This window comes from Leptodactylus fuscus, chromosome 10 (assembly GCF_031893055.1).
Source record: "Leptodactylus fuscus isolate aLepFus1 chromosome 10, aLepFus1.hap2, whole genome shotgun sequence".
Classification (NCBI taxonomy): Eukaryota; Metazoa; Chordata; class Amphibia; order Anura; family Leptodactylidae; genus Leptodactylus; species Leptodactylus fuscus.
In genome coordinates, this window is record NC_134274.1 from 2982798 (window position 1) to 3040795 (window position 57998).

The 57998-nt window shown below is 47.8% G+C and overlaps 2 protein-coding genes across 2 annotated transcripts in view; both read right to left on the minus strand.

Annotated features, from left to right (window-relative positions):
- ADRA2A (adrenoceptor alpha 2A) overlaps positions 1-1445 on the minus strand; it is a 1987-nt gene extending 542 nt beyond the window's left edge. Inside the window, exon 1 of the mRNA XM_075287993.1 lies at positions 1-1445. This exon is cut by the window's left edge and continues 542 nt beyond it. Coding sequence (XP_075144094.1) covers positions 1-1051 — 1051 coding nt within the window. The 5' untranslated portion in view covers positions 1052-1445.
- Positions 1446-24122: 22677 nt separating this feature from the next.
- SHOC2 (SHOC2 leucine rich repeat scaffold protein) lies at positions 24123-51457 on the minus strand. The gene is made up of 9 exons (XM_075258700.1): positions 51358-51457; positions 40781-41674; positions 34102-34239; positions 32800-32930; positions 31293-31481; positions 30214-30336; positions 29988-30125; positions 29726-29843; positions 24123-28531 (listed from the first exon to the last, which is right to left on the minus strand). The coding sequence occupies exons 2-9, from the start codon at positions 41478-41480 to the stop codon at positions 28323-28325; spliced, it is 1746 nt and encodes a 581-aa protein (XP_075114801.1). The 5' UTR covers positions 41481-41674; positions 51358-51457; the 3' UTR covers positions 24123-28322.
- Between the last annotated feature and the right edge of the window lie 6541 nt (positions 51458-57998).

Below are 57998 nucleotides of genomic sequence, written 5' to 3' on the forward strand. Positions count from 1 at the left end.
TCTTCTCCCTGTTCTGCCTCCCCCTCCACCGGGAGGCTTTGGCACTCCTCTCCTCCTCTCTCCTTGGAAGGCTGTCCCCAGGTTTGATCTGGCTCAGCTTGGTTTTGCCCTTGCTCCTTGCAGTTTTGTCCTGTTTCTTCTTGGAGGAATACTGGACATCCTCCCTATGCTCAGAAGATGAGGAGTCCTCCATGTCCATTCCATTGGCTTCTGCTTCCTCTCGATGCTGCTCATCCCCAGACCCTCCAGCCTTCTCCCCATTTAGCTTGACTGGCAAGTCCTTATCTCCAAAGCCATTCTGCTTCTTCTCAGGTTCCCCATTGCTCCTTTTGCTGGGAGGGATCCTCGTCCTCTTCTTGGCAATCTGGTAGATCCTGATGTAGACTAGGATCATGATGACACAAGGAGCAAAGAAGGAGCCGATGCAGGAGGAGATGATGTACCATTTCTCCTCATTGATCTTACACTTGGGCTCCTCTTCCTTGCCACTCTCCTTCTCAATGGTAATAAGTGGTGGAAAGGAGATGACAGCTGAGATGACCCAGACGATGAAGATGATGCACTTGATCCTGCGAGGGGTCCTCTTTAAGTTGTACTCAATGGCTTGGGTGATGGACCAGTATCGGTCCAGGCTGATGGCACAGAGATGGACTATGGAGGAGGTGCAGAAGAGGACATCTAGGGCAAGGTAGATCTCACACCAGACCTTGCCAAAGTACCAGTACCCCATGACTTCATTGGCCAAAGAAAATGGCATGACCAAGGTGGCCACAAGAATGTCAGCTGATGCCAAGGACACCAGGAACAAGTTCTGGGGGGCTTTGAGGGCCCTACTAGTGAAGACAGCAATAACAACCAGGACATTGCCAAAGACGGTGAATAGCATAAGTATGCCCACCAGGGAGATGAGAGCCAGGGTGACCTGTAAGGAGTAAGGGGGTCCAGCCAGGTCTGAATTAGTCCCATTCATGGTGCTGTTGGAGCAGTCTCCCAGGCACTCCATAGTAGAGATGCCCCCCCTGTCAGATAACGAGTTCTCAAAATTAATCATGAAATATGGAGGTGGTCGTGCCCAGCAGACTTCTGGCTGTGTGATCTAGACCCATGCCAGGGTGGGGGGCTCCTCTTAGGGATACTCTATAGACTTCATGCCCCCCTGCTCCGGGATGCTGGTGCCAGGAATGATGCCCAGGCAAGTCTTGCAAGGCTGTCTCTGCCCAGGAGCACAGTCCACCCTCTTACCTGCCCGGACACCTGGTCTCACAGGTACGAGAGCCGCAAGGGTTAAGTGCACAATTCACACAGCACATCGCAGCCATAAACTTTCCGACAGTCACTGGAAAATCCCCGGTGCAGGATCGGCAGGTAATGTCAGTGAGGGGAGCGGGCACCTGTGGGATTCATTGCTCAGGGAAAGCTGGGTGTTCTCGAGTCTTTGCTGCAGGTTCAGTGGGCTCTGCCAGGCTTTAGGAGGGAAATGTGGACGCCTTCAGATTGCCTGGGCAGAGTGGGGGGTTCAGTGCCCGGGTGCAGTTTGCAGTGGGCTCAGTGCTCGGGCTATGCAGGGTGCAGAGATGACAGCAGGCTCAGGGTGTCCAGGGTGCAGAGGTGACAGCAGGCTCAGGGTGTCCAGGGTGCAGAGGTGACAGCAGGCTCAGGGTGTCCAGGGTGCAGAGGTGACAGCAGGCTCAGGGTGTCCGGGGTGTCCAGGTGACAGCAGGCTCGGGCTGTGCAGGGTGAGATGGCTGCTGTGTCATCTGCTCCGCAGCCTCTGCAGTTGATCACAGGAGAGGACAGATCCTGCTGCTTGTCTTGTTGTCGGAGCTCCCAGCACTGGACATTTATAGCTGCACAATCAGCGCTGAACCACAGAACAGGCAACGTCAGCCCCCCCACGTGGGAATTTGCCATCTCTACACCCTACACACCCTCAGCCTTCCAGCTTGTGCGCAGCACCCAGAGCACTGGCAGCAACCTGCTGTCCCTAAGACAACACTTCAAGGCTGACCCCGGGCTGCTCATCTGCACAGCACACAGGGATTACTCAGGAATCTCCAGGAGCTTTATCAGCCAGACACCATATCTAACACAGGCAGCAGAGAGACATAGTGCAAGTACAGGCAGGAGAGAGAGACATAGTACAGGCACAGTGCAGGTAGCAAAGAGACAGTACAAGAACAATAACAGGCAGCAGAGAGACATAGTGCAAATACAGGCAGGAGAGAGACATAGTACAGGCAGCAGAGAGACATAGTACAAGCACAGTACAGTTAGCAAAGAGACAGTACAAGAACAGTAACAGGCAGCAGAGAGACATAGTATAAAGCACAGTACAGGCAGCAGAGAGACATAGTGCAAGCACAGTACAGTTAGCAAAGAGACAGTACAAGAACAGTAACAGGCAGCACAGAGACATAGTGCAAGCACAGTACAGTTAGCAAAGAGACAGTACAAGAACAGTAACAGGCAGCACAGAGACATAGTATGAGCACAGTACAGGCAGCAGAGAGACAGTACAAGAACAGTAACAGGCTGCAGAGAGACATAGTGCAAGTACAGGCAGCAGAGAGACATAGTACAAGCACATTACAGGTAGCAGAGAGACATAGTGCAAATACAGACAGGAGAGAGACATAGTAAAGGCACAGTACAGGTAGCAAAGAGACAGTACAAGAACAATAACAGGCAGCAGAGAGACATAGTGCAAATACAGGCAGGAGAGAGACATAGTACAGGCAGCAGAGAGACATAGTACAAGCACAGTACAGTTAGCAAAGAGACAGTACAAGAACAGTAACAGGCAGCAGAGAGACATAGTATGAGCACAGTACAGGCAGCAGAGAGACAGTACAAGAACAGTAACAGGCAACAGAGAGACATAGTGCAAGTACAGGCAGGAGAGAGAGACATAGTACAGGCAGCAGAGAGACATACAGTAGTACAGGCACAGTACAGGTAGCAAAGAGACAGTACAAGAACAGTAACAGGCAGCAGAGAGACATAATGCAAGTACAGGCAGCAGAGAGACATAGTACAGGCACAGTACAGGTAGCAAAGAGACAGTACAAGAACAATAACAGGCAGCAGAGAGACATAGTGCAAATACAGGCAGGAGAGAGACATAGTACAGGCAGCAGAGAGACATAGTACAGGCAGCAGAGAGACAGTACAAGAACAGTCACAGGCAGCAGAGAGACATAGTGCAAGTACAGGCAGCAGAGAGACATAGTACAGGCACAGTACAGGCGAGAAGAGAGACATAGTACAGGCACAGTACAGGCGAGAAGAGAGACATAGTACAGGCACAGTACAGGCGAGAAGAGAGACATAGTACAGGCACAGTACAGGCGAGAAGAGAGACATAGTACAAGCACATTACAGACAGCTGAGAGACATAGAACAATCACAGTACAGGCAGGAGAAAGACATAATACAAGTACAGTACAGGCAGCAGAGAGATATAGTACAAGCACATTACAAGCAGCAGTGAAACATAGTACAAGCACAGTACAGGCAGGAGAAACACAGTACAACCACATTACAGGCAGCAGAGAGACATAGTACAAGCACATTACAGGCAGCAGAGAGACATAGTACAGGCAGCAGAGAGACATAGTACAAGCACATTACAGGCAGCAGAGAGACATAATAAAAGCACATTACAGGCAGCAGAGAGACATAGTACAAGCACAGTACAGGCAGCAGAGAGACATAGTACAAGCACAGTACAGGCAGCAGAGAGACATAGTACAAGCACAGTACAGGCAGCAGAGAGACATAGTACAAGCACAGTACAGGCAGCAGAGAGACATAGTACAAGCACAGTACAGGCAGCAGAGAGACATAGTACAAGCACAGTACAGGCAGGAGAAACACAGTACAACCACATTACAGGCAGCAGAGAGACATAGTACAAGCACAGTACAGGCAGCAGAGAGACATAGTACAAGCACAGTACAGGCAGCAGAGAGACATAGTACAAGCACAGTACAGGCAGCAGAGAGACATAGTACAAGCACAGTACAGGCAGGAGAAACACAGTGCAACCACATTACAGGCAGCAGAGAGACATAGTACAAGCACATTACAGGCAGCAGAGAGACATAGTACAGGCAGCAGAGAGACATAGTACAAGCACAGTACAGGCAGCAGAGAGACATAGTACAGGCACAGTACAGGCAGCAGAGAGACATAATAAAAGCACATTACAGGCAGCAGAGAGACATAGTACAAGCACAGTACAGGCAGCAGAGAGACATAGTACAGGCACAGTACAGGCAGCAGAGAGACATAATAAAAGCACATTACAGGCAGCAGAGAGACATAGTACAGGCAGCAGAGAGACATAGTACAAGCACAGTACAGGCAGCAGAGAGACATAGTACAGGCACAGTACAGGCAGCAGAGAGACATAATAAAAGCACATTACAGGCAGCAGAGAGACATAGTACAAGCACAGTACAGGCAGCAGAGAGACAGAACAACCAAACTACAGACAGCAGAGAGTAATAGTACAGGCAAAAGAGAGTCACAGTACAACCACATTACAGACACGAGAGATTCATAGTACAGGCATAGGAGAATCAACGTACAGTCACAGTACAGACAGGAGGCAGTCACAATACAACCACATTGGAAGTAGGAGAGATTCACAGTACAACCACACTATAGGTGGGACAGAGTCACAATACAGGTAAGCGATAGTGACAGAACAACCAAACTACAGTCAGGAGAAAGATACAGTACAACCACAATACAAGCCGGAGATAGGCACAGTATGGGCAGGACAGAGTTACAATACAATCACACTACACAATGAAGGGAGTCACAATATGATCATACAACAGGCAGGACATGATCCCTTATCTGCGGTGTACTGTATAATATACTGTAGCCTAGTAACCTCCGATGGAGACAGGAAGCTTATTTGTATACCTACAATATAGGTGCAGGGTACAATCACATGTAGGCAAGATAACCGGGTCATAATACTATAGTGTAACCAAGAGTAGCTGTATACAATCACATTACAGTCACCTACAATATAGACAGAATATTGTGAAATGTAGTGCACCCAGAATACAAGTATCACATGTAGACCAGAGGAACAGTTTGAAAATGACCACAAATATACAACACACAACAAACTACACAACCAAGAGCTACAACTACCTACACCCATCCAAGATACAGCCATCTCTACATTTACAGTAAGTTTATAGATAAAGTAATAAGCTAATATGATGAGATTGTAGCTCTCCAAACAGGTTGGTTCTCTTAGTTAGGATATAGAGATACAGTCACAGTACAAACCGAATACAGTTACAGTACTGACCAGATACAGCTACAGTACAGCCCGGATATAGTCACAGTACAGACCAGAGACAGAGTACAAACCGAATACAGTCACAGTACTGACCAGATACAGCTACAGTACAGACCAGATACAACCAGAGTACAGGCTTTATACAGTCACAGTACAGACCAGAAACAGCTACAGTATAGACTAAATACAGTCACAGAACAGACCAGATACAACCAGAGTATGGCTATATACAGTCACAGTACAGACCAGATACAACAACAGTACAGACGAGACACAGTCACAGTACAGACTAGATACAACCAGGGTATAGACTATATACAGTCACAGTACAGACCAGATACAGCCACACTACAGAAAATATACAGTCATATTATAGACTAGCTACAAATACAGTAAAACACAATACAGTCCCAGTAAGATAGGATACAGTCACAGCATAGCTAAGATATAGTAACAGTTCTAGCATTGCCAGTATACAAATACAGTACAATCAAGATAGTTATAGTACAACCAATATACAGATAAACTATGATCAGGATACAGTCACAGTACAGCCGTATTCATATACAGTAGAACCAGGATACAGTCATAGTACAACCAGTATACAGATACAGTACAATTAGGATACAATCACAGTACAGCCGTATACAGATACAGTAGAACCAGAATACAGTCACAGTACAGCTGTATACAGATACAGTACAATTAGGATACAATCACAGTACAGCCATATACAGATACAGTAGAACCAGAATACAGTCACAGTACATCTGTATACAGATACAGTAGAACCAGGATACAGTCACAGTACAGCTGTATACAGATACAGTACAATCAAGATAGTTATGGTACAACCAGTATAGAGATACAATACAATCAGGATACAGTCACAGTACAGCCATATACAGATACAGTAGAACCAGGATACAGTCACAGTACAGCTGTATACAGATACAGTACAATCAAGATAGTTATGGTACAGCCAGTATAGAGATACAATACAATCAGGATACAGTCACAGTACAGCCGTATACAGATACAGTAGAACCAGGATACAGTCACAGTACAGCTGTATACAGATACAGTACAATCAAGATAGTTATGGTACAGCCAGTATAGAGATACAATACAATCAGGATACAGTCACAGTACAGCCGTATACAGATACAGTAGAACCAGGATACAGTCACAGTACAGCCGTATACAGATACAGTAGAACCAGGATACAGTCACAGTACAGACAAGAGATGAAAACTAGATAGGACATCCTAAGCTTTGTTACATCCAAGACACAATCACACTACAGTCAGGATAAAGACACCTGGATAAACGGGGGAAATAATCAATTACAATACGGCCACTGCAAGGAGACAGAGCGCCGTCACATCACAGTCAGTGTATATACACCATACATATATCCAGGTAGACAGTTATGTACAATACAATAAATATACAGTCACCACTTACTAATACAGCCACATAGAGATGGTCAGCCTGTCACCCGTTATAGATACAGTCCTCTGCACAGTCCCTGTGGACTTCATAGATCCTAAACTGTTCTGGACTCTGCTCTAATTCCTGTAGGGGGCAGAGTTGAGGCACAGTTCCTCAGAATACACACATTTCAGGTCATACAGGAGAACAATCTTCCTAGCTACTGAAGACCAGAAAATTACATGTCATCATCAACTTCACCACTGGGGGCGCTGTAGCAACTTCTACAGAAGGGTTTTACTGTCTCTAGTGGTGAAAAATGTAACTGCAAGTGCAAAAAAATACAATATTCCCGTGATGTCCAGCGATGTGTAAGTAATACAGCCATCCTTGTCATGTACATACCTGCTACTGTTAGAGAGTATTAGCGCTGCTTCCCCTTTAAGTATAAGGACAATGCTTGACCTATCAGTGAACCGTCTCTGATTTTGTCCTCTCCTCGCTCCGCTGCCCTCTCCCCATCCCATGGCCTATTTTTAATAGGGAAATATTTAGTAAACCTGTATTTCTGGTTAGGATATGCGGTTTGCGGCGGCTTCACGTGCGACGATTGTGTTTATGTCATTTCTACCTTCTTTATGGACTATAAATAAATGTTACGTTAAATACTGAAGATTCTGTATCCGAGGAGCCGAGCGTTGTATCCCGCAGGGGAGGGAGGGGGATTCCAGGTGTTAGAGGGGCCGCCCCAGCACTAGGGCAATCAGGGCAGCTCTTCAGCAGACTGTGGTACAGAATATTGGGGTAGGTGGGTTAGTAAATTCCACCAAAGTAGAGTCTGTATGGCCGCCAGGCTTAATAAATCCCCCCTGTGTGTTAATTCCTCATCACTTCTAAGATCTCTGCTTGCTGTCAGTAAATGGGAACGTTCTAGAATACATTCAGAGCCAGAAAACAATCCTACCCAAGATAAGCGGGGGAGGAGAGCTCGATAGCTGGGACCCCTGCAGATCAGCTGTTTCAGGTGCCGCTGCGGAAGACATGTGACATCCCGTTCATCAGTCACTTGGTCAGTTCCCAGCTCAGTCCTATTCAAGTGAATGGGACTGAGCTGCAATATCAAGCACAACCACTGAACGCTGTGAAACCTTCAAACAGCTGATCTGCAGAGGGCCCGAAGGATCGGTCATCCATTAATAAGCCTGGAAAGCCCCTTTAAAATAGATACATATTACTGCATTGATAGATTGTAACTAAGTGTAGGACATGGTTTGGTTCTGTAGAGAATTACTTATAGTATCTGTAGGACATTATAGTCAATGTAAAAGGATATGCTCATATATAATAGGTCCTTATGATCTGGGTCAGCGGGGAGGGGTCATATAGATCTATATGGTCCATAATATATGATCATGTCTCTGCTTCTGGGCATTGTATGGTTATTAGGTGATGGTGAGATGACATTGTAAGCCTTGAGTCTTCTATCACTTATCAGTAGTGTCTATTGCTGTGACAACCAATATGGCTCTTACAGGGAGGGTTACCCAGCTTTCCCCTACTCCTGAATGGCATGTATGCCTAGCTGACCAGTGTTATACTGTATTTCCTGCTGCATTGGGAAAGTTGGATGAGGTCAAGATATTCAAAAATTATTGTCTATTAGTTAAATCTGTGGGAATTTGAGATTTGGCTTTCCTAGACTCCTGAATGGCAAATGTGCTTAGACATACAATGTTTTATCACCTCTTCCTACATGCATGCATAATCAGGCAGATTGGCCACTCAGTATTGTGGGAGAGCTGGGTGACCACCCCCATAAGAGCTGCGATATAGGACCCCCTATAGGAACTGTGATATAGGACCCCCTATAGGAGATGCCATATAGAACCCCCTATAGGAGCTGTGATGTAGGAACCCCCTATAGGAACTGTGATATAGGACCATATAGGAGCTGCGATATAGGACCATATAGGAGCTGCGATATAGGACCATATAGGAGCTGCGATATAGGACCCCCTATAGGAACTGTGATATAGAACTCCCTATAGGAGCTGCGATGTAGGACCATATAGGAGCTGCGATATAGGGCCCCCTATAGGAGCTGTGATATAGGACCCCCCTATAGGAGCTGTGATATAGGACCATATAGGAGCTGCAATATATGACCCCCTATAGGAGATGCCATATAGGACCCCCTATAGGAACTGTGATATAGGATCCCCTATAGGAGCTGCGATGTAGGACCATATAGGAGCTGCGGTATAGGACCCCCTATAGGAGATGCCATATAGGACCCCCTATAGGAACTGTGATATAGGATCCCTTATAGGAGCTGCGATATAGGACCATATAGGAGCTGCGGTATAGGACCCCCTATAGAGCTGCCATATAGGACCCCCTATAGGAGATGCCATATAGGACCCCCTATAGGAACTGTGATATAGGATCCCTTATAGGAGCTGCGATATAGGACCATATAGGAGCTGCGGTATAGGACCCCCTATAGAGCTGCCATATAGGACCCCCTATAGGAGATGCCATATAGAACCCCATAGGAGCTGCGATATAGGACCCCCTATAGGAGCCGGGTTGGTTGTCACCCAGCTGAATAGAATCTTTGAGTTGTCAGTGATTTCTGTTTTCTGGGGATCTGATGATTTTTGGGATAAATGTCCCTGAAGACTAATGTCCTGTTCTTGGAAGGCGTCGTGCAGGACTGCGCAGTTTTCCGTACTGTTTACTCGCCGCTGCTGGTTACGGCCGGTGATTATTATTCACCTGGTAATTATCTTCACCACTAAGTAGCAGCCGGACAGCGATAAACATGTTGTGGCTCATTTGTCGATGATTCCACCGGCCAGAGCGCAGCTCTGGGGGAACATCTGACAGGACGGTAATTGGTCTGAGTTTTGCTGAGCCGCAGTTTGGCCGTTGTGCTGTGGTCAGTAGTCGCACAAACAGCAGAAGTGGGCGGTGATACATTGTAACACTGCGAATGAATGAGAGTAACCCTTTCATGGCCACAGGGTGCAGATCATCCAGGCTCCAGGTAGGATCTTTGCTTTAGGAGTTTACAATCTATTTCTTTTCTGCATTGCTTGGGCAGGTGGATAGTTTGTCCTGCGCTCCATGTACTATGTCCTGTACTGTACGTACCGTCACCATTCCTGTACTGTATATACCACCTCCTGCTCTGTATGTATCACCAATCTTGTACTGTATATACCAGCTCCTGCTCTGTATGTATCACCTCCTACACTGTATATACTACCTCCTGCTCTGTATATACCACCATTCATGTACTGTATGTATCACCTCCTACACTGTATATACTACCTCCTGCTCTGTATATACCACCATTCATGTACTGTATATACTACCTCCTACACTATAGTCCCACTATTCCTGTACTGTATATACCAGCTCCTGCTCTGTATGTATCACCTCCTGCTCTGTATATACCACCATTCATGTACTGTATGTATCACCTCCTACACTGTATATACCACCATTCCTATAGCCAATAGGATACAATGTGTCTGATACTTCACCTCCCATCATCCTTCTGTCAGTCACACCAGTGTCCTGCTCCTGAGTCTCCTTACAACCACCTGTACTAGAGATAAGAGGAAGCTGAGCAAGCAGAGACCTTCTCATACTAGGATGGCGGCACCAGTAGGGGGCTCCACTTTCATTGTTCCCCTCTAATCTGCAATTAACCTTAGCTCCAGTGTCCTAATGGTTTGTTAAGCTTCTGCTTCTATCTAGCAGCCAATCTGAACAGTGCTGTAGTATAAAGCATGAAGGAGGAAGATTTTCGCCATCACAGAGTAGCAATCAGGACCCTCCCAGACATCTGGGGTCTGCAGCATGGAGATGAGGCGGTGGTACCCCGGAGGTGGCAGCTGTTTCTAGGCAACTACATTGTAGCACACTAAGTGCAGGGGAGGAAGAGTTCTGCTTTTTTATGTCGCTTACACAGGGTTGTCTATACCAGATACTATTGTGGCAAAGCCTCAGCTGTGAACAGAACTAGCAGGCTTGTTTCCTTCCACTGACACGATGCAAACAAATAATAAGCATAAGCACCGAGTAAAGAGATGTGAATGATCACTTATAAATCCAGTGAAATAGAAGAAATAATCGCCTCCTCACAACCAAATATAATACAGGTCCCCGGATCGCTGCTGTCACTGTAGGAATACCGCAAGAGTATACCATAGAGATAAAACAATCGGAGCAATGGGTAAGGACTGCGCACATCCAGATGAACCAGAGATCTTTTATTTCCAAAAACAGGGACAAATCTAAGACACAACATAGGGGCAACAGGGTGGCTCAGTGGTTAGCTCTGTGGCCTTGCAGTGCTGCTACATTGTATCTATTACCTGTTCTGGTTAGTTGGGGGTGCACAGAACCTTCTGCGATCGAGGAAACACGGTGGCTCAGTGGATAGCACTGTAGCCTTGCTAGTGCTGGTGTCCTGGGTTCGAATCCCACCAGGAACAACATCTGCAAGGAGTTTGTATGTTCTCCCTGTATTTGCAGGGATTTCCTCCCATTCTACAAAAGACATACTGATAGGAAAAATTAAATGTACGTTGTGATCCCTGTATCATATGGGGCTCACACTCTACATAAAAAAAAAAAAATACAATGTGTTTAGGGGATTTACCCCTTGTCTAGCATGCATCACACTCCCCAGACAGTACGGCTGCAGAGTTGCGGTACACACTTAACAAAAGGGTATTCCATAAAGCACCATGTGTTAGATTTGTCCCTGTTTTTGGAAATAAAAGATCTTTGGTTCATAATCATGTAGATCTGCGCAGTCCTTACTCATTAGTCCAATTATTTTCCACTGACATGAAGCAGAGATCTTGAATATCAGAATATTGCAGGAGGTTTCACTTTAGATAGACACTCCATAGATCCAGTCATAGAATATATGAGCAATGGACCCATATAGCTGCAGGCATTAACCCTTTCCATCCACAGGACAGAGAGCCTATACATCTGCCTATAAATCTGCTCACCTGTCCCCAGCCAGTGTCACAGGCAGCAGGTATAGCAGATGTACAGGGCTCAGATGTGGTGGCGGATACAGTCTGTGGTTGTCCGCTGTGACCCTCCCTCTGTCTAGTGCATGGATTTAGCCTGACAGTTGTGTTGCTGTTACTGTCTATTCTGGGTTTGCACTTACACAGGGCACAGGCTGAGATTCCACCTTATAAGAAGCTGCTGCACCTTAATGATAATGGATGTCACCGTATATCATTAGGGGGAATTTACACCCAAAATGATCCTAATTCAGAAGTTCCAGCGGCTGTAGACACCGGGTAACCTGCGATGCTGGAGTCTTATTAACCCTCTTTTAGTCTTAGTCCGGGATGTGACCGGTCGTCACATATGGCTCATATATCAGCATGGCGGACTCCGGTGACAGGTGGTTACGGCTTCTCATGAATGATCTTCTTGTGTTCTGTATTCTTTTATTTGCGCTTATTTGCTTTGTCTTGTATAGAGATCTGACGATCCCGAAACTGCATCAGCACCATGGACAGAACAATGAGACAGTGCCATCTGCTGGCGGCTCCAACTCACTGCAGCGGAGAGGATGAGGATGAGGAGGGTGAGGAGGGTGCTCAGTTCTCAGCCTTCGTCTTAGCAGCAATGAACGTAGAATAATATTCCATAGGAGAGCCCCAGCTATATATATATATATATATATATATATATATATGTATATATATATATATATATATAAAGCCTGTGGGATCTCCTTCCCTCCTGTATCAGGTAAGTCATCTATTTCTTGTATTTGTGCTATGTTTGTATGTAAGTCCCTTCACTCCCTACAGCACCGTCTGGATCCAACATTCTCGTACAAGTTTGTGTATTCAGCGTCCTTGCAGACCTGTGTGTCTGTATGGTTACAGACTACGAACATGTTTTGTGTAGTCTGATCCGATAGATTCTCCATCACTGTAGTCCAGGACTGTAGTAATAAGAGCGACGTCGCTATCGGGAGGACTGTTGTTATCTTCAGTGACATGACACATAATATCTTCACTTTCCTCAATGATCTCCAGACCTGAGCCCCTCCTGCTACATTGTATCTCTTACCTGTTCTGGTTAGTTGGGGGGTGCACAGAACCTTCTGCATTTGGGGCAACACGGTGGCTCAGTGGTTAGTGCTGTAGCCTTTCAGCGCTGGAGTCCTGGGTTCAAATCCTGCCAGGAACAACATCTGCAAGGCGTTTGTATGTTCTCCCCGTGTTTGCAGGGATTTCCTCCCATTCTACAAAGACATACTGATAGGAAAAAATATGTACATTGTGACACCTGCATAGGGCTCACAATCTGCATTAAAAAAAAACAACCAAAAAGATGGATCCCAGTTCAATCCCTGGGGCAGCTGTGGATTGAAGATAAAAGTTATTATTGTATAATATTAATGTCCTGCTGGTATTTGTCGTCCGCTGAGGAGGTGACGGCTGATCTATTACTGTTAATGGAGGGGGAAGAGTTTTTGGGTGATCCATATGGGATGTCTGTGATGGCGCTGCAGGTAGACCGACACAGTGAATGTAAGCTTGTAATTGTGAATGTAACACTAATTCTTGTGCGGTCATGTCCAGTCCGTTGTGTACGCAATACCTGTGCCAGTCCGCAAAGAGCTCGTGAACCACATCCAGGCTGCGTTTGTCGCGGTGAGGGCCGTGCCAGGAGTCTGTGAACGTGTGCGTCAATCCATCTCCGGCGTTGCATGGCGCCAGCACTTCCAGCAATCCTTGTAATAAGTAACAGCGATTAAACAGATCTCCCATTAAAGCGCTTTCTCTTCTTCGTTTCTCCTTTCGTTCCTTTTATCTTTGGACTGTAGTAATCTTGTAGCTGAGGCCTCGGCCCTCCTGGTCTCCTCTAACACTCACCTGGGGGGTTTATATGTTATAATAATGATAGCCGGGGAAGCCTTCATGTGCTGAGGTGGAGCAGAAGGTAAAGGCGCCGGTGCGGGTGATGGAGCAGCTACAGACGCATCCTGGTTTGATCCCTGGGGGCAGCAGGTTGTGGATTTAGTATAAAAGTCATCACTATTATAATATTACTGAGCTGCTGGGATTTGTTGTCCGCTGAGGAGCTGACGGCTGATCTATTACTGGTAACGGAGGGGGAAGAGTTGTTGGGTGACCCATATAGTGGAGGGAAAGTCTGAGCTGTGACACCTAATATCTCCGGGTGATTACAATCTATTGCTCCCTGTTATCGTCCATGTCAGGCCAAGGGAGGCAGATGAAATAACCCGAACTGTAACTAGGAATAATCTATTACTATCTGGTATCAGCCACATCATCATTTATTGCTCCCTGTTATCAGCCTTCTCAGACTAAGTCAGACGGTCATTTTGCATGTTATATTACACATAAGATCCTACAGCTTTCATGTGCTGAGGTGGAGCAGAAGGTGAAGGTGCCAGCGATGATGATGGTGTCAGTGATGATGGAGCAGCTACAGACAGATCCTGGTTCAAGTCCCAGAGCAGCAGATGGTTGGAAGAAGAAGATGAAATGAGCATCACAGCAAGAAGGAGGATCCCAGGAGATACACCCCTTAAGGAGGAGGATCCTGGGAGAGACCCCTTAAGGGGGAGGATCGCAGGAGAGACCCCACCTGAGGAGGATCCTGGGAGAGACACCCCCAAGGAGGAGGATCCCGGGAGAGACCCCTTAAGGAGTAGGATCGCAGGTGAGACCCCACCTGAGGAGGAGGATCCCAGGAGAGACACCCCCAAGGAGGAGGATCCTGGGAGAGACACCCCCAAGGAGGAGGATCCTGGGAGACACCCCCTCAAGGAGGAGGATCAGCCCAATGGACCTGTAAAGTTTTTTTCCAAATGTAGAGATGCCAGATTTTTGACACTCAACTTTTCAGGGGAAACTCCCCTGTTTTATATTGCACTTTCCACCATTCTTCAATGCCACCACAGACCTGTCCAGCATCCTCTGCACACAGGTTTACCATGCAGGGACCTGTCCAAGGTCAACCTGGAGCCTTCATTCACAGCCAACCTGGAGCCTTCAGTTACCATTGAACCTGGAGCCAACACCCTTGAGATTGAACCTGCAACCTGAGGAGCTCTTCAGATACAGCCAGAGCACATACCCATTGAGCCATCACCTCAGCACAACATACACAGGTCGTTCGTCATATATGATGTTAGAAAGGGGTGCAGCGTTTTTAAAGGAAAACAGAGTATTAGAAAGTTCTGTACAGCCGGGGATCGAACCTGCAACCTGAGGAGTCCTCCAGATACAGCCAGAGCACATATACAGTGAGCCATCACCACACACAACATATGAGCTGTGTCCTGGGATATATATTCTATTACTTGTTACTTTCCCCCTATTAGTTTTGTTTCAGATCAGATTCTGATTTCTCCATCCCCTATATATTGTCCATAAGGAATCACTTACAGTTTTATATGTTATAATAACGATAGCCGGGGAAGTTTTCATGTGCAGAGGTGGAGCAGAAGGTAAAGGCACCGGTGCAGGTGATGGAGCAGCTGCAGACAGATCCTGGTTCGATCCCTGAGGCAGCAGATTGGGAATTATAGAGTAACAGTCATCACTATTATAGTATTACTGACCTGCTGGTATTTGTTGTCCGCTGACGGCTGATCTATTACTGGTAACGGAGGGGGAAGAGTTGTTGGGTGACCCATATAGTGCGGAGCTAATAATCCGGAAGGAAAGTATGAACTGAACACATAATATATCCGGGTGAATACAATCTATTACTATCTGTGATCAGCCGTTTCAGGTCAGGGAGAGGCCGACTGTAGGACAGGGGATACAATCTATTACTATCAACCATGTCATGAGGGAATATCATCTTATTACTATCTGGTATCAGCCACGTCATCTATTGCTCCCTGTTATCAGCCTTCTCAGACTAAGTCAGACGGTCATTTTGCATGTTATATTACACATAAGATCCTACAGCTTTCATGTGCTGAGGTGGAGCAGAAGGTAAAGGTGCCAGCGATGATGATGGTGTCAGTGAAGATGGAGCAGCTACAGACAGATCCCGGTTCAAGTCCCTGAGCAGCAGATGGTTGGAGAAGAAGATGAGCATCACAGCAAGCAGGAGGAGCCCAGAAGAGACCCCTAAGGAGGAGGATCCCGGGAGAGACACCCCCGAGGAGGAGGATCCCGGGAGAGACACCCCCGAGGAGGAGGATCCCGGGAGAGACACCCCCGAGGAGGAGGATCCCGGGAGAGACACCCCCGAGGAGGAGGATCCCGGGAGAGACACCCCCGAGGAGGAGGATCCCGGGAGAGACACCCCCGAGGAGGATCATCCCGGGAGAGACACCCCCGAGGAGGATCATCCTGGGAGAGACACCCCAAGGAGGAGGATCTGCCCAATGGACCCGTAAAGTTTTTTTCCAAATGTAGAGATGCCAGATTTTTGACACTTACTCAACTTTTCAGGGTAAACTCCCCTGTTTTATATTGCACTTTCCACCATTCTTCAATGCCACCACAGACCTGTCCGGCATCCTCTACACACAGGTTTACCATGCAGGGACCTGTCCCAGGACAACCCGGAGCCTTCATTCACAGCCAATCTGGAGCCTTCATTTACCATTGAACCTGGAGCCAACACCCTTGAGATTGAACCTGCAACCTGAGGAGCTCTTCAGAGACAGCCAGAGCATATACCCATTGAGCCATCACCTCAGCACAACATACACAGGTCGTTCGTCATATATGATGTTAGAAAGGGGTGCAGCGGTTTTAAAGGAAAACAGAGTATTAGAAAGTTCTGTACAGCCCGGGGATCGAACCTGCAACCTGAGGAGTCCTCCAGATACAGCCAGAGCACATATACAGTGAGCCATCACCTCACACAACATATGACCTGTGTCCTGTGATATATATTCTATTACTTGTTACTTTCCCCCTATTAGTTTTGTTTCAGATCAGATTCTGATTTCTCCCTCCCCTATATATTGTCCATAAGGAATCACTTACAGTTTTATATGTTATAATAACGATAGCCGGGGAAGTTTTCATGTGCTGAGGTGGAGCAGAAGGTAAAGGTGCCGGTGCAGGTGATGGAGCAGCTACCGAGACAGATCCCGGTTCGATCCCTGGGGCAGCAGATTGGGAATTATAGAGTAACAGTCATCACTATTATAGTATTACTGAGCTGCTGGGATTTGTTGTCCGCTGAGGAGCTGACGGCTGATCTATTACTGGTAACGGAGGGGGAAGAGTTGTTGGGTGAGCCATATAGTGCGGAGCTAATAATCCGGAAGGAAAGTATGAACTGAACACATAATATATCCGGGTGAATACAATCTATTACTATCTGTGATCAGCCGTTTCAGGTCAGGGAGAGGCCGACTGTAGGACAGGGGATACAATCTATTACTATCAACCATGTCATGAGGGAATATCATCTTATTACTATCTGGTATCGTCATTTATTGCTCCCTGTTATCAGCCTTCTCAGACTAAGTCAGACGGTCATTTTGCATGTTATATTACACATAAGATCCAACAGCTTACATGTCCTGCGGTGGAGCAGAAGGTAAAGGTGCCAGTGATGATGATGGTGTCAGTGATGATGATGGAGCAGCTATAGACAGATCCCTGGTTCAAGTCCCAGAGCAGCAGATGGATGGAGAAGAAGATGAGCATCACAGCAAGCAGGAGGATCCCGGGAGAGACACCCCCAAGGAGGAGGATCCTGGGAGAGACCCCAAGGAGGAGGATCCTGGGAGAGACCCCCAAGGAGGAGGATCCCAGGAGAGACACCCCAAGGAGGAGGACTGCAGGAGAGACACCCCCAAGGAGGAGGATCAGCCCAATGGACCTGTAAAGTTTTTTCCCAAATGTAGAGATGCCAGATTTTTGACACTTACTCAACTTTTCAGGGGAAACTCCCGTTTTATATTGCACTTTCCACCATTCTTCAATGCCACCACAGACCTGTCCACCATCCTCTGCACACAGGTTTACCATACAGGGACCTGTCCAAGGCCAACCTGGAGCCTTCATTCACAGCCAACCTGGAGCCTTCATTCACAACCAACCTGGAGCCTTCATTTGCCATTGAACCTGGAGCCAACACCCTTGAGATTGAACCTGCAACCTGAGGAGCTCTTCAGATACAGCCAGAGCACATACCCATTGAGCCATCACCTCAGCACAACATACACAGGTCGTTCGTCATATATGATGTTAGAAAGGGGTGCAGCGTTTTTAAAGGAAAACAGAGTATTAGAAAGTTCTGTACAGCCCGGGGATCGAACCTGCAACCTGAGGAGTCCTCCAGATACAGCCAGAGCACATATACAGTGAGCCATCACCACACACAACATATGAGCTGTGTCCTGTGATATATATTCTATTACTTGTTACTTTCCCCCTATTAGTTTTGTTTCAGATCAGACTCTCCATCCCCTATATATTGTCCATAAGGAATCACTTACAGTTTCATAGTTATAATAACGATAGCCGGAGAAGTTGTCATGTGCAGAGGTGGAGCAGAAGGTAAAGGTGCCGGTGCAGGTGATGGAGCAGCTATGGGCAGATCCTGGTTTGATCCCTGGTGCAGCAGATTGGGAATTATAGAGTAACAGTCATCACTATTATAGTATTACTGAGCTGCTGGGATTTGTTGTCCGCTGACGGCTGATCTATTACTGGTAACGGAGGGGGAAGAGTTGTTGGGTGACCCATATAGTGCGGAGCTAATAATCCGGAAGGAAAGTATGAACTGAACTGTGACAAACACATAATATCGTCGGGTGAATACAATCTATTACTATCTGTGATCAGCCGTTTCAGGTCAGGGAGAGGCCGACTGTAGGACAGGAGATACAATCTATTACTATCAACCATGTCATGAGGGAATATCTCATCTATCACTATCTGGTATCAGCCACGTCATCTATTTCTCCCTGTTATCAGCCTTCTCAGACTAAGTCAGACGGTCATTTTGCATGTTATATTACACATAAGATCCTACAGCTTTCATGTGCTGAGGTGGAGCAGAAGGTGAAGGTGCCAGCGATGATGAGGGTGTCAGTGATGATGGAGCAGCTACAGACAGATCCCGGTTCAAGTCCCAGAGCAGCAGATGGATGGAGAAGAAGATGAGCATCCCAGCAAGCAGGAGGAGCCCAGAAGAGACCCCTGAGGAGGATCAGCCCAGAGGACCAGTAGGGGGTCTTACCAAATAGAGAGACACCAGATGTAGACACTTTTTCAAGGGGATTGCCCCCTGTTTTAACTTGCACTTTCCAACTTCATCAATACCTTCTCAGACCTGTCCAGCATCCTCTGCACACACAGGTTTTCCATGCAGGGACCTGTCCTAGGCCAACCTGGAGCCTTCATTTACCATTGAACCTGGAGCCAACACCCTTAGGATTGAACCTGCAACCTGAGGAGCTCTTCAGATACAGCCAGAGCATATACCCATTGAGCCATCACCTCAACACAACATACACAGCTCGTTCATCGTATATGATGTTAGAAACTGGTACAACGTCTGCCCCCCAAGAAAAAATGGTGGCAGCGGAGGGGTTGATCACCGGGATCCAGGACCCCATTAACGAGGGATCTACTGTATATAGAACTGGAGGAATAAATGAAGATGCAATAAGTCTAAGACCACCAGAGGACCCACGGGGGGAGGGGAGGGGTGCAGCGTCTATAAATGAAAAGAGAGTCCTAGAATGTTCTGTGCAGCCCAGGGATCGAACCTGCAACCTAAAAGTTACTCCAGATGCAGACAGAGCACTTACCAAGTGAGCCATCACCACACAAAACATACACAGGAATGTCCCCCTATAAGATCTCAGAAACTGGTATATCGTCTGCCCCAAGAAAAATATCTATAAGTATGACATGGTAGCAGCGGAGGAGACGATCACTAGGACCCCACAGCGGATTAATGAGGAGGATTGGTTACATTTTACACCTTACTGTATAGGACTGGAGGACTGTAAGGGGCCGCTCTGGATGCTGCTGCTCTCTATGGTCCTATCTATGTAGGGATATATATAATATACAGAGCACCCTTTATTGTCTGGCTAGTGATCCGGCCCCCACGGACACTGCTATGATAATCACTTGTGCACAGCCAGGTTTCCTCTTATCACTCATTTTCTGACTAATTAATTAATTAATTGATTGATTGATTTTTTTTTTGTAACGGGAAGATTTTTCAGGCAACAGAATTTCACATAAAATACTCATAAAAAATGTAATGAAACGCCATCTATATCTTCCTGATCGTATCCGGCGGGCGCTGCATCCTCGATAGGAATAAGCCACACATACCCAAAATTAAAACTGCGACAACCGTTTCCTTTATAAATCTTGTCAATGTGTTTGCACCATTTTCGAAATTTTGGGTCCATGGCAAAGAAACTTCCTAGATATTAACTCCATGGAATGGATGAGATCAATGTACAAAAAGCAAGTGAACGAAGAGAAACTAAAACTGTGATAAATTCCAGATTTTTAAACAATTTGTGGTGAGTTTTTTAGTTGTTTTTTTTTTTTAAAGCTCTGACTGTGACCACTAAGCCAAAAATATGCTGAGCTTCCCTATTTCCTGTAGATTTTTTTTCAGCAGGAACCTGATCACAGCGACCGTGTACATGTGACATGAATCCACCAGTCACTATAGGTGACGTCACATCTCTACACAATGACCTTTGTACAGGTCACAGAGCAGGCCTAAAACCCACCCCCATATACGAGAATAGTGGTCTGCTCCAGAACATTGTGCCTATGGGCCATCTCCAGGAAACAGGAAGTCACACTTGTTTACATCTAGTGGTAAGAGATGGAATTGCTAAATTTTTAAATTTGGATAACATGGGAAAATTGCAAAAACAAAAAAATCCTAGTTCATTTTTTGTCCTAGAGGGGTAATGAGAGGAACAGCAGGAAGAAGAGCAGGGACAAGAAGGGGGTGAGTACAGGGATCCCTGTAAAGGGAGGGGGGACGGTGATCCTGGCATGGCACAAATGCCATCAAGTCAATGACAAATATCAGAAGCCCAAACTGGCAATAACCTGCAGGGGTGGACGTGGTCTCTTCCCTCCACAGCAGGAGTTTTGGATTAGCCATGTGGATTAGCGCTGTCACAGAGTCCCTGCATGTAATATATAAAGTCTGCCACACCACCCCTACATGTAGTATAATGGCCCCCCATACCCAGAGATGATTAAGGAGCCAGTGCACAGCTGCAGCAGGAGCCTCCCCTCCCCAGGGCACCTGTAACTGCAATGAGCACCTGCGGCAGCACCAACTGAAGAGCTCACTGCACTTCAAAAATAAAGATGGCAGCCATGGCCGTGCGTGTGTCCACCCCGGGCAGATTCAGTGGTTCCCAGACACAGTGTGTACCCTCCCAGACTGAAGGGCATATTTCTGGGGTACAAGTACCATTTGTTGAAAACCACATTGAGATCCCCCTGAACAAAAAGGGCAACAAATAAAGTGTAAAACATGCGACAGAAGAGACAGTCAGTGAGGTGAAACAGAAGAGCAAACCATGGAGGGACAGAATCTCCATCACATACAGATCAGCGGGTTCTGCCCGACCTCTCCAGGGGCCACGCTCAGGCCAAGGTCTTCGTCCTTCCTCCTCTACATAGTCATGCCGGCTACAGAAAGGGAGCAGGTGACTCGCAAAACTCGTCACCATGGAGGAGAAAGAATCGGAATAAACCATGTGCAACTTTTTGATCATTTTTTATTGCTATTTACGTAGGAAACAAAGTGACCAAAACATTACAAAAAATAAATTACTGTAACTGAGACACTTCAGGGTGAGGAGAGATTCCCAGTCTGGACAGGATCTACCCTGCGGCGGCCTGGAGCACATCCATCAGCGCTTGTTATTACACTAGTGATACATTGTTACTGCTCATGTGTTGGCTACAATGTTGCAATGTTTTATTTACTGAATGACTCTCCAGATAGTTCTGCATCCAGAAGGTACCGGAATGATTCGCAATGTCAAATTATTCATCTCCTCATCAGCTTCGATGAGCGATTCATGTGATGGAAGGATCCGGTGTACCCCACTATATAGGCCTGCAGTAACAAGTAGCGCCCCATGGGGTCCCAGAAGTAAACGCATAATAGAAGGTGCGGTGACAAATGATACAAGGACAGCGCTCTATACAATGATGGGACTGCCATAGCTGCTGTATTGTTCTGGCCCCCCAATGGACAGCCCAGCACAAGCACTGAACCAGCAGGGCTCGACGTAAGGTGATGAAAATAGAATATTGTGAATGCAGCTTTAGAAGTGAACAGAGTAATAAGAATATTCTGGATCAGTAAAGTGTGAGCCCACATCACACTGTGGACAGAAGAGGCGTCCGATGCCATCCCGGACTGATTGCTGTGCCAGCTCCGAGCTACAGACGGCCGTGCCAGTAACATACGTGCGGTCTGCCAACCCGTGCTGAGCAATTATCCCGACACCGAGGATAACAATTATTATTTACAGCCGCTCTGCCATAGAACAGATTGTGCTGCCATTGTGAAGGGATCCCCAGGTGCAGATTTCAGGTGAATTGGCTGACAAATTACATTTCTACGTCTTTTCGCTTCGCCGCCGCTACAGTAAAGCTTTGTATTCTGTGTATCGAAGGACAGGATGATGATTATATCCAAACCTATTATAAACCCGTATAGAATCAGCGCAGCTGCACAATGACAGCGACAGGCAGAGCCACAGAGGAACCGCAAAATGTACAAGGCTGCTCTAACAGACCCATTACAGAATCGGAAATGCCTTCACCCAACTTTATACCAACCCTGAGCAGCGGTTCATTCATAAGTAATGAGGAAGGAAAGACATCTCTAACGACAGTATATAGGAAGCTGCAATGCAATATTTCCCATAGGACACCCTCACAGGACCCCACTTACCCCTCCCCCAAATAAGAGGGGACACAAAGCACAGTTTGAACATGTTTTATTTGATACTTGCTGACATTTATATTTACAATGATTAAGAGGGAGGCAAACGTAAAAAAGTGCAAATGTCTGCCGTTAGAAGAAAAGTAAATGTTACGTGTCACTCCGGGGGTCGGGCGTGTTCCTGGAGCGAGTACAGAACACACACGTGATATTTCCATGATGGTGGCAAAAGCTGTGAATGATCGGAGCTTATCCAGAGCCGCATAACACTGCCCTCGGCATCATGTCCCCAGACTCTCCGGAAATACAGAATACATACGTGGTGGGGGCGGCGAGGAGGAGGCAATGGGACCGAAACATGCGAGAAACAGGAACATAAGAGATTGGCGCTGTCAGAAATCAGATCAGTGGTAAAACATAGTGCGGTAGTATGTAATTGTAATGGGCTGTCCAGGAAACTTACTGACCCCGTCACATCCTCCGCCTGACCCAAACCTAGGGAAAGCCATAGCAGGGCATGATAGTATATACCGGCTGCAGGACCGGCAGGAAGGAGTATATACATATATATTCATATAGAGATCATATCTGCATAAAGATGGCAAACACATGAAATAATCTACTCAATACCTGCAAGTTATACTCCAGAGCTGCGCTCACTATTCTGCTGGTCACTGTGTACATACATTACATTACTTATCCTGTATTATACTCCAGAGCTGCGCTCACTATTCTGCTGGTACAGTCACTGTGTACATACATTACATTACTTATCCTGTATTACACTCCAGAGCTGCACTCACTATTCTGCTGGTGCAGTCACTGTGTACATACATTACATTACTTATCCTGTATTATACTCCAGAGCTGCGCTCACTATTCTGCTGGTGCAGTCACTGTGTACATACATTACATTACTTATCCTGTATTATACTCCAGAGCTGCACTCACTATTCTGCTGGTGCAGTCACTGTGTACATACATTACATTACTTATCCTGTATTATACTCCAGAGCTGCGCTCACTATTCTGCTGGTACAGTCACTGTGTACATACATTACATTACTTATCCTGTATTATACTCCAGAGCTGCGCTCACTATTCTGCTGGTAGTGTCACTGTGTACATACATTACATTACTTATCCTGTATTATACTCCAGAGCTGCGCTCACTATTCTGCTGGTGCAGTCACTGTGTACATACATTACATTACTTATCCTGTATTATACTCCAGAGCTGCGCTCACTATTCTGCTGGTACAGTCACTGTGTACATACATTACATTACTTATCCTGTATTATACTCCAGAGCTGCGCTCACTATTCTGCTGGTACAGTCACTGTGTACATACATTACATTACTTATCCTGTATTATACTCCAGAGCTGCGCTCACTATTCTGCTGGTACAGTCACTGTGTACATACATTACATTACTGTACCAGCAGAATAGTGAGCACAGCTCTGGAGTATAATACAGGATGTAATTCATTTACAGATTAAGTGAACCATGTAGATTAATTCTATATATAAACCCACAAAATTTTAGCGGATCTATGCCAGACTAACTGGTATCACTGTCATTTCACATCCAGAGCTGTATTTACAATTCTGCTAGTTTCAGACCTTTATGTTCTATATCAAAACAGCTCTGGATGTGACTGGAGTATAAGAGAATACAAGGCAAGGAAAGCATTGGCAGGTCCTCAATATATTATATATAGGTTACAGAGGTGAACTCACCGATCCAGCACACAGAAGTGGATAACCTGCAAGTGTCTCTGACATGTAAGGGTTAATAGAGAGGATTGGGTCGTATTAGAAGAGGTAAGTGCTCGGCTTCAGCCCGGACAATGGACAGGTCAGATACAGCTCTGCACATTCCCTTATACACCCTGATACAGACATCTAGTGCCCTATAAGTGCAGCCATGACATGTATAGGAGCAGAAAGTGGCAGGCGCTCAGCCTCCTCCCCAATATTTACAAGCCCCTGCTCCCTAGAAGTCTATAGAGGCGGCGCAATCACAGGGGCAGCTTTCCCAGATATTGAGGAGCTACTACTCCCCCCGGGCCTTAGCCAGACCATGATGGCTACCTGCAGCTCTCCGAGGTCGATCACACAAGCCAAGGCAACGACCGGTACAAGGCGAACACAGAGACGGATTCTGGAGATACAGAGAATTACAGACTGACTATTTATTGGCCATTTCCCTACATTAAAGGCTTAAAGGTGCGGGGAGGAGGGGGGGGGGGTCGCCGATCAGCTGGGGAACCACAACTCCCAGCAGGCCTATGCGTTCTGCAATAGAATATCGATACGTAGGCGAGCGGTGATTAAGGGTTTGGCAGGGGCCGGGCGGACACCACTGGCACTGATACTTGGCTGAGGGGACTCAATGGCACAAAGACGGAAAAGGTGCAAACGTGGCAAGTGCGAAAACTGAGCGCAACTTCTATCAGGGTCACTTTGGCAACAAGAGGTTAACTAAACCCCAAAACTATATATCTGCAGACTATCACAGCTCCGGGTATGGTAATACACTGTATATGGCTGCAGACTATTACAGCTGCTGTCACAGTAATACACTTTGTATAGCTGCAGACTATTACAGCTCCCGCTATGGTAATACACTGTATATTTATTATTATTATGGCTGCAGACTATTACAGCTGCTGGCACGGTAACACCCTGTGTATAGCTGCAGACTATTACAGTTGCCGGCACGGTAATACACTGTGTATGGTTGCAGACTATTACAGCTGCAGGCACGGTAATGCACTGTGTATAGCTGCAGACTATCACAGCTCCGGCTATGGTAATACACTGTGTATAGCTGGAGACTATTACAGTTGCCAGCATAGTAATACACTGTGTATAGCTGCAGACTATTACAGCTGCTCCCACTATGGTAATACACTGTGTATAGCTGCAGACTATTACAGCTGCCGGCATTGTAATACAATGATTATAGCTGCAGACTATCACAGCTCCCGCTATGGTAATGCACTGTGTATAGCTGCAGACTCATTTTGCACATACAATTGCATAAGCAGGAGCGGTATTGGCACTCAGCTTTCCAAGGAGCAGACAAAGCTAACACAGCTGATCAGGGCGCCAATACTGTAGGCCGCGTATACATCTGCGCTAACCTGAGCCATCGCCGCCTCTCCCGAGGTTTGGCGTCCTACAATAAGCCCCCGGTACGGAGCGATCCACGGCGTGTAAATGTCGCTCTACAGACCCATCTGCTCCATCTCCTAATAAACTGAAAATGTTATTTACAAAAAATTATAATTAATGGGATGGCGGCTGAACCTGGGACAAAGACGCCAAAACCCAGCCCCGACGAGCGGTCACGTGACCCGTCTCCTGCGCAGCACTTTGCAGCGCCTAATGAGCACTTAACGTCACTTCCAGAAGCTTTCACCGCTTAATGGCCTAAGAAATGGGATATTGTGCAAAAATGAGGCAAAAAATAAGAGATATCCGGAGGGTAATTGTCTCCCCCGCCCCTCTGCAGCGCTAATGTCCATGATGTCATTCGCACTCACATCACACTCATTAACGTTCCATGATATCTCATAGCCAAACCTGGCAGAAGTCTGTGACACCCAAGTGCGCACCCCTTAGAGGGGATCTCCATACATCACCTTCGGATACAGTGTATCACAATAGCATTGGATGTCAGATACTGCAACAGTGACGACAGGGAGGAACCCGGCAGCAGCAGCACTCAGGGACCATAGGCTTTCTATTTGCAACCGGGGTTCTCCTTTAAAGCTCAGAAAATCCAGACCATGTATTGGCCGCGCTTCCAGGACAGACCGGTCTGGAGACCAGGACATGGTAGTGATCTATGGTGTCCGGAGCCCCAGGCTGTATATAGTGTATAGTGTAATGCCTCGGGCAGGCAGGGGCTCCTAATATCTCAGACCACTGGACATCTGGATGATATAGGACCTAATGTGATCCTAAAAGGGTTTGCACAGGACTGCAAAACCATGGCCGCTTTCTTCCAAAAACATCCCCACCCCTCTGCACAGGCTGTATGTGGTACTGCATCTCAAATCCATTCCAATGTATAGGGGTGAACTGCAATACCAGATAAAGCCTGTGCACAGAGGGGGTGCAGTTTTTGGGGGTCACTCACATTCCTCAAGCCTCTAAACACCCGGTTGTTCAAATAAACACAGCTTTATTACATGACATTAAACTGACACAAAAAACAGGCCCCTCAATTAAAGGTAAGTGGGGGGTTTGGCTGCAAAGTGGTGCATGAACAAGACCCCATCGTGGGGTGGAGAATGGTCTTGTGGCCATAATACAATCATCGTATGGATATGTCTACATAACGCGAGGCCTATAAGTCACTGTCTCATCCCCGGGGGGCGCCATTATATAGACTAGAAGCCATTGGTGTCTCTATACCGTACGTGGATAGGACTACAAGACACCCGGGGGGCTGAAGCCAACGCTCCCGCACAGAGGCGGCTCAGGAGCTACACAAAGCTTCATCCTCGATGTAGAGATAATGGGACCTAGAGGACCCGGCGGCCATGTCTGAGGCACAGTTCTGTAGATATGAAAGTCAATAAGTGCAAAAGAAACCATGACGGGAAGATCCGGACTCTGCAGGACTGGGCTAGCAACAATGTTTCGATGGTGGACATTGCCTTTAAAGGAAAATTCTTAAAGGGATCGAGACAAAACTTGGCACAACTGTATACTGATGATGCCTGGATATATTTGTATATATGATATGTGTAGTGAACGAGTAGCTTGTTAGAATCAACAGTCCCGAAAAAGGGGGAGGGGCCTTAGAAGGGGCGGAGCTTCTGCTTCAAGTCCAGATTAAAACGTAAAAAATAAAAAAAAATCACAGACGGACAGAGCGAGCCGATTCCACAGTAAGCGCAAGTCGTGGCCAAATGGTACAGTGATTCACCCTGACTGTAAACAACGCAACGAAAAACACAGATAATAAGTTAGAGCAGATATCAGCGGGATAGCAGACCGAGGCTCAGACACGGACCACCCGACACGCAAAAAAAAGACTCAAAATTCATTGGCCGCAGTGATTTTCGATTATTTTTCAAACCACGTGACAAAAAACGGGCTCCGATCGTAACACAGAATCCTGACAAGTGTGAACGCTGCCAAAAGAAGAAGAAGAAGAGCGGCGACTAAAAAAAACCGTGCTGGAAATTCAGATAACAATGACCTTTAAAAAAACAAACAAAAAAAAACAAATATATATATATATATGTACAAAAAATACACCGAGGTCTGCAAAGAAAAAAATCTGACAAGCAATCGATATCTCCTTACATAATAAAAAAAATCTAAATGGCTATGATTCCTCTATTAGCAAAAACACGTAATGCAGTCTTATTAAATTTGCCTTTTTTTCCATTACATATACAGATTTCATTATTTTTATACATATACATACATACACATATATGTATAAAAACGTATATACCTGGATCCCCCCACCCCCGCCTCGTCCTGCTGGGAGAGCGGTATATACATTGACACGACATGAATGCGGTTTGTACAGTGTATGGGACGTGGGACTTGCATTATTAGACCATGGCACGATAAGGACCTTGCATTTTCAGGAACTGAATGATAAAGGACGGACCCCCGGCCACGATCTGCGGGGGGAGGTGGCTGAGGGGACAGTTCTCGATACTCATGATTGACAACTTGCTGCACAGGGCCAGCTCGAAGGGAAGGCCGTGAAGATTGGGGTTGTCGTTCAGATACAGCTCCTCTAGGTTCTCCAATGTACCTGGAAGAGAAGACAAGACTCATATCAGTGATCACTGTGTTATCTGGGGTGTTACATTACATAGGACTGCAGGTGACATCTACTACATTACATAGGACTGCAGGTGACATCTACTACATTACACAGGACTGCAGGTGACATCTACTACATTACATAGGACTGCCGGGGACATCTACTACATTACATAGGACTGCAGGTGACATCTACTACATTACATAGGACTGCCGGGGACATCTACTACATTACACAGGACTGCCGGTGACATCCACTACATTACATAGGACTGCAGGTGACATCTACTACATTACACAGGACTGCCGGTGACATCCACTACATTACATAGGACTGCCGGGGACATCTACTACATTACATGGGACTGCCGGTGACATCTACTACATTACATAGGACTGCCGGTGACATCTACTACATTACATGGGACTGCCGGTGACATCTACTACATTACATGGGACTGCCGGGGACATCTACTACATTACATGGGACTGCCGGGGACATCTACTACATTACATAGGACTGCCGGTGACATCTACTACATTACATGGGACTGCCGGTGACATCTACTACATTACCTGTACTCAGAGAGTTATCACTGTGTTATCTGTGCTGTTACATAGGACTGCCAGTGACATCTACTACATTACATAGGACTGCCGGTGACATCTACTACATTACATAGGACTGCCGGTGACATCTACTACATTACATGGGACTGCCGGTGACATTACTACATTACATAGGACTGCCGGTGACATCTACTACATTACATAGGACTGCCGGTCACACCTACTACATTACATAGGACTGCCAGTGACATCTACTACATTACATAGGACTGCCGGTGACATCTACTACATTACATGGGACTGCCGGTGACATCTACTACATTACATAGGACTGCCGGTCACACCTACTACATTACATAGGACTGCGGGTGACCTCTACTACATTACATAGGACTGCGAGTGACCTCTACTACATTACATAGGACTGCTGGTGACTTCTACTACATTACCTGTACTCAGAGAGTTATCACTGTGCTATCTGTGGTGTTACATAGGACTGCACAATGTACACATTCACATGACCGCCTCGGCTCTGCTATACACATGCACTGTACTGTGGTTACAATGTGACAACCTTCCTCTTACAGTCCTGGATACATTATATAACACTCACCTATTTCCTCTGGAAGATGCGTCAGGAGATTTTCCCCGAGACCGAGGTGCGTCAGGTTGGTTAGGTGCCCAATCCCTCTTGGCAAAGTTGTCAGCTGGTTGTTTGTGAGCACCAATTTCTGTTAAGAATAAAGAATTCCCAATCATATTACTGCCGGACACTATGGGCAGGTGAGGACAGACATGACCTTGTGCATACAAGAGGAAAGCAGGTTTGTCCGATTCCTTAGACATCAGCCCGGGGGCGCTCTCTACCAGGTTACCTGCAGGTCTTTCAGATAGGCGATCTCATTGGGCAGCGACTCCAGTTTGTTCTCCTCCAGGTCCAGCTCCCGCAGTTTGCGCAGGTTCCCGATACCGTGCGGAAGCTTCTTTAAGAGATTGTTCGACAGGATTAAGACCTGCGGGAAGAAACAAGCGGCAGAGTCAGAAGAGAGAGATCACCATGAGGGTGGTCACTGCACCCCCACACAGGTATCAGGGTCCTACCTCAATGGAGACCAGGCCGGACACATCCTCTGGAATCTTAGTCAGCTGGTTGGTAGCCAGATTCAGCTCCACCATACTGGTCCACGTCCCAAAGTCCAGGGGCAGAGACGTCAGCTGATTGTCCTGTGGCCGGGATGGAAAGGACATGTCATTGTACATAGGATTAGTATTCACACAGCTCACTTGGTGTATTATAGGCTTATACATTACAGACGGCTGCTGGGCCATATATATATATATATATATATATATATATACATATATATATATGTGTGTGTGTATACGGTTGTGAGCAGACCCCCGGGCTCTGCCCACACAGTGTATGGCTGGATATTGGCAGCAGCTCCTGACTGTGTGGGCACAGACTGCGCGCCATAATGATGTGGGTGACAGAATAGGCATCGCAATGCCACCGAGTTAACACCGTGATGACCAGGCCTCTCCGAGCCTTAAAGGGGTTTTCTGGCCATACACACGGATGACCCATGCTTAGATCAGCGGGGGTCCGATACACAACGGGTTAATGAGGCGAGCGCAGAACATGACATGAGCAGTGCATGGCCAAGACCGTACTGACCGTAGTCATCATGGACACACTATACAGTGGTGAGGGTCCTGGGTGTCAGATCCCCTCCCCCACACTGATCACATATCAATGACCGATCCTCGAGGGCTGTCCAACCTGGTGACTCTTCATTAGGAGAGGTCATCAATATCAAACCGATGCAGGTCTGACACCCAACAATATAGTGTATAGTATACAGCTCGGATTCAGCATCTATAGGATGGACAAGCCCTAATGTGCAGCTAGAACAGGGGTAGGGAACCTTCGGCTCTCCAGCTGCTGTGAAACTACAACTCCCAGCATGCTCCATTCACTTCCATGGGAGTTCCCCGAACAGCAGAGCAAGTATGCATGCTGGGAGTTGTAGTTTTGCAACAGCTGGAGAGCCGTACGTTCCCTACCCCTGAGCTAGAATATCACACTATGATGGTATATGGGTACAGTGTAGGCGGCAGTATCATGTCCCAGACAACTCCCTCCACCCTACAAGGAGGACCCCGGGCCTCGGACTCACCTTCATGTTCAGCTTACTTAATACTTTAGCTCTGGAGAAAATTCCAAAAGGGATTTTATTAATACGATTATGCTCCATATTGAGGGAGTAAATAGTGGAAAACTGGGAGGGCCCCCCCACGGGGTAAGACTGGAAACAGTTACGGGCCAGGGTCAGGCTGGTCACCTTCACTAGGCTGGAGAGGAGGCCCTGCGGAAACAAGGACATATACAAAGGGTTAAACGGCACCAGAGACTCAGGAAAGACCTTCTAATATACTCGGACCCAAAACATCTCACAGCTGAGGGTTTGCTACATTTGCCCCCGTTCACACTTCCTGCAGGGTCACACTGTTACTTTTATTTCAAAATTTAAAGTGGCTACCAAAAAAAAAAAAAAAAAAAATAAAAAAAATGCAATTAACCCTTCAATACCTGTAAGCATTCATGTCTCCGCCCAGCCTCGCCTGTCAGGGGAATGCGGAAAGGCTAGCGTTTAACCCCATAACTGCTGCACAGCAGCAAAACGCTAAAGACTAAAGGACGAATATTACTCGGCAAGTCTGAAGGGAAAAGGGTTAAATCTGCAGCGTGAAGGGACGCCGAAACCTTTTACCAAAAATGTGCATGAGAGGGGGAGGACGAGAAGGAATAACAGCGCGCCCCGTCTGTAGCAGCAGATCTAGCGATAGGGCGTGTTTACAGAAAGGACGAATTATTGGCAATTGCTGCAATCATGACTAATTTATGAAGCCATTTGCAGAAAATTCAACTCCCCGTGTTGACAGTAAGTGTTATACAGGAACATACAGGAGCAGAAGCGGGAAAGTGCAAGAATAACAACATGTAATATTCTCTAATCCTCCACATCACATTCATCTAAATAAGGCGGAAAGAATCAAACTATTTACTGGAGATATTATATATATACATACATACATACATATAGACCTCTATATACATCACACACCCTGAAACCCCAGAGCTGCGCTCACTATTCTGCTGGTGCAGTCACTGTGTACATACATTACATTACTTATCCTGTATTATACTCCAGAGCTGCGCTCACTATTCTGCTGGTGCAGTCACTGTGTACATACATTACATTACTTATCCTGTATTATACTCCAGAGCTGCGCTCACTATTCTGCTGGTACAGTCACTGTGTACATACATTACTTATCCTGTATTATACTCCAGAGCTGCACTCACTATTCTGCTGGTACAGTCACTGTGTACATACATTACATTACTTATCCTGTATTATACTCCAGAGCTGCGCTCACTATTCTGCTGGTACAGTCACTGTGTACATACATTACATTACTTATCCTGTATTATACTCCAGATCTGCGCTCACTATTCTGCTGGTACAGTCACTGTGTACATACATTACATTACTTATCCTGTATTATACTCCAGAGCTGCGCTCACTATTCTGCTGGTGCAGTCACTGTGTACATACATTACATTACTTATCCTGTATTATACTCCAGAGCTGCGCTCACTATTCTGCTGGATATACTTGCCTCCGGTAAAGTGGATATATTGTTATTCTCCAGATTCAGCTCGTCCAGCTCGCTGCATTTTGCTAGAGATCGCGGTATCGCTGACAGCCTGTTGTATCGCAGTCCGAGGCGGTTCAGACTGGAGAGATTTCCTGTTGGATAGATAAGAGAATGATGAATGATATTGGGTATAATCGCCTTCTGGTGACCTGTGCCAGTCTCTGACTCTCTTTCCCTCCCAGTAGGGGGCAGCTGCAGTATTTAGTAAGGTGTGTATGGAGGTGACTGGAGCACAAAGTGTTAATGCCCGCGCCCGCTCAGATCCGCCAGACAAGACACTTACAGCTTATTAAATATGTAAGACCATAGAAAATCCTAATCTGTGAAGCGCCCATCAGAGGGGCCCGGCTGCTCCGACAAGGGGAGACATGAACTGCCGCTAATCCAACCATGTTTGTCTGACATCATATGGGGGGAGGGGGAGGGTGTAGACTAGACATGAAGGGTTAACGGAACATGGAAGGGAAATTGTTTTATGCAAAAAAAAAAAAAAGCTTCCTCTCTGTATGAAGAACCTGAAGGGCTTTGTGAAGATTTTACCTTTCAATTCTTCACCATTTTCCCGGTGAGAAGACTTGTCTAGACAGCAAATGAGAGGTGGAAACTATTGTAGCCAGTCTAGACAATGGTCTGTGAACGCAGCAGACTGAAACATTGTAGCAAACTAGTATATAGATAGTCCTGCACAAGGCTGAGAAGTTGTTACTATTGTATCCGGTCTAGACAATGCTCTGTGAGCGCAGCAGCCTGGACTATAGACTGAAACATTGTAGCAAACTAGTACATAGATAGTGCTGCACAAGGCTGAGAAGTCGTTACTATTGTATCAGGTCTAGACAATGCTCTGTGAGCGTAGCAGACTGGTACATTGTAGCAAACTAGTATATACACTTTCTTGCTTCACTCTGCAGCTCTGACACTTTACCACAGGTTTGTCATTTACCAAAATCCAGGGTTGTGACATTGTCGGGCACAGGGGGGGAAACCACAATCGTGTTGTCACTCCGCGCCTGCTGGGGGTTGTCAGAGGAGGAAGCAGGGAACCCGACGAAAACTGCAGACCAGGGGCCGCTTATAGTGAGCAGGCAGCGGGTTGGGCCACATGACAGTCCGCACATGCCCCTGTATGTAGAATCAGCTGTTCGGGTAATAACATGGGACATACAGCAGATACGGCGCCCAATAAGTGGACGGATATAACTCTGTACATGTGACATCACATCATACCAATACCAGGCAGCGCCCCCCCGGGGGTCTCCTCACCTATTGTCTCCGGCAGATCCAGGAGTTCATTGTGCTGCAGGTCCAGGTTGGTGATCTGGGTGCAGTTTCCGATCTCTTTCGGAAGGTGCTCGAGCTGATTGTGGGCGACGTCCAGCGTGATGAGACTACACAGCTCCCCTGCGGAGAAAGAAAGAAAATATATAAGAAAATGCAGAACCGTGCCGAGGAATACCAAAAACTGAGGGGGAGGAAAAGGCCACAGCAACGGCGAGGGAGGAGGAAGGAGCAGCTGCAATGGCGAGGGAGGAGGGGGAGGAGGAACAGGCAGCAGTAATGGCGAGGGAGGAGGGGGAGGAGGAAGGAGCAGCTGCAATGGCGAGGGAGGAGGAAGGGGCAGCTGCAATGGCGAGGGAGGAGGGGGAGGAGGAACAGGCAGCAGTAATGGCGAGGGAGGAGGAAGGAGCAGCTGCAATGGTAAGGGAGGAGGGGGAGGAGGAACAGGCAGCAGTAATGGCGAGGGAGGAGGGGGAGGAGGAAGGAGCAGCTGCAATGGCGAGGGAGGAGGAAGGGGCAGCTGCAATGGCGAGGGAGGAGGGGGAGGAGGAACAGGCAGCAGTAATGGCGAGGGAGGAGGAAGGAGCAGCTGCAATGGTAAGGGAGGAGGGGGAGGAGGAACAGGCAGCAGTAATGGCGAGGGAGGAGGAAGGAGCAGCTGCAATGGTAAGGGAGGAGGGGGAGGAGGAACAGGCAGCAGTAATGGCGAGGGAGGAGGGGGAGGAGGAAGGAGCAGCTGCAATGGCGAGGGAGGAGGAAGGGGCAGCTGCAATGGCGAGGGAGGAGGAAGGGGCAGCTGCAATGGCGAGGGAGGAGGGGGAGGAGGAACCAGAAGCTGCAACGGCGAGGGAGGGGGGGGGAATGAGGTACGGCAATGGTGAGGGATGAGTAGGGGGAAGGGACCGCAACAACACCATCTACTAATCCTCATGTTCAGTTTTCTGCCACTTGCTCCATTTTCATTAGTGTTGTTTGGATGAGACTTCCAGGACTAATCCCAGATAAGAGCAGATGAGCAGATTACAGACAATCCTGCATCGTAATCTCATCATTCAGTAAATACATAAACCCTGGCGGCCAAAACCTCAGAGCAGACCAGCAATAATATCTGTTAAAGGGGTTGTTCAGGAGAAGCGCTGTTATCTCTGGAGAATGGTGGAAATCCTCGCTGCACCACTGAGGTCAATCAGCAGCCTCAGGAAAGGAGTCGGAACATGCTGGTTTTAGGGGACCGGCCTCAGTAGTCGTGCGCCTGCGCCAATGTCAGCCAGAACAAGCCCAGGGAAGTCGCTGGACCGGACTGCGGACGGGGACACTAGAGATCCAGAGCAGGAATGCAGGCTGGGACTTGTAGTTGTGCTGCAGTATCTCCCTGTACTAGGCCAAGACCAACAATAAACTTGTGCCCAAAAAATATGAGCAAGACCTGACTTTCTAATACAGTGATTTCCATCCTGTGACCCTTCGGGCGTTGCAAAGCTGCAACTCTCAGCATGTCTTAAGCATTTAAGGCTATCAGGACAAGCTGAGTGTTGTAGTTCTGCAATGGCTGAAGATGTTCGAAATCAATGGATACCAAAACAAAGAAGTGCCCCGAGATCAGCAGCAGCCGCCCCCTGCAGGAGACCCGTACGATATATAGGATATAGGTTAGACAGTGCCCGCTTCTGACACTGAATCTCCATCTTGACAACGCAGGAACGTCAGATGAGAGCGGAGTGCAGGACTGTGCGCGCTGCGGATAGGAAGCGGCGGCCGGGGTCAGCCAGCTGTATATGAGGAGGTCAGCGCAGCCCCCACCCCTGAAATGTGTGTGACGGCAGGAAACACGTCCTATGTATTGTACTTCTGTGTAGGGGGGACTGCGGAGGGTATAGATGTGGCATGTGAAAGTGCAGAGCAGTGTGAACAAGACCGTAAACAGCAGGCGGGACAAATAACGTACAGCTAAGCCGCCACCTATAGACCCAGTATATAGAGCGCCTCATACTGTAGGAGACCTGGGGTATATACAACTGATTACTGGCCAATAGTCTCCCTGCCCGCACAATATACAGGGCAGATGTGGCAGCCGGTCTGGATTCTGCTGCGGGAGGGATGAGCAGAATATAAAGCTGATATAACTCCAGCGCCATCACTGTGACCCGCTGATGTAACGTAGCGCCAAAGAAATGGATAAAGTTTAAGAAGTCAGATGTGAACACGGCCTTATACAAACCCTAATACTAACCTGTAAGTAACGGTTACAATTGTATCCAGGTGAACACGTGTAGCACAGACCCCTCTCCTGCCCTGACATAGGCTACAATGTATCAATGCAGCAGGTAAATGGAACCGATCTCTCCTGCTCTGATACATTGTAACAGTCCAGGATGTTCAGTTCCCAGATGGCTGTACAGACTGGACACTGACGTAAAAGTGAAAGTCGAGGGAAGTATTGGAAAGTGTCAGCTCTCTGTACAGGGATCCCCTTCCCCTCTCTGCATTTTTTGCGCTTATCAGGCAGAAACCACGCAGACCCCATCATAGTCTCGCCGGGAACCACTTTTTTAGTGGCTAGTGACTAGATTATAACTGGGTATCAGTAAGACTAAAACTGGAAAGCCTTAAATGTCAGAACTTCCCCTTTAAGACGGACACGGGGGTCTCCCACTTGGTTGGTCAGATACTTTATGTCACTGGAGGAATCTATCGATCTATTCTCCAGCTGTAAATTGGGGCTGACCCTCCTCGGACCCTCCGCCACCCAGCGGCCTCTGGAAAGTATGATGAAGCAATCTCAGGATCCCGACGCTGGGAATCTATTTTACGTCAACGGAAAAGAATTTTTATCCTGCACCAAAGCAGAGAGAGACTTCGCGGGGAGGTCAGCGCCCGGCGAGATTACAGCGTTAACCCCCTGCTGCCTGGAGGCAGATGTCATCATAAAGAGAATAAAAGGGATACAATGTATTCAGGACGCGCAAGTATCAATATCTTCTGGTCAGGTAGAAGTGTATATACCGATCCCTCGTACTATACACTCACCGGCCACTTTATTAGGTACACCATGCTAGTAACGGGTTGGACCCCCTTTTGCCTTCAGAACTGCCTCAATTCTTCCTGGCATAGATACAACAAGGTGCTGGAAGCATTCCTCAGAGATTTTGCTCCATATTGACATGATGGCATCACACAGTTGCAGTCGCAGATTTGTCGGCTGCACATCCATGATGCGAATCTCCCGTTCCACCACATCCCAAAGATGCTCCTCTATTGGATTGAGATCTGGTGACTGTGGAGGCCATTGGAGTACAGTGACCTCATTGTCATGTTCAAGAAACCAGTCTGAGATGATTCCAGCTTTATGACATGGCATTGCATTATCCTGCTGAAAGTAGCCATCAGATGTTGGGTACATTGTGGTCATAAAGGGATGGACATGGTCAGCAACAATACTCAGGTAGGCTTTGGCGTTGCAACGATGCTCAATTGGTACCAAGGGGCCCAAAGAGTGCCAAGAAAATATTCCCCACACCATGACACCACCACCACCAGCCTGAACCGTTACCGATACAAGGCAGGATGGATCCATGCTTTCATGTTGTTGACGCCAAATTCTGACCCTACCATCCGAATGTCGCAGCAGAAATCGAGACTCATCAGACCAGGCAACGTTTTTCCAATCTTCAATTGTCCAATTTCGATGAGCTTGTGCAAATTGTAGCCTCAGTTTCCTGTTCTTAGCTGAAAGGAGTGGCACCCGGTGTGGTCTTCTGCTGCTGTAGCCCATCTGTAGCCTCAAAGTTGGACGTACTGTGCGGCGTTCAGAGATGCTCTTCTGGCTACCTTGGTTGTAACGGGTGGCTATTTGAGTCACTGTTGCCTTTCTATCAGCTCGAACCAGTCTGGCCATTCTCCTCTGACCTCTGGCATCAACAACGCATTTCCGCCCCCCACAGAACTGCCGCTCACTGGATGTTTTTTCTTTTTCGGACCATTCTCTGTAAACCCTAGAGATGGTTGTGCGTGAAAATCCCAGTAGATCAGCAGTTTCTGAAATACTCAGAGCAGCCCTTCTGGCACCAACAACCATGCCACGTTCAAAGGCACTCAAATCACCTTTCCTCCCCCCCATACTGATGCTCGGTTTGAACTGCAGGAGATTGTCTTGGCCATGTCTACATGCCGAAATGCACTGAGTTGCCGCCATGTGATTGGCTGATTAGAAATTAAGTGTTAACGAGCAGTTGGACAGGTGTACCTAATAAAGTGGCCGGTGAGTGTATATGACTAGCAGGAGATACGATGTATTCAGGACGCGCAAGTATCAATATCTTCTGGTCAGGTAGCAGTGTATATACCGATCCCTCGTACTATATATGACTAGCAGGAGATACAATGTGTTCAGGACTAATTATGTTACGGACCTCGCCGCCATATCTACAGCACCGGACATGCGTGGATAGTTTGGCAGTAAGTATTAATATCGTCTTGTAATCTCAGACTCTGCAGTCTTAAAGGGGAAATGGCGAGAACCTTCCTCCTCGTACGGAGCCGGCGGCTTCCTCGTTTGCAATGAGATAGTAAATAGCGTCCACGGGACGTGCGGCGTCAGCACCTTCACTTTTAACCCATTACGTCAGACCACGGCCCATTTCCTAATACTCTACACAATGGCCAGAGTTCAGAGGAAGAAGTTTACATCTAGTCATGGTCTAGTCACTGTGCTCAGGCAGTGTCAGTCTACACTGAAGGTCTGACGGCAGATCCAAGAACCAGGAGGAGCAGGATGAACAGTGAAGAGTCAGTATATGGAAGGCAGGATACATTATAGAAATACAGGTAGAGGATTAACCTGAAGCCATCAATGGGTGGGAGCCAAATGTTCTAAACCCCACCTAGTCAGCAGGAGGCGCCCTGTGGCTGTGCTGGGTACTGCAGGGGAGCCGCAGTAATAGTCACCTACATGCTAATAATGGAGGGAATGCAAAAACATTAAATGACCTGTATACTCCAGTCACACCCAGAGCTGCATAAAGGACAGTTCTGCCATCTGCTCTCTAGCTGCATATTGGTACATTTCAATGTCAGTGCCTCATGCCATTCTGGTGCCCGGGGAAACACACAAGCCTTGGCTCGGGCACCGGACAAGTTTCAAGTAGCAATGACTACAGAATCTACAATGCAACAAAACTAACAACTTGCAAACCTGCTACGGTTTCTAAGCACAGCGACACAAAAGTGTGAATGCAGCTCTAGATGTGAGTGGAGTAATGTGGCCAATGTGTTCTTAATGTTAGGAGGACTCAGGGGTCAGACAGCCACTGAGAATACAGGGACAAGATAAGGATAGTGCAGCAATGTGCCCCCTTTAAGGGTATCCCGGCTGTATAATGTGCTGCGCTCTCTAGTGTACATCACCTTATATCCACCCGCACCCTCAGAAGGAAAGGCTCGGCTTTTGGGACCTCAAAGTTTAGGCTTGGCTGACAAATTTAAAGGACCTGTCCAGGGAGTTAAACTCATCCGACCACCTCTGGTGGTTTCTGCATGCGGCACCCCAGGGGTTCGGGCCTGGTCAGATGATGGAGACAGTCCCTGAGCCCCTGGTCACTCCACCCCCTCCCTCCAATTACCTGTGAAATTAGGAGAGTGATCTGGGGACAGAATCTCGACTCCTCCATGAAGAAGCTGATGGGGGATGTCAGGTAAGAAGAACCCTGTGGACAACCCCTTTAAGTTCTGTATCCATTACACAGAGGACTGTCTATACTGCATAAACTGTAGCAGATCTCCAGCTGTGATAAGTCACCTGATCTGAATGGATTGAATGTTCTGAAAGCAGGCACAGATCTTAAAAGTGGAGACAAATGGATAAAGTCTCTGAGGAAGGAGCAAAAATGTTCTTTATACTGTTACGTCTCCACCAGGACCCCGCCCGGCCTCCTATATACTGGCACAGACCAGGCCGTATACCTGTCCTGAACGCGTGCAGCGTCACCGTCTGCAGATTTACATGGGAGAATTTCTCTTAAACTCGAGCCAACCGTCCAGCCGCGCTTTGTAATCGGAGATATTTTTCCTGTTCTGTTACGAGGCAGGAAGTTGCTATTCTTGATGATTCCATGGCGGGCGAGAGGATGTTCCCCTCCTTCCATAGGGTCAGACAGAGGCATTTACCCAAAAATCACCCCCTATCTTGCAGCAGGACCTACACAAGTATATACCCTACATATATACTGTCCAACAACTCAGCTGTAAGCACCATGTCATGTGGTCGTGAAGATGGCGGATTATCAGATCTTTACTGTACGTAGACATTATTATACTAAGGCGGTCCCCTAAAAACTGGGCCAGTGGTAGTGGTACTACAATTCCCAGCTGTCCTCTGAAGTGACCGGAGCATGCTGGGAAACCCTTTAAGATTCTTACATGGTGGCCAAGGCTGTGTCCACCATACTGAAGGATCGGTTGGGGATTGACCGTTCAGCCCCCATCAGGAGAAGAGGGGAGTTCTGTCCTCCGTGCTGAATGGAGCAATGTTTGGGCAGCAGAGGTGCAGGTTATTACATGGGCACCCCCCGTCACTCCATTCAGCATAGGGCATTACACTCCCCCCGGGGGTACGAGTAGTAGGGATAACTTGCTAAGACGAGACACCCCATGAACACCCCGCACTTACCGATCTCGGCCGGCAGCTGCTTGATCTTGTTCTCCCGGATGCTCAGCATGGTCAGCTTGCTCAGGGCTTTGATGTCTTTCTCCACCGTAGTGAGACGATTGAAGCGTAAGAAGAGCGTGGTGAGCGAGCTGAGCTTGTAGACCACGGCCGGGATCTCCCGCAGCTTGTTATGCCGCAGGTCCAGCATCCGCAGCTTCTTCAGGTTCTCCAGAGTGTCCGGCAGGCTGGTTAAAGAGTTCTCGCTAAGGGCCAGCGTCACCAAGTTCACCAGGCTGCCCACCTCCGCTGGCAGCGACGGCAGCTTGTTACCATATAAATAGAGTTCCGTTAGTTGCGTCAGCTCCTTGATGGAGGCCGGGAGCTGGTGGATGGACTTCTTGGCCAAGTCCAAACGGGTCGAGTTCTCCTCCCGACATTTGTTGAGTTCCTTTATCACCTCGGCATTGCTGGCCTTCTTCCGCATGCCAGACACGCACGAGGGCCGTTTGATGGTGTTGTCCACAGAAAAGGCCACACCGGGCTGCGCTCCACCCGCATCTTTCTTCCCTTCTTTGGCATTGACTTTGGTCTTGGGGTCCTTGTCTTTGTTGTCTTTCATTGGACCCCCAGAGGCCTTGGCATCCTTGTCACGGTCCTTGACCGTGGTGGGCCCCTTGGGGTCTTTATCCTTGGGGTCCTTATCTTTTCCTATGCTGCTCATAGTGATGGGTTAAGCCGACAACCTCATGAACTCAACACGGGCAGAGCCGAGGATAATCCAAAGGAAAAAAAAATACAAGTAGCTGAAAAAAAAAAATAGAGAGATCCCCCGAACTACATGGTTTATTCCAGATCGGAGCCAACGAATCAAAGGAGACGTCAATGGTTACAGAGGCCGGATCCAAATCACATCACCTGCGGGGGGGAAATACAAGAGAATGAGATAAAGTTATGGACATGGGGAATAGATCACATATCAGAAGACTAGAGATGAGGATAATGAAAATACTCTGAACACATATTAAACTCTAGTCACATCTAGAGCTGCAGGAAGAAATTTGCAGCAAGTCCATAGACTCAATTTAACAGGGTTCTCCAAGATCAAGTGGCAGCAACAGGGTCACAAACATTCATCACGTCCAATTCAAGAGATGGGGCCGAGCTGCAATACCATGTACAACCACTACATAATGGATGGCGCTAGGTTTGGTATTCAGGGAAGAGGCTGCAAAGCTCCAACACTGCGGTCTCATCAACCAGCTGATCTGTAGGGACCCTGGGTGTCGGACCCCCACTGATCCAATATTTAACTCTTGAACACCTCCTTTAAATGTGCCAAACTATATCTGCAGGCTCGTGTCCCTAACATATAACTTACTGACTTTCTGCCAGGCTTGTACTTCCATCAATATGAAGAAGCTGAGCTGCAGTGTAAAGCATGGGGAAAGGTAATGTAGATGTACAAGTAGACCAGGAGACTGGAGTTGGATTTGAGAGGTCAGACCCCAATGGCCGCTGTAGTCAGTGACTATAGATACCAATGGAACAAGTCTGTAGGAGACAGCGTCACCTAGAGGAGGGGTGTGAATATGCAGCTACAATAAGACAGACACCTGGACACTGCCGCTCGCTCCTCCAGACATACAACTATTTAACTAAACATACAATGGGATTATTATCCCCCGCCGTGTTATTACAGGGGGTGTACGTGTGTATACAAGCATCAATACCGACACGCATCAAAACCTACGAAAAGGAAGATGTCGGGTCCCACCTGGGGAAACATCCCAAGTATGACCCATGTGGGGAGCGGGCAGAGCAAGACATTCACCAGATCAGAGCCAAGGCCATACTAAGCCATTACACCACCGCCATGCCGATCCCTCCATCACTACATGCCATATATACAAGGCCAGGGGCGGCCCCGATGGTCATGTCACAGGCCGGGGTGGGCAGAGCAGGAATATCCCAGAACAAGTCACCACCAAAGCTGCAAACTGGGCAGGGGCAAAGATGGCCGCCAGCACAAAACACACCAGGAAAATAAGGTAAAACTGGTAAAACCGGAAATGTAATTGTGTGAATTAACTGCAAAAGCAAAGCAATCCCAGAATATCCCTGAGGACAAAGAGCAGACGATGGACTAGACAGGGGCCCCCCAACCCTTGTACTGTCAGCGATAGGGACAGAAGTAACCAGGTTCAGATCAGAGACCTAAGACGTAAAACGTAAGCGAATCACAAGGCTCATTACTGAAATATGCCAAACGTTCGGAGGATTGGAGCTATTTGTGAAAACATCCCCTCCCCCACACTTTACTACTTTCAGAAAGCTCCAAGTCCATGTGTGCGGCGGGGCCGAAACACAGAAGTAGCTGCGACCCTGCAGACAACACCTGGCACCAAATACTGCACCTATGTGGACTTAAAGGGGCTCTCTAGGAAGGAGAGACCATCCATACGTGCTCGGTGGGGTCAGCGCTATCAAGGTGAGCATTGCGGCCCCTACACAGAACAGTGAGCTCAGCCCTACAGTATATAGTGGCTTACACATGGTGTCTATACAATGAATGCGTCCCCCGCAGGACCCACAGTCGGAGGACTACAGTCGCCCGTCACTCGCTGCCATCTAGGAAGCAGGAAGCCGCCCCGTGTTTACCTACTGGAGCTGTAGGAAATGAATAAAACAATGCAGATGCTTATAAAACCAAAACCACCTATTTCTGAGGCCTCTTCTGAGCTTTATAAACATAATGAGCAGGGCGTGTGGGGTGTGGAGACCAGCGGGCGACAGTTAACCCTTCCCAGGACCTGTGACTGACACTTTATGAAGCGGGAAGGAGTGCCGGGACAATAGTCCTCTTATTTCACAAGGCTGCAGATTCCTTTGTACCCCCGTCAGGGGCCGCAGCGCTTACAATAACCTCAACAATCAACCTGTCACAATGTAACAGACCCCACCCCGAAGACACAGACCCCACCCCGAAGACACAGACCCCACCCCGAAGACACAGACCCCACCCCGAAGACACAGATCCCTCATCTAACCCACTACTGCAAACAGCTCCTACATCATAAGATACAAAGGAGGAGATACAAAGTAACAGAACATCAGATAAAGGCGGAAAATATCTGTTAACCTATTCACGGCCAAGGGCGCATCTAATAGGTCACAGCCTTAAATGCTTCAGGCAAACGGCGGTAGAAGAAACAGTAAAGTGGCATCAAATATAGGAGAGAGGACGTGACGATACCTGTATGTAGGCAAATAGAAGAGACATAATTTGGGGAGGGGGGGGGGGGGTTCGTCTCAGGCTCTGTTTGGGTCAAGACACCAAGGTGATATATTAGAAGGTGCTACATATAAATGACAACCACAGCCTCCAGAGCTGCACTCACTATTCTGCAACGGCTTTGCAAATCGCAGCGTGTCCGCACTGCGATCTTTTCTGCAAAGAGGGGATGAGATTCCCATGAATCCCTTCCACTTTGCCTGCACTGTACAATGCCACGATTCTCCCCGCAGCGTCTCCGGCGTTTATGTCCCGTGGGGCCCCGGCCTTAAGGTAGTTCCCCAGCCACACTCTGCAGCTTGGACTCTTTCGGGTTCGGCCTCAGTCACTGCTCGGGGACTTGTGAAATTCCAGATTTCTTGTCTTCTGTCTCAGGGGTCAGGGCCAGGAGGGATTTGTGGATTATTCTATATGAATTTATTACAGATACATCGCCTTCTATCTCTCATATATATCATATACACCTCCCCCACCCTGCACACAGCAACCACAGAGTTAATCTGTGCACACCAGCTGACTGTATATATCTGGAGAACCTTTGACCCCTTCCCTATAGACATTGCCCTTTAAAATTTGTTTTCCCTCTTGCCATAGACTTCGCCCTGCGCCCTTCACTGCTATTATACAGACCCGGACCGTGGGAGATGATTTTCTCCGAACAAACCAACCTGCGACATTTCAGCTGCTGAGACACTACAAGTCCCAGCACTCCCCAGGCTCAGACACTACAAGTCCCAGCACTCCCCAGGCTCAGACACTACAAGTCCCAGCACTCCCCGGCCTCAGACACTACAAGTCCCAGCATTCCCCAGGCTCAGACACTACAAGTCCCAGCATTCCCCAGGCTCAGACACTACAAGTCCCAGCACTCCCCGGCCTCAGACACTACAAGTCCCAGCACTCCCCGGCCTCAGACACTACAAGTCCCAGCACTCCCCGGCCTCAGACACTACAAGTCCCAGCACTCCCCGGCCTCAGACACTACAAGTCCCAGCATTCCCCAGGCTCAGACACTACAAGTCCCAGCATTCCCCAGGCTCAGACACTACAAGTCCCAGCATCCCCCGGCCTCAGACACTACAAGTCCCAGCATTCCCCAGGCTCAGACACTACAAGTCCCAGCATTCCCCAGGCTCAGACACTACAAGTCCCAGCATTCCCCAGGCTCAGACACTACAAGTCCCAGCATTCCCCAGGCTCAGACACTACAAGTCCCAGCATTCCCCAGGCTCAGACACTACAAGTCCCAGCATCCCCAGGCTCAGACACTACAAGTCCCAGCATCCCCCAGGCTCAGACACTACAACTCCCAGCATCCCCCAGGCTCAGACACTACAAGTCCCAGCATCCCCCAGGCTCAGACACTACAAGTCCCAGCATTCCCCGGCCTCAGACACTACAACTCCCAGCATTCCCCAGCTTAAGAGACTACAAGTCCCAGCATTCCCCGGCCTCAGACACTACAAGTCCCAGCATTCCCCGGCCTCAGACACTACAAGTCCCAGCATTCCCCGGCCTCAGACACTACAAGTCCCAGCATTCCCCAGGCTCAGACACTACAAGTCCCAGCATTCCCCAGGCTCAGACACTACAAGTCCCAGCATCCCCCAGGCTCAGACACTACAAGTCCCAGCATTCCCCGGCCTCAGACACTACAAGTCCCAGAATTCCCCGGCCTCAGACACTACAAGTCCCAGCATCCCCCAGGCTCAGACACTACAAGTCCCAGCACTCCCCGGCCTCAGACACTACAAGTCCCAGCACTCCCCGGCCTCAGACACTACAAGTCCCAGCATTCCCCAGGCTCAGACACTACAAGTCCCAGCATCCCCCGGCCTCAGACACTACAAGTCCCAGCATTCCCCAGGCTCAGACACTACAAGTCCCAGCATTCCCCAGGCTCAGACACTACAAGTCCCAGCATTCCCCAGGCTCAGACACTACAAGTCCCAGCATTCCCCAGGCTCAGACACTACAACTCCCAGCATCCCCCAGGCTCAGACACTACAAGTCCCAGCATCCCCCAGGCTCAGACACTACAAGTCCCAGCATTCCCCGGCCTCAGACACTACAACTCCCAGCATTCCCCAGCTTAAGAGACTACAAGTCCCAGCATTCCCCGGCCTCAGACACTACAAGTCCCAGCATTCCCCGGCCTCAGACACTACAAGTCCCAGCATTCCCCAGGCTCAGACACTACAAGTCCCAGCATTCCCCGGCCTCAGACACTACAAGTCCCAGCATTCCCCAGGCTCAGACACTACAAGTCCCAGCATTCCCCAGGCTCAGACACTACAAGTCCCAGCATTCCCCGGCCTCAGACACTACAAGTCCCAGAATTCCCCGGCCTCAGACACTACAAGTCCCAGCATTCCCCAGGCTCAGACACTACAAGTCCCAGCATTCCCCAGGCTCAGACACTACAAGTCCCAGCATCCCCAGGCTCAGACACTACAAGTCCCAGCATTCCCCGGCCTCAGACACTACAAGTCCCAGCATTCCCCGGCCTCAGACACTACAACTCCAAGCATTCCCCAGGCTCAGACACTACAAGTCCCAGCATCCCCCAGGCTCAGACACTACAAGTCCCAGCATTCCCCAGGCTCAGACACTACAAGTCCCAGCATTCCCCAGGCTCAGACACTACAAGTCCCAGCATTCCCCAGGCTCAGACACTACAAGTCCCAGCATCCCCCAGGCTCAGACACTACAAGTCCCAGCATCCCCCAGGCTCAGACACTACAAGTCCCAGCATCCCCCAGGCTCAGACACTACAAGTCCCAGCATCCCCCAGGCTCAGACACTACAAGTCCCAGCATCCCCCAGGCTCAGACACTACAAGTCCCAGCATCCCCCAGGCTCAGACACTACAAGTCCCAGCATTCCCCAGGCTCAGACACTACAAGTCCCAGCATTCCCCAGGCTCAGACACTACAACTCCCAGCATTCCCCAGGCTCAGACACTACAAGTCCCAGCATCCCCCAGGCTCAGACACTACAACTCCCAGCATTCCCCAGGCTCAGACACTACAAGTCCCAGCATTCCCCAGGCTCAGACACTACAACTCCCAGCATTCCCCAGGCTCAGACACTACAACTCCCAGCATTCCCCAGGCTCAGACACTACAACTCCCAGCATCCCCCAGGCTCAGACATTACTTGGTATTTTTACTAAATATTAAGATATTTTTTAATTCCTGGCAGACAGAGCCATAATCCCGTAATCCCCCGATGGCCTGACTTACTGAACACTGGAATGAGCAGATAGATTTCCCCGAATGTAGAGGAGGTGACAGAAGAGACCGCCGGCCGCGACTCAGAGAGGTATCCCAGATTTGGGGGACCCCTCCGATCCTGCCAGAGTCAGGCGACAGCTAAGACTAAAAGCGATGTACCCAGATGGTTCAGATCAGCTGAGCAATGATATTACACAGCACCCCGGGGTACAGGACTGCATTGCTGATGGTTTCCTTTTTTCTAGTATATTACACAGGGCTGGGGCTACATAAGGTCTTTTATAACACCCATCATCTGCAGTAACGTGCGGAGTAGTCCTGGGCCGTACAGCTGATGCTTATGGACATATAGAGGATGTAAGCATATGCAGTGTAGGTAAATGTTATGTGCGGGGCCATGTATTGGATCCCCACTATGTACTGGCCGTGGCATCTACTCACGTGGCACCTCAGACAACCACTCCAGCACTGCTCAGCTCTTCTGCCTAGTCCATCAGACGGGTTCCTCTGAAAGCTGCCTGCAGAGAGCAAACCCTTTAAATGACATCCAAGGAATTTCCACTACCTGGATTGTGCAACGGCAGTCCGATGAGCGCAGCTCCTGAAGACATTAATTGTTACTCTGTAGCCGCCCTGGGAAGTGCTGCAACAATTACATGGCTGGAAGGATTTACAAGCTGTGCGCATGAATTAACCTCCCACAGTCTGGACAGGGCTCTGGTGCCCACAGGGCCGTATCACACAGGGCAGACGGTGAACCTGCCCTGGACACACGAAACAGAGAAAGATCGCACAGTCCCATTGTGGTGACCAGAGGCGGCTGCAGTCCCCTGTGCAGATCCAGAGACCCAATCCCTGGAGTGAGATCATCATTCTGCGCTTTGTGGGGGTCCCTGTAGTCAGAACCCACAAACCAGACACTAATAGTATATATAATACAAAGTGAGACTAACACTAAAGCAAGTGATCAAGGAGCCGGTAAAATTGCTCTGGTGATGGAGAATCCTGCCCACATAGCAAGAGAGTGTACTCACCTGTACTACAAGCTATTATTATCTGTTATCAGCCATGACAGGAGAGGCCGACTGTAGGACAGGGGAATACAATCTATTACTATCTGTTATCAGCCATGTCAGGAGAGGAGAGGCCGACTGTAGGACAGGGGAATACAATCTATTACTATCTGTTATCAGCCATGACAGGAGAGGCCGACTGTAGGACAGGGGAATACAATCTATTACTATCTGTTATCAGCCATGTCAGGAGAGGAGAGGCCGACTGTAGGACAGGGGAATACAATCTATTACTATCTGTTATCAGCCATGTCAGGAGAGGAGAGGCCGACTGTAGGACAGGAGAATACAATCTATTACTATCTGTTATCAGCCATGTCAGGAGAGGAGAGGCCGACTGTAGGACAGGGGAATACAATCTATTACTATCTGTTATCAGCCATATCAGGAGAGGAGAAGCCGACTGTAGGACAGGGGAATACAATCTATTACTATCTGTTATCAGCCATGTCAGGAGAGGAGAGGCCGACTGTAGGACAGGAGAATACAATCTATTACTATCTGTTATCAGCCATGTCAGGAGAGGAGAAGCCGACTGTAGGACAGGAGAATACAATCTATTACTATCTGTTATCAGCCATGTCAGGAGAGGAGAGGCCGACTGTAGGACAGGAGAATACAATCTATTACTATCTGTTATCAGCCATGTCAGGAGAGGCCGACTGTAGGACAGGGGAATACAATCTATTACTATCTGTTATCAGCCATGTCAGGAGAGGAGAGGCCGACTGTAGAACAGGAGAATACAATCTATTACTATCTGTTATCAGCCATGTCAGGAGAGGAGAGGCAGACTGTAGGACAGGGGAATACAATCTATTACTATCTGTTATCAGCCATGTCAGGAGAGGAGAGGCCGACTGTAGGACAGGGGAATACAATCTATTACTATCTGTTATCAGCCACGTCAGGAGAGGAGAGGCCGACTGTAGGACAGGGGAATACAATCTATTACTATCTGTTATCAGCCATGTCAGGAGAGGAGAGGCCGACTGTAGGACAGGGGAATACAATCTATTACTATCTGTTATCAGCCATGTCAGGAGAGGCCGACTGTAGGGCAGGGGAATACAATCTATTACTATCTGTTATCAGCCATGTCAGGAGAGGAGAGGCCGACTGTAGGACAGGGGAATACAATCTATTACTATCTGTTATCAGCCATGTCAGGAGAGGCCGACTGTAGGGCAGGGGAATACAATCTATTACTATCTGTTATCAGCCATGTCAGGAGAGGAGAGGCCGACTGTAGGACAGGGGAATACAATCTATTACTATCTGGTATCAGCCATGTCAGGAGGGGAGAGGCCGACTGTAGGACAGGGGAATACAATCTATTACTATCTGTTATCAGCCATGTCAGGAGAGGCCGACTGTAGGACAGGGGAATACAATCTATTACTATCTGTTATCAGCCATGTCAGGAGAGGAGAGGCCGACTGTAGGACAGGAGAATACAATCTATTACTATCTGTTATCAGCCATGTCAGGAGAGGAGAGGCCGACTGTAGGACAGGGGAATACAATCTATTACTATCTGTTATCAGCCATGTCAGGAGAGGAGAGGCCGACTGTAGGACAGGAGAATACAATCTATTACTATCTGTTATCAGCCATGTCAGGAGAGGCCGACTGTAGGACAGAGGAATACAATCTATTACTATCTGTTATCAGCCATGTCAGGAGAGGAGAGGCCGACTGTAGGACAGGAGAATACAATCTATTACTATCTGTTATCAGCCATGTCAGGAGGGGAGAGGCCGACTGTAGGACAGGAGAATACAATCTATTACTATCTGTTATCAGCCATGTCAGGAGAGGAGAGGCCGACTGTAGGACAGGAGAATACAATCTATTACTATCTGTTATCTGCCATGTCAGGAGAGGAGAGGCCGACTGTAGGACAGGAGAATACAATCTATTACTATCTGTTATCAGCCATGTCAGGAGAGGAGAGGCCGACTGTAGGACAGGAGAATACAATCTATTACTATCTGTTATCAGCCATGTCAGGAGAGGAGAGGCCGACTGTAGGACAGAGGAATACAATCTATTACTATCTGTTATCAGCCATGTCAGGAGGGGAGAGGCCGACTGTAGGACAGGAGAATACAATCTATTACTATCTGTTATCAGCCATGTCAGGAGGGGAGAGGCCGACTGTAGGACAGGAGAATACAATCTATTACTATCTGTTATCTGCCATGTCAGGAGAGGAGAGGCCGACTGTAGGACAGGAGAATACAATCTATTACTATCTGTTATCAGCCATGTCAGGAGAGGAGAGGCCGACTGTAGGACAGGGGAATACAATCTATTACTATCTGTTATCAGCCATGTCAGTAGCGGTAGATGGCATACTGGGGCGGAAGGTAGTGGGGGGATGAAAGTCCAACAACAATCTGGAGGGTATGACTGTCACTTGGGGTGCGAGGATCAGCACTCGGGGGGTGGGGGGGCATACTAGGGAGAGGGGACAATATATGAGGGAAGGAGGACTACAAAGTATATGGGTGAGGGGGAACTGTATACTGAGGAAGGAGGACAGTGTATGGGGGTAGGGGACTGCATACTAGGGGGTAGGACAATATATGAGGGGTATAGAGACGACACACTGTGGCAGCATATTAGGGGGCAGGGGTAGATTATAATCACACAGGGGGCAGTACATGGGGGTGTAGAGGAACGGCACACTGGGGTAGCATATTAGGGGGCAGGGGTAGGTTATAATCATGCAGTGGGAGCAGTATATGGCGGCAGAGGGAAGGCACACTGAGGCAGCATATTTGGGGCAGGTCTGATCGCCGGTAGGGGGCAGAGGGATGTGCCTATCACACAGGGGTGCAGCAGGAGGGGGATGTCTCAGTCACACTGCTTGGGCCCAGGCTTCAGGCCTCCTGAGCCCCGGACCTCCAGTACACGCGCTCGCCCTCATCTCACAGCCCACACTGCACTCACATACACGGCCGCACGGTGAGGCCCGGCCCGGACACGCACCATCATGTTGTTGTTATTCCTCCGCCCGTCTCCCAGCTCTGCTCTCCGCCGCCATCCTCCTCCTCCTCTCCGCCTCCTCCTCCGCTCTGCGACGCATGACGTCACCGCGCTCCCCTCCCTCCGACTCACGTGATCGGCTGTCACTAGGCCCTGCCTACCGCACATCACATGGCAACTGTGACCCCGCCCTCTTCAGCGAGCTGTGCTCTTCTCGCGATGTTACTACTTTGTTTTCAACAAGCTTTATTGAAAGTGCAGTGTGTCCTAGTAACAGCGACAGTATTGTAACGACAGAGCGGTCACTGTACAAACAACGTACAACAGGTCTGAGGAGCGGAAGACAACGCAAATCTATTACCGAGCAAGAGCGCAGAGGCCTGACTGCGCCCCCAAGCGGAAAGACTACATAGCCCAGCGCGCATGCGCAAGGTCTACGTACGTGATGACATCCCTGTTACTAAGTAACGGAAGGCTGGAGGATTTGGATGGTTATCTGCGGATCTACAGCGGTGAATACCGAGATAGCGGGGGTGAGAGAGACAGAACACCGAGATAGCGGGGGTGAGAGAGACAGAACACCGAGATAGCGGGGGTGAGAGAGACAGAACACCGGGGGTATATACCCGACCATCTGTATTATATGTATTATACTCCAGAGCTGCGCTCACTATTCTGCTGGTGCAGTCACTGTGTACATACATTACATTACTTATCCTGTATTATACTCCAGAGCCGCGCTCACTATTCTGCTGGTACAGTCACTGTGTACATACATTACATTACTTCTCCTGTATTATACTCCAGAGCCGCGCTCACTATTCTACTGGTACAGTCACTGTGTACATACATTACATTACTTATCCTGTATTATACTCCACAGCCGCGCTCACTATTCTGCTGGTACAGTCACTGTGTACATACATTACATTACTTATCCTGTATTATACTCCACAGCTGCGCTCACTATGCTGCTGGTACAGTCACTGTGTACATACATTACATTACTTCTCCTGTATTATACTCCAGAGCCGCGCTCACTATTCTGCTGGTGCAGTCACTGTGTACATACATTACATTACTTCTCCTGTATTATACTCCAGAGCCGCGCTCACTATGCTGCTGGTGCAGTCACTGTGTACATACATTACATTACTTATCCTGTATTATACTCCAGAGCCGCGCTCACTATTCTGCTGGTGCAGTCACTGTGTACATACATTACATTACTTATCCTGTATTATACTACAGAGCCGCGCTCACTATTCTGCTGGTACAGTCACTGTGTACATACATTACATTACTTATCCTGTATTATACTCCAGAGCCGCGCTCACTATTCTGCTGGTACAGTCACTGTGTACATACATTACATTACTTATCCTGTATTATACCCCAGAGCTGCGCTCACTATTCTGCTGGTACAGTCACTGTGTACATACATTACATTACATATCCTGTATTATACCCCAGAGCTGCGCTCACTATTCTGCTGGTGCAGTCACTGTGTACATACATTACATTACTTCTCCTGTATTATACTCCAGAGCCGCGCTCACTATGCTGCTGGTACAGTCACTGTGTACATACATTACATTACTTCTCCTGTATTATACTCCAGAGACGCGCTCACTATTCTGCTGGTGCAGTCACTGTGTACATACATTACATTACTTCTCCTGTATTATACTCCAGAGCCGCGCTCACTATGCTGCTGGTGCAGTCACTGTGTACATACATTACATTACTTATCCTGTATTATACTCCAGAGCCGCGCTCACTATTCTGCTGGTGCAGTCACTGTGTACATACATTACATTACTTATCCTGTATTATACTCCAGAGCCGCGCTCACTATTCTACTGGTACAGTCACTGTGTACATACATTACATTACTTCTCCTGTATTATACTCCAGAGCCGCGCTCACTATTCTACTGGTACAGTCACTGTATACATACATTACATTACTTCTCCTGTATTATACTCCAGAGCCGCGCTCACTATTCTGCTGGTGCAGTCACTGTGTACATACATTACATTACTTCTCCTGTATTATACTCCAGAGCCGCGCTCACTATTCTGCTGGTACAGTCACTGTGTACATACATTACATTACTTCTCCTGTATTATACTCCAGAGCCGCGCTCACTATTCTGCTGGTGCAGTCACTGTGTACATACATTACATTACTTCTCCTGTATTATACTCCAGAGCCGCGCTCACTATTCTGCTGGTGCAGTCACTGTGTACATACATTACATTACTTCTCCTGTATTATACTCCAGAGCTGCGCTCACTATTCTGCTGGTGCAGTCACTGTGTACATACATTACATTACTTCTCCTGTATTATACCCCAGAGCTGCGCTCACTATTCTGCTGGTGCAGTCACTGTGTACATACATTACATTACTTCTCCTGTATTATACCCCAGAGCTGCGCTCACTATTCTGCTGGTGCAGTCACTGTGTACATACATTACATTACTTATCCTGTATTATACCCCAGAGCCGCGCTCACTATTCTGCTGGTGCAGTCACTGTGTACATACATTACATTACTTATCCTGTATTATACCCCAGAGCCGCGCTCACTATTCTGCTGGTGCAGTCACTGTGTACATACATTACATTACTTATCCTGTATTATACCCCAGAGCCGCGCTCACTATTCTGCTGGTGCAGTCACTGTGTACATACATTACATTACTTATCCTGTATTATACCCCAGAGCCGCGCTCACTATTCTGCTGGTGCAGTCACTGTGTACATACATTACATTACTTATCCTGTATTATACTCCAGAGCCGCGCTCACTATTCTGCTGGTGCAGTCACTGTGTACATACATTACATTACTTATCCTGTATTATACTCCAGAGCCGCGCTCACTATTCTGCTGGTGCAGTCACTGTGTACATACATTACATTACTTATCCTGTATTATACTCCAGAGCCGCGCTCACTATTCTGCTGGTGCAGTCACTGTGTACATACATTACATTACTTATCCTGTATTATACTCCAGAGCCGCGCTCACTATTCTGCTGGTGCAGTCACTGTGTACATACATTACATTACTTATCCTGTATTATACTCCAGAGCCGCGCTCACTATTCTGCTGGTGCAGTCACTGTGTACATACATTACATTACTTCTCCTGTATTATACTCCAGAGCCGCGCTCACTATTCTGCTGGTGCAGTCACTGTGTACATACATTACATTACTTCTCCTGTATTATACTCCAGAGCCGCGCTCACTATTCTGCTGGTACAGTCACTGTGTACATACATTACATTACTTCTCCTGTATTATACTCCAGAGCCGCGCTCACTATTCTGCTGGTACAGTCACTGTGTACATACATTACATTACTTCTCCTGTATTATACTCCAGAGCCGCGCTCACTATTGTGCTGGTGCAGTCACTGTGTACATACATTACATTACTTTTCCTGTATTATACTCCAGAGCCGCGCTCACTATTGTGCTGGTGCAGTCACTGTGTACATACATTACATTACTTTTCCTGTATTATACTCCAGAGCCGCGCTCACTATTCTGCTGGTGCAGTCACTGTGTACATACATTACATTACTTTTCCTGTATTATACTCCAGAGCCGCGCTCACTATTCTGCTGGTGCAGTCACTGTGTACATACATTACATTACTTTTCCTGTATTATACTCCAGAGCCGCGCTCACTATTCTGCTGGTGCAGTCACTGTGTACATACATTACATTACTTATCCTGTATTATACCCCAGAGCCGCGCTCACTATTCTGCTGGTGCAGTCACTGTGTACATACATTACATTACTTATCCTGTATTATACTCCAGAGCTGCGCTCACTATACTGCTGGTGCAGTCACTGTGTACATACATTACATTACTTATCCTGTATTATACTCCAGAGCTGCGCTCACTATTCTGCTGGTACAGTCACTGTGTACATACATTACATTACTTATCCTGTATTATACTGCAGAGCTGTGCTCACTATTCTGCTGGTGCAGTCACTGTGTACATACATTACTTCTCCTGTATTATACTCCAGAGCTACGCTCACTATTCTGCTGGTGCAGTCACCGTGTACATACATTACATTACTTATCCTGTATTATACTCCAGAGCTGCGCTCACTATTCTGCTGGTGCAGTCACTGTGTACATACATTACATTACTTATCCTGTATTATACTCCAGAGCTGCGCTCACTATTCTGCTGGTGCAGTCACTGTGTACATACATTACATTACTTATCCTGTATTATACCCCAGAGCTGTGCTCACTATTCTGCTGGTACAGTCACTGTGTACATACATTACATTACTTATCCTGTATTATACCCCAGAGCTGCGCTCACTATTCTGCTGGTACAGTCACTGTGTACATACATTACATTACTTATCCTGTATTATACTCCAGAGCTGCGCTCACTATTCTGCTGGTGCAGTCACTGTGTACATACATTACATTACTTATCCTGTATTATACTCCAGAGCTGCGCTCACTATTCTGCTGGTACAGTCACTGTGTACATACATTACATTACTTATCCTGTATTATACTCCAGAGCTGCGCTCACTATTCTGCTGGTGCAGTCACTGTGTACATACATTACATTACTTATCCTGTATTATACTCCAGAGCTGCGCTCACTATTCTGCTGGTGCAGTCACTGTGTACATACATTACATTACTTATCCTGTATTATACTCCAGAGCTGCGCTCACTATTCTGCTGGTGCAGTCACTGTGTACATACATTACATTACTTATCCTGTATTATACTCCAGAGCTGCGCTCACTATTCTGCTGGTGCAGTCACTGTATACATACATTACATGTCCAGTGCAGACAATGCTCTGTGAGCTCACTGGTCTCCAGACTGATACACCTTAAGACTATCAGGGCAGAATTGTTGCGGTTTGGGTCCTTAGCTCAGGCTTTCCTCACATCTGTATTGGAGACTTTGTTGTATGACTTACGTTCCCTTCTCCGTGTCACTTACCTTACAGGACGTCTTGGACATTTCTTGCCTTCTCCCTCCATACATCCACAATGCCGGAGGTGAAGTCCATGTTCCGGGAGGTTCTTCCTAAACAAGGCGAGTGCTCGCGTCTTACTGGGATTTGTAGGCGACTCTCCCATCATAAAATGTATCAGGGCAGGAGACTCAGACATTAAAGGAGCGGGATTATAACCTGGGGGGGAGGGGTCATCTATGGGGATGTGGAAGGCAGCAAAATAATGTCACACTACATGTGGGGGTGCACTATAAGAACAGGGGGGGGGGGGGGGGGGGGCAATTGCATCTCTCTCCTGAGTAAGGGCTCGTTCACTGTCCTTATTGCAGGTTTCCGTTTCCTGCATAAAACAGATGCAGGAGACGGAAGCCTGCAGGAGAAAGTTGTCCGGCCGTGCGCGGCAGTGAGCGTTTTGCGCTCTCCGCCGCGAAACCAGGTTTTATAATCCGGACACAGAGTCGGACATGCACCACTCTGTGTCCGGATAAAAAAAATCCGGTTTCGCGGCGGAGAGCCTAAAACGCTCACCGCCGCACCCGGTCTATGGTTTCCGTCTTCTGCCATGCGTAATCCTCATTGTGCCTGTATATTTAAGGGTGTGTAAACTTTTTCAAGTTTTCTTGCAACTTCCCCAAATGTCTTGTTACATTTCTGCTGTTTTGATTACACGGCCCCTGCACAGATTTCTGCACCTCGATGGTTACAGACCACAAAGTCTGTGCAGCCCGATCATCGTCTGTTTGTCTCTGCTTGCTAGTCCCCTCTCTTCTTAAAGGGGCTTTCCAGATATGTCCTTATAATAGGTCATCAAGTCAGCACCCTGTTCTCACAGTCAGGATCACTGATGACCGACTCAATGTCACAGCACAGACACCAAGTAAGGGTTAGTTGTATATTTTACTTACTTCTATAGCGCCATCATATTCCATAGCGTGTTACAGACTTCGCCAATCAGGTGGTTTTGCTCCAATTCAAATAATTTCTACAATTTGTAATGTTTCTGGATTTCGGATCTTCTTTTGCAGGCCAGCTATGTGTTGAAGACGTCCCAACCATGGTGATGTGCAAACCCAAACTGTTACCCCTGAAATCAGTCACCCTGACAAAACTGGAGAAGATGCAGCGCGATGCCCTGGAGACAATCAAACAGCAAGAAATGGCTCTGAGCACCCAGGCCGAGGCGCAACCCTGACCACAGCAGCACCATGACGTGCGGTAGGTGTATACACACTTGTATATTATCGCTAGTCTTATGTGCAGTTACAGAACTGTCTGGATGTTGTTCAGTCCCGGCCACGGATCACACGTAAAGCCTCGGCTATTGCGATACTGCTAGTCTGATCTGTGTCGTGGTGTTGGCGACCTGCATGCAACAGTATTTTATACAAGGCATCTTTCATTTTCATTGGCTACAACCACTAGGGGGCGCTTAATGAAGCCACAGTTATGGATTTTGCCGTCCTTACAGAAAATTATATAAATAGTGCAAGCAATTGTAAGAAACCTTATGACATCCTCTTTCCCTGCTCAGCCGCCTTCTGTAACCTGAAATCTGTGCCAGATCGTTCATGAGGCGACTGCACGAGAACTCAAATGTCTATGGAGGTTAATGGAA

Coding starts and splice junctions, on each gene's coding strand:
- SHOC2 (XM_075258700.1), bottom strand. CDS start 41,480: ATGAGCAGCATAGGAAAAGATAAGGACCCCAAGGATAAAGACCCCAAG. Junction 34,240..40,780: donor GCAGCTGCCGGCCGAGATCG/GTAAGTGCGGGG, acceptor CTTTCTCCGCAG/GGGAGCTGTGTAGTCTCATC. Junction 31,482..32,799: donor ATATATCCACTTTACCGGAG/GCAAGTATATCC, acceptor TTGTTTCCGCAG/GGCCTCCTCTCCAGCCTAGT.